Here is a 72,089-nt window from a genome sequence, read left to right as displayed (position 1 = left end):
AAAAAAAAAAAAAAGAACAAGGGAGGGGCTAGATTACTCTCTCAGCAGCTTTATGAATTAGGGATGTCTTTATCAAGGATCTGCAAATCCTGTCTTTCAAATGTAATCAACAGGCAAAATAAGACCCCATTTCCAAGGATGGGATTCATAGCCTAATTTAGGAGCTTACATTAAATTACTTAGGTACACACCTTCCTTAACATAAATAGGAGCTGAGCTAATCCTAGCCAGGCTGACTCCAGTTTAGAAACGTGACTTATTTTATAGCATGTACTTTGCCGCAAGTTGAGAACTAGTTTCAGTAATGTTGAGAACACATATGTGATGAGCTACATTGGCCTATTTAAAAGATTGAGAGTTTGTTTTATCTTTGCAAGTTCTTAGCACATTGTCTTCAGTCTTGGTTACAGTCTGGTTAATGTTTATTCAATCATTAAACAGTTTGCTTTGTTCTAACTTTTCAGTGAGGTTTTCTGCACTTGAGGAAAGTTTTATTTGTACTTCTATCCCCCAACACAAGGTTAAGGACACGACCAGTGTTTCTATGAGGGGTGGAGATGGGAGGCTAGTGTGTTGCTGTTCCAGAAGCTTTATCTCCTGGTGAGAAGCTCCATCACTCAAAAGAAAAATAGATTTCTAATGAATGTTCCCTGTTTATTTTGGTTTATGCTCCAGGAAACATGACTACTTTTAGAGAACACATCACTTAAAATCCACTGGGCTTGTTCAGTCTCCAGCCTCCTAAAGTAAAATCTAATAGGAGCAGTGATAATTCCTTGCACAGAAAATAATCTCAAGAAATTATACTCAGAATGATTAGCACTAATGGAATATTTGGCATATTCTTGACATTTTATGCAAATAATATCCAGTTGTTATAACTGTGTGGTAGAAGTGGTTATCTAAATATTGATATAGGGGAAAGAAAGTCTCAGCCTGCTACATGAGCAGTACAAGTTTATATTCTCTAAAATTGAAGCATGAATTTTAGGATTAACTAAGTTGAACAACAGAATATGTATATTGAGAGAATGAAAAGTTCTGTCTGAGAGAGAGGACAGAAAGGTTCCTGAGTGGATTTCCAAGGACCCATTTTTTCTAAGCATTTTTATAGAGCAAGAGAAAACCTTCAAGGGAAGTGTGTCCAAGGTGTGGAAAAATGGAAAATCACAATGTAGAAATAAACTATGGTGGTAATGAACTATGGTCAACCAGTATGTTTAAAAGTGTAATTGCTCAGCTAAAATTGATTAAATGGGGATCAAATGGGTAAATTAATTTCTTAGCTAAGTACAAATGTGGGAAGAGACAAAAACTAAAGAACCAGCCTTGCATTTGCCTCCCTCTATTGTTCTTGGCAGCTGGATTCAGCCAATCTTCTTTTATTTATTTTATTTATTTTTTTGTCTTTTTCATTTTTACTGGTACCGGGGATCAAACTCACGACTGCCTGCTTACAAGGCAGGCACTTATGCCGCTGAGCTAAATCCCCAGCCCCTCAGCCAGTCTTCTAAGAGATGATAAAGGAAACCCGCTGGGAGGATAAGTGAGAGAATTAGAGCAGGGATTTTCCAAGTCTCAGCCAGGAGTATCCTTTGTGTGCTCCTGAGAACATGCATCCAGAAGGAAGAGGCCCACAGCCCAGGAACCTGCAGTCATCCAGCATCAGACACAACACAGAGTTAAACCTTCTTCCTACCCAGGACTGTGAGGGGAAGTCTCAGGGCTCCATGGCTGGGACATGTATAAGATATAACCTGCTCTACTTTATGTCCGCTGCCTGTGTGTTCAACAGTACCTACTTTACCCTCAGATATGCCCACTTTAAGTGACAAATTACAGTTTCCCCCTCACATATGACACTGTACAATTCCAAATTTTCCTTCTGTCCTGGTGGAAACACTTTGAGGAAGAACTGGGGGCTTTATAATATGAAGGACATTTATTGACTGGGGCACATTGGTGCGTGCAACGTATATGGTCCTGTGGTGTTTTTCTTCTGAGTCCCACAGTATTCCAACATGGAAACAGACATACTTTCAATATCTTGGATGGAAGTTCTTTATCAACAGAATAAGTGAATGAAAGAGTGGATGGATAAATAGGTGTGTAACAAATGGCTATATCCAGCTAGCCTAGCACAGAATTTCCTATTTATTTTTTCAACTGAATACTTGTGATTCACATGCTTTATCATTGGGATACCCAGAGAATTCCTCATAAGGTATTTCCTACATCATCCCTTGCCAACTGTTAAAGATTATAACCCTAAGAAATCAGGGTTCTTTCCACACATCCCCTTGGAAGTGGGCAGTTTATTTCCGACGTGATTTGACGTTCACACTCTTGCCAAGCTGCATCTGCAGTGTGAGTTCTGACTCACACAGGTAACCAGCATCCCTAAACAAGTCACCCTCCCTGTCCTGCATGTAGAGTCTTCAAGAGGCTTTTGCTTCTATTGTGTACTGTTTCAGAACTGTTTTCGTTTTCACACCCTCACATGGTGCTCTGATTTGGTATCTTCTGGAAGACTGAAGATCTTTCACCCTCATGAAATCTCTCCTAATTAGAAGACCTATTTCAATCAAACATGGGATACATGTTGTTCTCCATAGAAAAAACAAAACCACAGAACAGAAAGGATGAAAAAGTTCATTATGTAGCCATATGAGATCCATCCTATGGCCACATATGTCACGTCACATCCTTGTGTTCACAGCCACGTTCTTTGAGCATTTTCCAAATACCATTGATTGACTTATCCTGGTTTTTATTGGATATTATGGTGAATGGGGTTCATTTTCTGCCTCTACTGGAATCAACCACTGTACCAGCAACACACCCTTGCCTGCATAGGAAGGAAGGGCTCCTTAGAGCCTGGGGAGAAGGGGAGGTACTGAGTTTATGTAAGGACAGGAAATGTCTGTGTGAGGCTGTGTCTAAACTGCTGGCACAGAAATACATGGCCGAGTCTCCCAGCTGCACAGGGTGGATCTTCATAATAAAGGATGATGGGAGTTTCAATGCTGAGAATTGGTCCTTAAAAAAGTCTGTCTTTTGCATGGTTGAATTCCTATAAAGGTCTGTCATTATACTCCATTCCTTTTCCTGCAGTTTGTTGGTACCAATAGATATCCTGAGGATCAGAAATAGGATCACACCACAGAGTCATAGGCTGTCAAATTTCAGTGATCTTGTGGCTGAGAGTTTGCTTGACCCCTGGTGACATGTGTCCTGTCGTGACAGACAAAATCAAGAGAATGAGGTGAAGCACTACAAGCACCCTCAGGGAAAGGAAGGATGGGAAACTGTAAGCACTCCCAGGACTCACCTGCCCCCAAGAGACCCAGGATTACTCAGCAGGGGAGGATACTATCCATGGTAGGGTCTCATATATCTAGGTCTGTCCCAGTTGGGACTCCGGTTGTTAGCAGTGCAAAGGAAGAGATCTGGTGATGTCACATCCTGTGCTGCACCCACAGACTCAGGAGTGCACCATGAAGACAGGAAACTATAAGCCATCAAGGACAGGAGATGCCCTAAGGCTGGACCCAGAGTGTTCTGCACTGTGCAGTTTATTTCAAATAGTGCCACTAAAGGGCTCCCTAATACCGCAGTGTTCATCATAGCAAGCCAGTGTTTATGACATGACTGGAAGTATGGGACCCATTGTCTTCTCTGCCAGCCAGTGCAAAACCTCCTTGAATAAGCTCTTGGGGAATAATTATATAGAGTTTGAATAATACAGTGATAAAAGTGGGTAGATGCCCCCACAAGTCTCAGGGGGAGGGATAAGCCAGTGGGATTTAAGGCCCAAAATCAGCAGGGACATTTGAGAGCAAGAGAGGAGCATGGACAGAAATTGAGCTCCCAACTGAATGGATGAGAACAGGCAGAGCTATATTCTTAGCATCCCCAGCATCAGAGAGCATTTGTAAAGAAGCAACACTTTGACAGAGCTAGATTTCAGGATCTAGCTTTAGATAAAAACAGAGAGATTGCTTAACCCCAAAGGCACTGCAATGGAAAGATGAGCTGACCTTGGGTCAGGGCAAGCACTCTTGCCACACATCCTGCTTTCATGCTAACTGTGGTTCTCTATAACCAGACGCTGATTTTCCACAATCTTCTACCACCAGCAGATTCAACTTCTTCTGCCTATGTAGGAGCAGAGAATCTTCCTTCTTGAGCACACTGAGACCCAGGGCACCCTCACCTTCTCCAGACAAGGAGTCTGTTTTTATCTCTACTTGACCAGGTCCCTTCCAGTAAATTCCAGCCATCTTTCTGATCCAAGCAGGCATCAAGGCAGCAAAGGATTCTTTTCATCCCTGCAGTCTTGGATAGTTCCCAAATAACTACACAGGCACAAGCACACACACACACACACACACACACACACACACACACACACACACACAACAAACACACAGAGTTCCCCAAAAATGTGAATCCATGGTGCTCACATGTGGCCAATGACCCACATTCTCCTTGAATGCAAACTTTGGGACTAGGTACTCATGACTGACTGAACCTAGAAGGAGATGCTGAACCTCTCATCCTCTCTCATACACACACATTGTTATGCATTTCCCAAATGGCCAATTTAGGATTGCTTTTTCAAATCCATGTTTGAAATTGGAAAGTCTTAGAGAAAACAATATGCATTTGTACAAAACCACATTCCAAATTGAAAGAAAACAAATTCTATACCATTGAATTTATTAAGGTAAATTCATGGAGAGACAGAATAATATGGATCATAAAAAAAAATAATGGGGCATCTGCAAGATGGTCTATCCTGGAAAAACTCCATTCAGGAGCTCCTCTCCATGAGGCCCATATCTTTCCATATTTTTCAATTAATCATTAATAATTTTTGATAGTGAGCTTTATAAAGATTGTTTCTAGGTTTTACATGTTTATTTTAAGATTCCCATACCTGGGAATAAATAATCTGCTATGAGTTACATCTAAATGTCCCAAATATCTCATGTGTTCAGAGGTGGGGCATGGTATAAAGAAGCTGGTGAAATCAGCCTGAACTGTGTGTTCTTGTCTCTGGCTTCTCCTTCCTTTCTTTCTGTATTTGCAGGGATTCCAATGGCAAGCAGTGTTCCCTTGTCTAGTCTTTCTACCTTGTGTTTCCTGCCTTGGAACCATCCAACTTTGGACTGAACATACTGGAAATGGTGATCCAAATTCATTTGTCCTCAATTAAGTTGTGGGTGTCACTTATAAACTCTTCTTAATTGCCAAGAATGTTATGACCCTGTTGTTGAGCACAACTATTTTTCTTCAGGTTTTTAATTTCTGGGGAGCCTTGCTAATAATTCCAACTCAGTTAAGTCCTTGAAGCTGTGGGTGTGGAAGAGCATAGATGTGCTGAAGAATTTCATTGTGGCAGGATCACAAGATTACATGAATATTGCTATGATATTTCTTTGTTCCATATCGTAGCCTTAGACACAATTAGGAGAAGTTTGAGCATTCATGGTCATGAAAACCTAACTTCTCACTTCATTGGGATTGTGATATGGATGGGAAATTGAGATGACTAATAATGATGGTCTATTACATTTCAGGTGAGACAAATCCCTTATAGAAGGAAAATAGTGAGGAATATTATTCCAGGGCTCTATATAAGAAGGTATTAACCTAGGTCAATTATATACAAGACTTTTCCTATTGAACATGTAGTCAATAGAGAAGTACTGTCCAGAGCTGGGAATGACAGAGTAATAACGAGGAGAAAGGCAGCAGGGAACGAGATAAGCAGTCTGCATGTGAAGTGTGGAATGGGAGACCCTTCCATGCCTGGAAGGGGCAAGTGCAGAAAGACAGAATGCAAAGCCTGCTGAGTTCTAGGAGAGATTGGAAAGGGCTCTGTAGACAGAGAAGGGACTTGAATCTGAGTGGTCAGGAGAAGAATGATATCCTTGGAAAGCAGAATGGATCTTGGAAATGTTGACAAGTCTTTGTCGATATATGGTTAAGGATGACTTGTCTTCCTCTGTGTTTGGAGAGCACCTGACTGTTCCCTGAGGAGCGACATTGCAGTCAGAAGTCAAGATATTAAATTTCATAATCAACTCCAGGCTTCTCACCTCAGGAAACTGGTTATCTGATGATGTTCTCTACTGTGATTGGCTTCCAGGTGATGCCAATGTCTACAAGGCTTTGCTCTATAGTTTTGGGGTACTGAGGCTCTGGGAAGGAGAAGAGAGACTGGGTTGCATAGAACACCACCTTAGCACACCTCACACCTCTATCTCTAAATTCAACCATCCCTTCTTAGTTCTCTCTTGATCTTCCTCAAATCTGAATTCTCTCACCTTCAACTAATGAAAAGCCAAGCTCTGTGATGTTACTACACATACAACATTATTATGATACAACACATTCTTAAAACATAATTTCCTGTCCATAGAAGAAGTGCTCTTACAATGAAATCTCTTTTGGCACCACCTGTGGTACACTGTCAGGCAAAATGCCTTTAGAGAGAACATACTGAAGTAAAACATGGCCTACTCAGGCCTACTTTCCCTTTTCCTACTAATAGAAAACCTGCACTTTCTAGAGAACTAAGACCATTTTTCTTTTAGCTTATAACAGACTCTGGCTTCTTTCTCTCTCTCTCTCTTTCTTTCTTTCTTTCTTTCTTTCTTTCTTTCTTTCTTTCTTTCTTTCTCTCTTTCTTTTTTCCATCCTCCTCCCTCTGTTACTCCTTTTCATAATCTCTATCTCTCGGTCTCTGTCTCTCCATCTTTCTCTCTCTCTCCCTCTTTTTCTCTCTTCCTTTTTTTGCCTATAGGTTGAAGCCATGGCATTCATACTGAGCTGTGGCCATATCCTTTACTATTTTGAAGAAGTTTTTCCCATAATTGTCCAGCCTGGGTTTCTGTTTATGAGCTTTTTGCCTCAGCAGCCTACAGAGCCTGGATTACACACATGAACCTAGGATGGTGCCTAGGGTTTCAGATCACTGTCAGATTTGAGGTGTACACACTGATCAGTATTCTGCAGTGCTGTCCTGTTTCCAGGCAGAGAGATACACAGCTGAGACCTCAAATCCAAGGTGCTTAATTTCAACTCAGAGACAGGATCATGGAACTGAGTTGAGAATGGAATAGAGATGTTTCCTTTTGTTCCCTGCAATTCATTGTAATATTGAAAGAGGACCTGAGGAGCTGGCACATGCCCCAGTGGTACCAGGACACACTCTTGTGCCTAGGCATAGGGGACCATTGTAGTGTAACTTGCTATTTTTTTTTTTTTGATCCTGTGTTTTGTGGTTTGACTGACTCAAATCTCCTGGACCTGTGGAGAAAGCAGATAAAGACTGAACCCAGTAGCTGACCTGAGGTATATTCTCAAGGGTTGTGGATGATCTGGAAGACAGTAAGTCCAGAAGGGGGATACAGTCCTTGATTACAGGACTTACAAGTTCGCAGGATTAAAAACAGCCACATAGCAGAAAAATTTAGAGCTCATGGCAGGATAGGACAGATGTGAGCCACTGTAACACTGCTCAGGGTTCTGGTCCACTGAAGGATGGAGTTGTGAACCTCAGTCTTTGACTGGATGTAAGGATGTGATGTCACATCCCTGATGTCACGTTGCCTACAGATTGCCATGCAATCTGCTTTTCTTACCATGTCTCTGGCCTCAGCTAATCGAAAACACCAGTTAGGTTTATTCTTCACATAATAACATGTTACAGAACTACACTGGAGGGTTCCAGGATGGGCTGGGTTTGCGCCTTCTGTCTATACTACAATTCCCTTCCTTCTTCTTGGAAGCAGACGTTTCTCTACCTGTCACCTCTCAGAGCATGCAGACCTTTCCAGTCTAGCACCAAATCTTTCCTTATCACTTTGAATCCCTAAAACTTTATTAACCATTGTATAGCTGCAGTTTCTGACTTCCTGCTGTAGAAACACACCGTGAATTCTTATATGTGTGATCAAACGTATTAGTGGATGAAAGTGTGAAGTAGCATTCTTCTTGAACCTTCTTTGTCCTTGGTTGCCATCTCTGTGGGCTACTGGCTCAGAGACAGTGGGAGGCCCATAGTGCTACTGTGCCTCATCCTTTGTGCCAGTGGCTAATAAGATTTTGTATGTTAGGGGTTAGTGTTCTATGTCCCCCTACAACTTTCTTTAAAATCTAACAAGCTTATTGTATTTGAAAATAGGGCATTTATGCACGAAATTGAAGCTAAATGTGTTTTAGCTTTTTCATGACTGGGGCAACATATTCAACATCTATAACTTAAAGGAAGAACACTTTATTTTGGTTCACAGCATCAGAGGATTTGGTTTATGGTAGCTGGATTCAAAGCAGTGCGACTGAATTACAACCAAATCATAGAATTCAATTTGGACCAATCAGTGGACTTAAATTTGAACCAATCACAGGTCTGTTGCTCCAATATGAGCAGCTCTCTTTTCACACTTTTCACGTTGGAACCTGATGTTCTGTAGCAATGGCATTTTTCAGATAAAACCTTCCTATGCTGGTACTGCAAATTGACTTGCGATTTAGTTGGTCCTGTAGGTCTTTTAACTGTACTCAGGATTTTTATCCTAATAGAGTTTACATCCTGTGGTTGAATTAGAAAAGGGATACAGGTGTAAATAGTAGAGGCTACTAGCCCTGAAGAACTCAAGAGAATGACCGTAGAAGGGACCATCAGCAGAGACCCGCAAGGGGACAACCAGCATTGGCTGGTGGTAGCATCTGGCAATGGCAGGAGGAGCCAATGTTGACCAGTGGTAACAAATGGCTTCATCTGGCAGTGCTAGAGTCCATCTGTGACACTTGGATTACCTAGAGTCTAGAGCTTTAACACTAAGGGCAGATAGGCCCTGGGATTCAAAGTCCAGAGGAGCTAACAGAGCTGCATCTGCAATTTCTGATTTCTGTCTAAATAGCACAAAAGTCTCCTGGACTGATTTGTAGCACTCTAACCCAATCCTGTCACCTGGCCACAAACTAGTACTTCCTTGGTTGTCTCAAGAATCATACTTGTGGTGTACTGATTTACTTCGTAGCATCTGAAATCGTCTTGATATTACTGCCCATTATTTACATAAGGAAAAACAGGTTTTTCCTATTTTCCTCCTTTCTTTATTTCTTTCAACCTTTTTAAAGATGCCTTAGAACCTCCAGCATAGGATTTCCAGCCTAGTTGTTCACATTCAGCAGTGAAATTAAAGTCATCATCAGCAATAATAATTTTCCCTAAGGAATAGGATGTCAGATATCAAAACACTAAAATGTAACTTATACATTCAAAATTGTGGTTAAACTTTCTTTCTTGCCTTGATTTCATCTTTATTCAAAGATCATATTTTCTAAATGCTTATTTTAATGTTTTTGAACTGGTAAAACATATGCATTATAAAATTTACCATTTAGCTGGACTTTGTCTTAATAAAAAATTTTAACTATTGTAAAATGTGTAGTTCAGTATCACTGACAACATTCACTTTGTTGTGTAACAGTCACTGTCATCCATCTCCAGAACTTGTTCATCCCAGACTGAAACTTTATGCACTAAACAGACACTGTGCATTGGTTTCCTATTCCCAGCCCCTTTACAACCATTCCGTGCTCTATTCTTTATGGACCTGACTAATCCTAGTAACTCGTGCAACTAGATTATATAAACCTATGCTTATTTTCTTATGGTTTCTTTCACCTGAGATAATGGCTTTGAAGTTCCTCTGTGTCATAGCATGTATCCACACTTCACTCCATTTTAAGATTGATTAATATTCCTAAAACATTTCACTTTATTTTAGCAGTATAAAGGATTAAACCCAGAGCATTTGCACAGGCCTGCATGCTCAGTTCTTTTTCTTTTTATTTTTTTTTTTAATTTTGAGCAGAATCTTGCCAATTTTTCTTGGCTGGGCTTTCACTTGCAATCCATTTCCCTCATCCTTGTGGAGTGCTGGGATTATAGGTGAGCACAGTTAGACCTAGCTGACATCACACTTTTAAAGGTACTCAGTTGTTGGTGGGTAGGTAGTTTTCTACATTTTGTCTCCTGGAAATAACACTGCTATGAACACTATTGTGCTAACATATCTTCCAGTGCTTGTTTTCAGTCTTTTCATTTGTATATCCAGAAGGAAAACTGCTAGATCATTCAATAATTTTATATTTAACATTTTAAGGAAGTGTCATAATGCTTTTACAGTGAATAGGAGCACACTTAGTTTCCTTCCAGCAATGCCAAAGACTCAAATTGCTTCACAGCATCATCAAGGCGTATTATCATACAAATTCCTGTTGATTTTCGTAATACCAATCTTATGGTCCTTAGAGTGTTATGTTTTTTGAATTTTTGAAATTATACTGCTATTTTATGGTGGGATTCCCTTTAGTGTTGTTTTTCTTTAAATATCTTACTTTTCCAATCTCATATTAAATAAAATATTGCTATTTAAATTTATGGGAAATCATTTCTATTTACAAAATTCACTGATCAAAGAAACATTGATAATACTAAACCTTAGACATTTTTTCACAATGGACTTGATGTTAGAAAATCAAAGTTCTGGTTTCAACAAAGGGTATTGTAAGTAAGGGTGAGGAGAGTTAGGATATGTCTTGGAGGTTTTTATGAAATTAGCCTGTATCAGTCAATGCTCACCAGAAAGACAGATTTAATATAAGTTGTAAACAACTGTGGACCTGATGTTAGAAAATCAAAGTTCTAGTTTCAACAAAGTCTTCTGTAACTAAGGCTTAGGTGAGTTGGAATATGTCTTGGAGGTTTTTTATGAACTTACCTTATATCAGACAATGCTCATGAGAAAGAAAAAATTAATATAAATTGCATATATCTGTGTGTGTACATGTGTATGTATATGTGTATCTGTGTGTGTGTGTGTGTGTGTGTGTGTACGCATGTGTGTGTGGTAATGCCTCACAAATGTGTATTTATGGTTGGAAACCATTCAGTTTGCAAACAGAAACTTTCTGCCAATTTGTGCTGACCGTTGTGAAAAACACATCTGGTGATAAACACGACTGTGACCATCTTGCTCAGAACATTGGAGCAAATTAAGTTCAATAAACAAAATACTCATATATATATATATATATATATATATATGCATGTGTGTATGTGTGTTTGTCTCACAATTGATCATATAGATAGGTGATCATATATCTGTATAATGAGTTATGAGGTAGGCTTATTTTGGCTGCCTGAAGAGTCAGGTGTGCATGTGCAGAAGCACTGTCTGTTCCCTGGAGTTTCAAAGGATCCATTCAAACTTCCATGTACTGGAAGGCTAACGAGTCTGCAGTGCTAGGCTTAGGAGTTTACACTGGAGTCGAGAGAATATATCCAAAAGACTTGATCCTGTGAGAAAGAGAAGCGAGCTTTCCTTTGTTTCACTCCTTATTCCATTCATCATATAGGCCTGTGGATTGGTGCCACTGACAACCAGAATGGGTCTTCTGTCTTCAGTAAACCCATTCAGATACAGTCAGAATCACACTATGCAAGCATTTGGGGTTTCTTACTCAAGCTGACACAACAGTTAACTATCACATAGTTTAGACACACTTTCAAAGCCTGTCAAGCTTACCTGGAGCCAGGTTCCACCTAAAGTGCTCTGAGTCAAATTTGACAGAGGCTCACTTGACATGAACACACAGCCTATGTGTACACATAGATTTGGAGCTAATCCCTGAACACGGTGGATGGGGATTTTTTTTTTTTTTTTCTGTTTTTGGTTCTGGAAGTTGAACTCAGGATCTTGTACTTGCCAGGCAGGTGTGCAATACTGAGCTATATCCCAGAACTCAAAGGATGATTAAAAAACAAAAAGCACACAAGAAATGAAAAACTGCCAACCACAGAGGCAACAATGGCCCAGGGATATTGCTCTGAGGTTGCCTTGGAAGGTTGGTCTGGAACTGAAGCTCGATCCTGCTTCATGGGAACCAGCAAGGGCCGAGCACTGGGGCAGAAACCTGCTTCCAAAGTTAGAAAGGCAGAAGCCAAGCCAAAGCACTGGCCATAGTTTAGTGTGGCCATTGTCACCTGGCCTTCCCTGATTCCTTATCTGGGAGCAGCAGGCAGGCCAGGTTCTCAGGCAGCTGAGAAACTAGCTGATTCCCAGAGGCAGCTCCACTATGCAGCTGGTAATAACCAAGAGTCACTCAATGCTGAGTTCAGTCTGAGGGGTGAGGTGGTTCAGGAGCAATGTGCAGATCTATGCTCCTCAGGAGTGTAAGGAAATCTGAGTTTTCACAAAGCTAAACTTCTTGAGATTGCTAATGTGTGTGGTGTACAGTGAGTATAATTTGGATATCTCTGAAAATGGTGTTTCCTAATCTAACAAGAGTGTAGTGAATACTGTTATCATGCAGCATATTTTCCTAAGTATTTTTAGAGCACTACATAGAAGAATGCATAAAATATGAATTATTAGGGGCTAGGGGTTTAGCTCAGCGCCATAAGCACCTGCCTTGAAAGCAGGCAGTTCTGAGTTCGATCCCCGGTACCAATAAAAAGGAAAAAGACAAAAAAAATATGAATTATTTTTTATTCTCTTTTCTTGGAAAGACTTTTATTACAAACAGTAAAATGTATGTTACTGTGTTCGCTTATTTGTACTTGACAAATGAGGATGCTGCAATAATACCTCACCAATCAAAATGTAGTTATAACACCCATATTCTCTTGCCTTCCAATCATTAATCATTGCATATATTGCCTTAAATTTATCTTTTGGTAGTTAAAAAATTTTTGTTGGTATGGTTTCTAATGACCTTTTAACTTCAAATATCAATATCATTGGTCTGACATAGAAATACAGTTTAACTTGTTTCCTAAAGCTTTGCTTTTTTTTATACCTTTTTTGTGATTGTTTCATGGATTCCTTAGAATTTTCTACATGCATGATGGTTTCATATTGCACAAAGCTTATTTATTAACCTTGTTTGTTATCTGAATACTTTTTTTCTTGTATTATTGCATGGGCTAGAATCTTCCCAACTGTGTTTAATGGAAGGGACTTGGCTGGACCACCCTGACTTGTTCTCAGTCTTGATAAATAGCACTCAGTCTTCCACCATGAAAAATGGCATTGGCTGTAGGTATTTCATAGCTGCCCTTCACCATGTTGAGGGTATTTGCTTTTACTGTAATTAGTTAAGAATTTTTATGAGAAAGCTTAATTTTGCCATCTATTTAAGTATTGATGTAATTTTTAGTTCATTTATATGATGAATGACATTGTTTGACAAATATGTGCATTTATAGGACAAGTCCTATCTAGTCATTTTCTTTTTAATTTTTTATATTATTAATTTGACTTCTCATGGTTGTGTTGGATTTCTTCATCTATGTTTATAGATTGTATTGCTCTGTTGCTTTCCTTTCTGATAACATGTTTGATTTCAGGAATTGCTAGTATCATCAAATATTTTGGGCAGGAAGCTCTTCTATTTTCTGGGCTTCCTATTTTCTGAAGGTATTTGTCCAGTGTTATGGATTGAGAACGGGTGGCCAACTTAACACCAGCTGGATTACATCAGCATGCATTGAGCAAAGATGTTCCACCTGAGGAGGGTTGCCAGGAAAAATAGGGGGAAAAGAAGGGAGTTACTGAAGGTTTGAGTTGTTAAGGAAGCATTATGAGTTCTCCTATGAGCTGCTGTCTGTGCTGTTGGTTCTCCTGGAGAAGCTTTGGTACTCACATGAGCATTGCTTCCTGGCTCTGGAGGGGAAGACATGTGCTGCTTGGTCTCCAGGATGAACTCATCACGCTGCTTCCTGGCACATACCTGACTATGCTTGTTGTCGGAGGAGCTTGGGGCCTCCATGTCACTGAGGACAGCTGTGGTGCATTTCAGGATAGCCCTGGTCTTTGTTGTGAGTGTGACTTCTCAGCTCCAGTGCAGAACCCTCATCCCACTAAGCACAGTTCCTTCATCCTGCTGGCATAGACTTTCTGGCTTCCACTGCTGACTCTTGAGTCTTTCTGGCATGGATTCATAAAAGAGACTGACGTGAGTCCTTCTTGTGGGCTCTGGATCTCCAGTTGGACTTCTGGGAGGCACTGTTCTGAGCTCTGGGTTTTTATCTGGACTAATGTTGAACATTGCCATGTGGTTTAGGCTCTTGACTAAATAATCCTTGTCTTTGGTATTGCGGATAGATTTCCTGCATTTTCCTGTGTTAACTTTCGGTGACCATTATAAAAATATTATAAACTCCATGTCTAATCCTAATTGTTCACAGTGTACAACCCTGATTACAACATCCGGGATGAGTGCTATTTTTTATCAAAACTTTTACATTGATAAATTTGGTGGATTTTACCCTGAAGTTACCTGGGATTGTAGTTTTCTATGTTGAAATGTTTTTAAATAATTATGTGCAATTTTTTTTATGCACATAGATGAAGTATTTTTCAGTTATCAGTTTCCTTGTGAGTAATTTTAACTTTTCTTTCAAAAATATCCACTTTTACCTGCTCTTTACTTTATTTCTATCACTATACGAATTCCTTTTGCATTTCACTAATGAATAATGATTTGAAAAACATTTTACAATACTTGTTATCATCTGCAAGTATGTTTTTTTTATGTGCACATTGACTCTTTTTCCCAGTTTTTCCTGTTTTTCTCTGTGATCTTTAGGGATTCTCATTGACTCCATACAAATATCATGGAATTAACTATATGGCACTTTGCACTTGACCCATGGCATTATTTTTACAAACACTGTCATCACTAGTTTAATTTATTTTTCATTCTCTTGCTGACACTGTAGCTCATGAGTGCAATCCTAGCACTCAGGAGGCTGAGACAGGAGGACTATAACAAGACTAATATTTGCTGCAAAGTGAGCTCAAGGCCAGCCTGAAATGCTTAATGAGACTCTGTTCGATAGAAGGGTGGGGCTAGATAACTCTCTTGTCAGCTTTATGATTTAGGTATATGTTTATCAGGCACTTGCAAATCCTGTCTTTCAAATGTAACCAACAAGCAAAATGGGACCCCATTTCCGAGGGTCTACAAGGGGCCATAATCTAATTTAGGAGCTTACCGTAAGTTACTGACATAGACACCTATCTTACTTAGTTAGGAGCTAATCCTAACCAGGCAGACTCTAATTTTGAAGCCTGACTTATTTTAGAGTATGTACTGTGTTGCAGGTTGAGAACTAGTTACAGTTATATTGAGAACAGACATGTGATAAGCTACATTGGCCTATTTAAAAGGTTGAGATTTTGTTTTATCTTTGCAATTTCTGAGCACATTATCTGCAGTCTTGGTTATGGGCTGGTTAATGTTTTTTCAGTCATTAAACAGTTTTGCTTTTGTTCTAACTTTGTAGTGGGTTTTCTACATTTGAGGAAGATTTTTGTTGTAATCCTATCCCCCAACACAAGTTTCAGGACACACCCAGTGTTTCTATGAGGGGTGGAGATGGGAGGTCAGTGTGCTGCTGTTCCAGAAGCCTTTTCTCCTGCTGAGAAGCCCCAGTAGACTCAGTAGAAAAATAGCTTGTCTAATGTGTCTTACCTGTTTATTTTGGCTTATGTTCCAGCAAAAACGACTACTTTTTAGAGACCACATCACTTAAAATCTAATGGCCTTGTTCAGCCTCCCACCTCCTAAACTCTAATCTACTAGGAGCAATGATAACTTCCTGAACAAATTATATTCTTCAGAAACTCACTCAGAATGATAAGCACTTATGGAATATTTGGCACATATTTGACATTTTTATGCAAATAATGCCCAACTTTTATAACACTGTGTGGCAGAAGGGGTTATATAAATATTGATATGGTGAAAGAATCTTTCAGGCTGCTAGATGTCCAGTACAAGTTCATATTATCTAATATTGAAGAATGAATTTAGGAATAACAGAAGTTAAGATCAGAATATATTTACTGAGAAACAGAAAGCTTCTGTCTGAAAAAGAGACAGACAGGGTCCCGAGTGGTTTGCCAAGGACGCTTTCTTTTCTAGGGAATTTTATAAAACAAATCCTCAATGGGAGTTCATCCAAGTTAGGGAAAAATAGAAAATCGCAAGATGGACATTAACTGTGTGTGGTACTGAACTGTGATCAGCCCATAAACTTACAAGTATAATTGCCTAGGTAAAATTGATCAAATGGGGATCAAATGGGGAAGCTAGTTACTTAGCAAGTGGGCATGATTACAAAATGGCATTTTCTGCAGGGATTTTTTTTAGGATCTCCTTCTGGCTTTCCCAAGGTGGTGGATACTTGTTTAGAATATTAAACTATGACCATTGTCCTTAGAATGTGGTTGCATTTGTTTTCTCTTTTGTCTTGAAGTATACCCTATAGTAGGAGGTGTCTGTTTCCCCAAATGTTAAAAGGTATCTGAGTTTTTACACTGGCTCCTCCAAGGGCCTGGCCCTTTCCAAGTGTTGATAATATTTTATCTAACTTAGCTGCCTACAGCAATGTCTCAAATAGAGTTGAGGCTAATATTTCTATAATCTGAGGTGTAACACAAGAGAAGACACCCCCAGTAAGAGAAAGTGGAACTGCCTATCACAATGAGATATGAATACAATATGGACTCAAAAGAAAAAGTAAAACTACTGTGGGACATTGGGAGGAGCTAAAAGGAGGTGCTATTGAGGTAAAGGTAGTGTGTTTTTGCAATGCAGAGAAATCCGAGGCTTGTTCTCTTCCACAGGAAGAGCCAAGGGGAAGGCAAGATTGGAAGAGAGACAGGATGGGAGCTGATGTCATCTGCCTGTGGGAGGGGCCTGGGATATATCTCAGGGCCCAGCCCTCAACAGTGTCATTTCAGTGCACAGAGGTACCTGGATGTGTGTTACTCTGGCTACACAAAAGACTGGTTGAGGCTGACCTATCTGCTGTAGGGGAAGGAAACAGAAACTGGGCACTGAATCCTGTATGTGGCCCTCTATTGCCCTTTGCAGCTGACTCTAGTCAATGGTCTAAGACATGATATAGGAAACCAGCTGGGAGGATAAGAGAGACACAGACTAGGGGTCTTCCAAGCCTAAGCCAGTAGTATGCTGTGTGCTCCAGAGACCATGCATCCAGAAGGAAGAGGGCCCACAGTCCAGGAAGCTGAAGTCAGCTAGAATCAGATCAAACCGATCTGAAGCTTCTTCCTACCCAGGACTCTCAGGAGAAATCCTAGGGCTCCATGGCTGGGACATGTGTGAGATATAACCTGCTCCACTCTATGTCTGTTGCCCCTGTGTAATCAACAGCACCTGCTTCACCCACAGGTGCCCCCCACTTTGAGTGACAAATTATCTGATCCCCCTCAATATGAGGTTATATTTCTCCAAAATTTCCTTCTGTCGTGGAGGCATCACTTTGAAAAAAATCTGGTGATTTTATAACATGAAGGAAATTTCTTGCCTGGGTCACACTGGTCTTTGCAACATACATGGTCCTGTGACTTTTTTTATCCTGAGACCACAGTCTTCCTACAGAGAAACAGACATATTTTCAACATGTTGAAAAGGGCCAGGCCTTTATCGACAGAATAGATGAATGACTGAGTGAATGAATGAATAGGTATGTAATAAATGAATGTATTCAGCTAGCCTCATACAGAATTTCCTATTTATTTTTCAAATGTGTATATGTGATTTACATGTTTTATTATTAAGAAATTCAGAGCTTTCCCTACAAGGTATTTCCTACATCAGACTCTTAAAAGATTATAGTGCTAAGAAATCAGGGCATTTCCACACATCACCGAGGGTATGAACAGAAGATTCCCATTATGCTTTTAAATTTAAACCTCTTTAATCTTCAGTGTGAGCATCTACCAAGTGAGCACTCACACTGGCAACCAACATCTCAAAACAAGCCTTATGACCTATCCTGAGTGGAGAGTCTTCAGGGGCTTTTGCTTCTGATGCCTACTATTCCAGAATATCTTTCCCTTCCGAACACTCATAGTGTTCAGATTTGGTATCTTCTGCAAGACTGGAGATGTTTCTCAGCATCCTGAAGGATCTTCCTCTACAAAAGGCTGTTTCAGTCAAAGATGGAAGTTTTTTTTTTTTTTTTTTTTTTTTTTTTTTTTTTACTGTATAGAAAAAACACTACTCAGAAAGGATGTAGGGCTATGACTGGTCCCTCTTGTGGCTACACTTGTCAAATCCTTGTGTCCACAGCCACATCCGTTCAGCATTTGCCAAAAACCATTGCCTGAGTTATCCTTTTTTCTATTGACAATTCTGATGACTAGCATTAATTTTCTGCCCCTACTAGAAGCAAACACTGCACCAGCTACACATCCCTGCCTCCATAGGAAGGAAGGGATGCTCAGAGCCTGGAGAGATGAGGAGGCACTGAGATTTTGTAGGCACAGGAAATGTCTGTGTGAGGCTGTGGCTGACTGCTGGCACAGAAATACATGGCTGAGTCTCCGATCTGCACGGGATGGATCTTCATAGTGTAGTAGGATCCTTCAGTTTTCTCAATTGAGAATCGATCATTGAAAAGGTCTGTCTTTTCCATGGGGTCCTTGTTATAAATATAAACCATAAACTCCATTCCTTTTTCTGCAGTCTGTCGGTACCAATAGATGTACTGGTGACCAGAAATAGGGTCACATCTCAGAATCACAGGCTGTCCAATCTCAGTGATCTTGTGTCTGGGAGTTTGCTCTACCCCTGGAGCCATGTATCCTGTGGAGACAGACAGGAAAAGGAAAATGAAATGAATGATTGGAAGCACCCCCAGGGAAGGGAAGGATGGGAAACTGTAGGCACTCCTAGGACTCACCTGACCCCAGGAGACCAAAGATCACCCAGCAGGAGAAGATACTGTCCATGGTAGCTATCACAGGTCTGAGGTTTGTCCCAATTGGGACTCTGGTTGTTAGCAATGCATAGGAAAAGATCTGGTGATGTCACAGCCTGTGCTACACCCACAGACTCAAGGGTGCACCACAAAAACAGAAACCTCCATTCAATCTGGGACATGAGATGCCTCAAGGTGGACCCAGAGTGTCTTGCAGTGTGCAACTTATGTTAAATAGTGGCACTAACAGGGACTCCCAAATACCACAGGGATCAAGATAGCAAGCCAGTTTATAAGACCTCAATGGAATAGTAGGACCCACTCTCTACTCTGACATCTGGTGTAACATATCATTGGAGAAGCTCTCCAATCTGACTATTTAGTGTTTGAGGAATACAGAGACAAAAGTGGGTTGCTGACTGCACAAACTTCAGTGTACAGAGATAATCCAGTGAGGATCTAAGCCTCAAAAACCACAAAGGATTTATGAGATCAAGAAGGGGAGCATGGACAGAGAGTGAGCTCCCCACTAAATGGATGAGAGCAGACAGAGCCATATTCTAAGCACCTGCAGGTTCAGATCAGTAAATATGTGGCACTTTGATGAATCCTAGAGCTCTAGTTTAGCTTTACATGAAAAAGAGAAAAATTAGAGAACCGCAAACCCAGAATAACGGAAAAAAAGAACTGCCCTTAGGTCAGGGCAAACATCCTTCCCACACACATTGCTTTAATACTAACTGTACTTCTGTTCTAAGCAGGCACTGATTTTCCACCTTCTGCTACCCACCATCCACTGTGTATGCATGAACAGAGAATTTTCCTTCTTGAGCACACTAAGACCCATGGCACCATCAACTTCCCTGGATAATGAGTTTGTGTTTATCTCCACATGTCCAATCCCATCCAGTAAATTTAAGACATCTTTCTGATCCAAGCAGGCAGCCTGGCATTATTTTCAGCCCTGCTGTCCTGGCTGGTTCCCAAACCACTACACAGGCATACACACATGCATGAATGCATGCATGCATGTGCGCGTGCGCACACGCGCGCGCGCGCGCGCGCACACACACACACACAAATTTCCCTGAAAAACTGTGACACAACAGCACACCCAAGTGGCCAGTGATACCCAGTCTCCTTGAATCCAAACTTTTGGGGCCATGTGCACATGATTAACTGAACCCAGAAGGGGATTCTGAACCCTCATATCCTCAGACACCCACCCATTCTTTCTTACTGCCATACTGCAAAGTTAGGATTAATTTTTCAAAACTATGTTTGGAATATGAAAGTCTTAGACAAAAAATACACATTTTTACAAAACCACACTACAGAGTAAAAGAAGACCAAGTCCATACCATTGAGTTTAGTACAGTAAATTCAAGGTAAGCCAAAATAACAGGGGTCATAAAAATAAACAATGTGGCATCTGGAAACACTGCATTCCAGAGCTCCTCTCCGTTAGAAAAATATCTTTTCATATTCTGCATTTAATTATTATGAAATTTAGATAGTGTGATGTATAAAGATTGTTTGTAGATTTTACATTCATTTACAGATATTTTATATCTAAGAATAGACAATCTGGTATGGCTTAGAACTAAATGTCCCCCAAAAGTCTCAGAGGTAGGGAATGGTTAAAAAAACTTAGGGAAATCAGCCTGAACAGTGTGCTCTTGGTTTCTGCCTTCTCCCTTCTTTCCTTGTTTCCTGGATTCCATGGGGCAAGCAGTTTTTCCCTTTCTACTATGTGTTTTCTGCCATGGACCCAGCCAGCTTTAGCCTAAATCTACTGGAAATTGTGAGCCAAATAAATTTCTCCTCCTTTAAGTTTTGGGCATCATACACAATGTGTTCTAATTGCCAAGAATGTTAAAACCTTGTTAGTGATCATAACAATTTTTCTTCAGTTTTTAAATTAATTTCTAGGGATCCTTGTTAATGTTTCCTGTTCCATTAAGTTTGTAAACATGGTATTGTGGTAAAGCACAGATGTTTTGAAAAAGTTCACTGTGAAAGGACTACAAGCTTAGATTAATATTGTTACAATATTTTCTTTGTTCAATATCCTAGCCTTAGACACACTGAGAAGACTTTCCAGCCTTGGTAATCAATAGCAACTATGAAAACATAATTGAAGTATGTCATGGATGGAAAATTGAGATGACTAATACTGATTTTCCACTAAAATTCAGGAGAGGGGAATCCCTTATAAAAAGAGAAAGTAGTGAGGAATATTATTCCAGGAATCTATATAAGTATTAACCTGTGTCAATTCTATACAAGCCTTTCCTGTGAATTTGTAGTCAATTAGAGCAATACTGTCCAGAGCTGGGAATAACTGAGTAAACATGAGGAGAAAAGCAGCTGGGAGCCAGACAAGCAGTGCGTGTTGGGAATGGGTAAAGGGAGGTCCTTCCATGTCTGGAAAGGGCAAGTTCAGAAAGACAGAAGACAAAGCTTGCTGAGTTATAGGGCACACTGGGAAGGACTATGAAGGCACAGAAGGCACTTCAGTCGGGGTGGTCTTGATATCCTTGGAAAGCAGAATGGGTCTTGGAAAGTTGCCAGGTCTTTGCCTATAAATGGTTAGGGCTACTTTGCCTTCCCCTGTATTTTGGAAATAGCTGCTTGTTCCCTATGGAGATGATTTTGCAGCCAGAAGTCAAGAAACAAGATTCTATAATCAGCTGCATCCTTCTCACCCCAGGCACCTGGTTATCTGGTGATATGCTCTACTGCAACTGGCTGCCATGTGATGCCAGTGTCTACAAGGTTGTGCTCTATAGTTTTGGGGTGATGAGACTCTTGGAAGGAGAAGAGAGGCTGTGTTGCATAGAACACCACTTTAGGCCACCTGACAATTCCATCTCTATATTCAACCATCCCTTTTCAGTTCTCTCTTCTTGATCTTCCTCAAATCTCAATTCATTCTCCTTCAACAGCACAAAGCCAAGCTTATCTTAAAACAAAATTCCCTGTCCATCAAATAAGGATACTTACATTAAAGAATCCTTTTTGGTACCAACTATGGTACACTTTTGGACAAAGTGCTTTTGTAGAGAACTTACTAAAGTAACACACAGCCTACTCAGTCTTAATTTCCCTTCTATTACTGATGGAAATTTTGCACTTTCTAGAGATCTAAGAGCATTTATCTTTCTTACTATATGTCATGGTTTATGTCTGTGTCCCCAGGCCTCATGAGTTTGAATTGTGCATTTCTTATTTGTTCATTGTCTAGTGCTTGGATTGATCGTGTCAGTGCTCTACCCACAAAGGGGTGGAGCCAGGATGTGATGTAATGGCAGGAAGGAGGTGTGTTTTGCTCTTTGCTGGTTCCAGCTTGCTGTTTGCAGGCGCCATGGACAATGGCCCAGCCATACCCGCCTGCCATGGAGCTAACTAAGTGTGGACTGCAACCTCCAAAAACTGTAAGAAATAAAACTTTCCTTTCCCAACTTTGGGCTTCAGGTATTTTGTCTCAGCAATGAGTTAAAAAGTAACTAAGATACTATAACCTCAGATTTTAACGTTCTTTATTTTGCTCCTTTCTTTCTTCTTTTTAAAAAAATATTTTATTTAAAAGGAAAAGAGAAAAAAATTAGAACAAAACAAAAGAGTGTACGGGTACAAGTAATTCAGAACTACAGAAAAGCAACCCCCCCCCCAAAAAAAAAACAGTATGCTATCACCAGTTAATAGATTACTCGCTATCATCTTAGAAAAAGTGTTTCAGGTCACAGGATCAAAGCACACAAAGCGAACATTCAAACAGTGAGACTGCAAGCAGTTGTGTTCAGTAATCCAATCCAAATTATTAATATGGTCTTCTATGGAACACACCTAAACACCCTTGCTGTTGTATCCTTCAGGGCACTTTTCTTTCCCTCTCTTTATTACAACAAAATTTGCACATTTTGGGATTTATTGCTCCCTTAGATCTTATTACTTTTTTTGTAAGAGAATAAAATCAAGCATGATAAAACAAAGCTGTCAGTCAAAACCAAGGATAGACATAGCACATGATGTAAAGACAGTGTACAAGGTTATCAACAATGGTTACCATAATGCCTCTTGTATCCTTAAGACCAACTGTCTATCTCTTTAGGTATTATAGAGTTAAACATAACTGTAGAGAACAAGACCAATAAAATCTAAACTTTGTAAGTCTTACAGCACCTCAAAAGAGGATAATAGTCAAACCAGAATGGGCATCATAGTGAATCTTATTGCCTTTATAGTAGTTGCCTATACTCTGATACTTGATACTTTCATACAGAGCAGAATAGAATCTAATCAGTCAAAACAAGATAACGGGGGTATTACAGGACTTCAAGTTGATAGGAAATCAAAAAAGTTACTATAACATATCCTGCTAGATTTTTTTATTTTTCCCCTTAGTTTAAAAAAGGAATTTAAAAAAATTAAATAAGTTTTTAATGAATAAGGGAGAGGATGAGGTAAAAGGGGGCATAACAACATAACAATAAAGGTTAAAGCATGACACTTTCAGCAACCTAGTGCTTCACCACCAAATAACCTCACTTACTAGTAGTTACCATATCTTTTTCTTTGAAATATTTGAATATAACTTCATATGCTATAGCATCAAACATATCAAGACTGTGTAACACCATTCAAGTGGATGAAAGCATTGTAGAGTATTTAGAACCAGCTAACAGAAAAAAAAAGATCAATGGTCTCTATATTATCTCTTTGCCTATAACAATTTTTGTTTATACTACCACATACGATAGAATCCAGCAAGTTACAACATGATAAAATCAATGGAGACAGAAGAGCCATAGTTTGGTGCGGTTTTAAGACAAGATGGTATTAAATCAACACTAGCTATTATGATGTCTGATTTTCTTCCAAGTAGCTGTTCATTGCATCACAGGCCATAATATCAAACAGCCCAGAATTAAGCCATTCCAATTAATGAGTGAAAATTTTATAAGGCTTCAAGGCCATATAATGGGGAATCATGGTTATCACGTACTTTTATATATTTGAATCATTTCCTACACTAGGGAAACTATTCCGTATTCACAGATGCGAGTTTGATTTAGTTCACTTATGAGTATGGTTTCAAGATGCGCCCATTTATTGATAAATACCTCAATGTGATCCTTCTTTATAGCTGAGTAGTACTCCATTGTATAGAAATACCACAGCTTTTTTATCCATTCCTCAGTTGATGGACATTTGGGTTGTTTCCAAGATCTGGAAATTACAAATTGTGCTGCTATAAACATAGGTGCACATATATCACTGTGGTATGATGCTTTCAGTTCTTCTGGTAATATGCCTAGAAGTGGAATAGCTAGAACAAATGGGACTTCCAATCCCAGCTTTTTGAGAAATCTCCAGACTGACCTCCACAAAGGTTGTACCAGTCTACACTCCCACCAACAGTGTAGGAGAGTTCCTTTTTCCCCACAGCCTCTCCAGCACTTGTTGTTGTTGGTTTTCTTGATCCTGGCCATCCTTTCAGGAGTGAGATGGAATCTCAGTTTGGTTTTAATTTGCATTTCCCTAATAACCAATGATGATGAACATTTTTTCATGTATTTATTTGCCATTTGTATTTCTTCTTCTGAGAAGTGTGTATTCATCTCAGATGCCCATTTTTGGATTGGGCCTTTGAATTTTGGGGGTCTGATTTTTTTTTAATTCTTTATATGTTTTAGACAAAAGCCCTTCATCTGAGGGGGAGTTTACTAAGATCTTTTCCCAATTTGTGTGTTGTCTTTTCACTATGATGGAGATTTTTTTTTTTTTACTTACAGAAACTTTTTAATAAGAGGTGGTCCCAGTTATTGATTCTGGGAAGTATTTCCCGTGCAGTTTGAGTCCTGTTCATGAATTCTCTACCTACCCCTATGTCTTCAAGGTTTCTACCTAATTTGTCTTTCAATAGATTTAGTGTTTCTGCTTTAATATTCAGATCTTTGATCCATTTAGATTTTCACTTAGTGCATGTTGATAGGCTTGGGTCAAGTTTTAGTTTTCGGCAAATGGAGAGCCAGTTTTTCCAACACCATTTATTAAAAAGACTGTCGTTTTTCCAGTGAACCTGCTTGGCTCCTTTATCGAAGATAAGGTGGTTGAGTGTGTTTGTAGTTGTGGTTGTATCTTCTAATCTATTCCATTGATCCTCTGCTCTGTTTTGATTCCAGTACCATGTTGATTTTACTACTGCTGCTGTGTAGTGTAACTTCAAGTCAGGGATTGTGATGCCTCCTGCCTTGCCTTTGTTGCTTAGAATTGTCTTTGATATTCTAGGTCTCTTCTGGTTCCAGATGAACCTTAGGAGTGATGTCTCTAGATCTATAAGGTATGTTGATGGTATTTTTATTGGGATTTTCTTTCTTTTTCTCTCACTGTCATTGTCTCTGTCCCTGTCTCTCTCTGTCTCTCTGTCTTTTTCTCTCTCTGCCTTTATTCCTCTGTCTCTGTGTGCATGTGTGTCTGTCTGTCTGTCTGCCTGTTTCTCTCTCTGTCTCTGTCTTGGCCTCTGTCTCTGTTGCTTCAAGCTGAACATAGGGCATCCATACAGAACTGTGCTCCTATATCTTTTCTATTTTGAAGTATGTTTTCACTGAATTGTACAGACTGTGTTTCCTTTTGTGATAATCTTTCTTCACCTATCTAGAGAGCTGGGATTACAGATATGCACCACCACACCTGGATGGTGCCTAGGTTTTCAGATCTCTATCAGATTTGAGGTTACTCAATGTTAGCAGCAGGTATATACACAAAATGCTGGGTACTCTGCAGAGCTGTGCCCTCTGCTGGCACAGAGATACACCACGGAGTCACTCACCTCAAAGGTGCTAATGTTCAGCTCAGAGAGTCACGGAACTGAGCTGAGATTCCATTAGATGTTTCATTGGCTCTCTGAGATTCATTGTAATATTAAAAGAGGAACTGAGGGCCCTGACCTATGTCCCAATGGTAGCAGGACACACTTTGGTGCCTAGTCATAGGCAAGCATCTTAATGTAACTTTGTCTTTTCTTTTGATCCTTTGTCTTGGTGTTGTCTGATTCCAGTCCCCACTGGGTCTTTGAGAAAATCATATAAAAATTGAGCCCAGGAGCTATCCTGGGGTGCATTCTCCTTTGGAAGTGGAAGATTCAGGAGATAGCAAGCCAGAATGGTGAAGCAGCCCTTGCTCTCATGACTTACCTGCTTCCAGGAGACAAACAACCACATAACAGAGGAACCTAGAGCTCATGGTAGGATAGTACAGAAGTGAGCCACCGTCAGGGTCCTCAGGGTTCTCGTCCTAAAGGCTAGGGTTGCCATCAATTCTATGACTGGAAGTTAGGATGTATGTCACATCTCTGATGTCATTGTCTCTACAGATGCCCCTGCAGCCTATTTGTCTTACCAGGTTTCTGGGCTCAGCTAATACAGAACCCCAGTTAGATTTTTTCTTGACACAATAACACAACTTATAGCGCTACACTGGAGTGCTCCAAATTGGACAAAACTGGGTCAGGTATCTACACCACAGCTCCCTTGTTTCTCCTTGGAAGCAGATTTTCTGCTGCCTGTGGCTACTCCAGGCATGCAGGCCATCCTAATCCAGCACAAAAACTTTCCTTATCAGTTTGAATTTCAAAAAGTTTCTAACCATTGTATAGCAGGAGATTTTGAATCCCTGCTGTGGAAATACACCACAGATTCCTTTATGTGCCATCAAACATAGGAATGGATGAAAGTGGGAAATAGCATTCATCTTGAATCTTCTATGTTCTTGGTTGCCAGCTCTCCTCGCTGCTCTCCACAGACAGTGGAAGGTCCACAGTGTTACAGTACCCCACTCTGTGGGCCAGTGTGTAATATTAGGGACTCAGTGTTCTACATTCCCCTACAACTTCCTTTGAAGTCAAATACCCAAGCTTACTCTATTTAGAGCTAGGACCTTTGTGGAGGAAATTGAAGCTAAATGTATGTAAACTATTTCATTACTGGGCACAACATTCAACATCTAGAGCTTAAAGGAATTCCAGTCTAATTTGGTTCTCATCTTCCGAGCATTTGCTTCATGGTAGCTGGATCCAAAGCAGTGCCCCTGAATTTGAAACAACAGTGAACTTAAATTTGAAGCAGCCACAGGCCCATTGGTCCTATGTAAGCAGCTCTCTTTCACAGTTCTCAGATTGGAACCTGATGTTCTAAAGCCCAGGCCTTTTTCAGATAAAACCTTCCTCTGTTGGTCCTGCAAATTTACTTGTAATTTATTTTTCAGATATTATGGTTTTGGAAGGTCTTGTAAATCTACTTAGGTCTTTATCCCAAAATATTTACAGCCATGGAGTTGAGGTAAAAAAGAGATAGAATTAAAAAAAAAAAAAAAGTAGCGGACCCTATCTGTGAAGACCTCCACAGAGTGGCAGTAGAAATCAAGAGATTTCATCCACAGAGTCCAGCATGGGAACACCCAGAATGGGATGACGGTGCCATCTGTCATTGGCAGGAGGACCCAGTGTTGACCAGTGGTCACCAATGACTACATCTAACGGAAGTAGAGTCCATCTGTGACACTTTGTCACCTTCAGTCAGAGCTTTTTCACTAAGGGTTGAGAAGCCCTGGGATTCAAAGTCCAGAGGTGCTAACAGAGCTGTATCTACACCATTTCTGATTTTTTTTTACATTGAACAAAAGAACCCTAGATGGATTTGTAGCACTCTAACCCAGTCATGTCACCTGGCCAGAAACTGGTGCTTCCTTGGATGTCTCAGAACAATCATGCCTGTGACGGACTGATTTACTTCATAGCATCTGAAAAAGTCTTGATATTACTGCCAGGCATTTCATAAGGAATAACATAGGTTTTTTTCCTATTTTCTTCCTCTCTTTATTTCTTGGAGCCTCTTTCAAGACTCCTCAGAACCTCTAGAGTAGAATGTCCAGCCTAGTTGTTCACATCCAACAGTGGTATTAAAGCAATCATCAGCAATATTTTTCCCTAAGAAATAGGGAGCCAAATACCAAAACACTAAAATGTAACTTACGCATTCACAATTGTGGTTAATCTATCTTTCTTGTTGGCCTTGAACTCATCTATATTCAGAGATCATGTTTTCCAAATGCTTAAGTGTAAAGTTTTTTGACTATAGTAAAATGTATGCAATATAAAATTTAACCATTTGAATTGGATTTGGTGTAGATGAAATAAAAACTGATTTTACCACCTGTAAAAAGTGCAGTTCAATGGTACTGACAATGTTCACTTTGTTGTATAACGATCGTCCATCTCCAGAACTTGTTCTTCCCCTACTGAAACTCTACACATTAAACAGACACTACCCATTGCCTCCCTCTGCCAAGCCCCTTACAGAACCATTCCATGCTCCATTCTTTATAAATGTGACTAATCCTAGTAAGTCACATAACTGGAATTACATGACACCTATCTTTATCTGCATCTGGTTTCTTTCCCACAGGACAATGTCTTTGAGGTTTCTCTATGTCCAACACTTTTTTTCCATTTTAAGAGTGAATAATATTCCTACTCTATGTCGCTGTAATTTAGCAGGATTGAGGATTAAATCCAGAGCATTTGCACTTAGCTGTATGCTCAGTCCTTTTTAATTTCTTTTCTTTTTTTAAATTTTCAGTAGAATCTTGCTGATTTTTCCTGGCTGGGATTTACCTTTCAATCCTTTTCCCTCATCCTAGTGAAGTGTGGGATTATAGGTGGGCACAATTAATCCAAGGTTACATTACATTTTTAAGAACTACTCAGTTGTGTTGGTGGGCAGTTTGTTTCTACATTTTGGCAACTGGAAGTAGCACTGCTGTGAATATGTATACTAGTGCTTGTTTTCAGTATTTTCATTTGTATATCCAGAAGGAAATTTGCAACATTATACAGTAATTCTATGTTTAACTTTTAAGAAGTTGTCATAATGCTTTAACAGAGAATGGGAGCTCTCTTAATTTCCTCCAGCAATGCCGATACTCCAATTTCTTCACACGTTCATCAGCACTTATTATTTTCTGTTTCCTTTTGATTTTTATACTAGTCAATATTATGGGCCTTAAGAGTGTTATATTTTGAATTTTTTATATTATTGTACTAATTCAGGGTGATATCCCCTTTTACTTTTATTGTTATGTTTCTTAAATATCTTACTTTTAATCTCAAATTAGTCAAAACGTTGGTCTCTATACTTATGGGAATTCATGAGGGACCATTGATAGTACTAAAGATTAAACATTTTTTCACAGTGACTTGATGTTAGAAAAGCAAAGTTCTAGTTTCAAGAACGTCTACTATAAGTAAGGATTAAGTGACACAGAGTGTGTATTAGAGGTTTTTATTAAATTAGCTTGTATCACTCAGTGCTAACCAGTCAGATGTAATATAATTCATACATATCTGTGGGTGTGTGTGTGTGTGTGTGTGTGTGTGTGTGTGTGTGTGTGCGCGCGCGCGCGCTCACCGATGTGTGTATGGTATGCCTTGGTTCACAAATGCTTCTGTTGACAAACAAATCAATTTGCCAACAGAAGCTTTCTGCAAAATTGTGCTTCCATTCATGAACACCACATCTGGTGTGTGACCATCTTACCCAGAACTGTGGGGCAAATTATCTTCATGTGCCATGATAATCACATACATATATATCTCCCAATAGACAGATGATCATATGTCTGTACGTGGAGTTAAGAGTTAGGCTTACAATGGCTGCCTGAAGAGTCAGGTGTGGAAGGGCAAAAGGGCTGTCTGCTCCCTGGAGTTTCAAAGGATCCAGGTGAAATTCAGTGCACTGGAAGGCTACAGGGTCTGCCATGCCAGGCTTAGGAATCTGCACTGGAAGAAAGGAGAGAATATGTCCAAAGTGGAGGCAAAGGCTACATCCTGTGAAGAAACAGAAGCCAGGCTTCCTTTGTTACCCTTCTTATTCCATTCATCATACAGGCCTGTGGATTGGTGCCACTGACAGCCAGGGTGGGTCTTCTGTCTTCAGTAAATCTATTTAGCCTAGCCACAGTCAGAAGTATACAATGCAAGCATTTCGGGGTTTCTAACTCAAGTTGACACAACAGTTAACTATCACAGCTATGACATAAACCCTTCTAACTCACTTAGAGTCAGGTTCCATGCAATGTGCTCTGACTGCAATTTGACAGAGGCTCACTTGAAATGAAAACACATAATATTTATCAACATAGACATGGAGCTAATCACCGAGCACCAAGGATGTTGATTTTGTTTTTTATTCTTTTTTTTACCAGGAGTTGAATTGAGGATCTTGTGCTTGCCAATTAGGTGTGTAATACTGAGCTATATCCCAGGCCACAAAGGATGATGGAAAAAAAAAAAAAAACCAAAAAACACATGAGAAAAGGATAGATACTGTTAAAATGTATTAAGCAAGTTGTGTTATTTTCAGGTATCTTTATACCTCTGGACACAGCTATTTTGCTGCAGTGAAGGAGGAACTGAGAGAAAAGACTGCCAACCCCACAGACAAAGATGGCTCATGGAAATTACTGTGAGGTTGGCCTGGCGCAGATTCATTCCTGCTTCATGTGGAACCAGCAAGGGCTAAGCACCTGGGCAGGAACCTGATTACAAGGTTAGACAGGCAGAAGTCAAACCAAAGCACTGGCCATTGTTTAGTGTGACCATTGTAACCTAGCCTTCCTTGAATCCTGATCCGGGAGCAGCAGACAGGCCAGCTTCTCAGGCAGCTGAGAAACCAGCTGAGTCCCAGAGGAAGCTGCACCTTGCACCTGTTAATAATCAAGAGTCACTCAATGCTGAGTTCAGTGTGAGGGGTGAAGTGATTCAGGAGCAGTGGGCAGCTCTTTGCCCTCAGGAGTGTAAGGCAATCCGAGTTTTCACAAACCTGGGCCTCTTGGGATTGCTAGTGTGTTAGGTTCTACACTGAATATAACTTGGATAATTGTGAAAATGGAATCTTTTGTGGCAAGAGAGTAGTGAATACTTGATATCATGCAGTGTATTTCACTAATTAATTTTAGAGCACTACTTAGAAGAATGAATAAAATATTAATCATTGTTAGCTCTCTTTTCTGGAAAGACTTTTATGACATACATTAAATACATATTACTGTGTTCAATTGTTTGTATTTTGACAAATGAGGATGCTCTAGTAACACCACCCCAACCAAGATGTAGTTAAAACACCTTCCGTATTCTATTGCCTTCCAATCAATAACCATTGCATGTATTTACTTAAATTTATCTTTTGGTAATTAATATATTTGTTGATGTGGTTTATAATGACCTTTTAACTACAAATTACAGTACTATTGGTCTGACCTAGAAATACAGTTTAACTTGATTTCTAAAGCTTTGCTAGAGTCACTTATCTCTTTTTTGTAAGTGTTTCATACATTCCTTAGAATTTTCTAACTGCATGGTGGTGTTATATCTGAACAAAGTTTATTTACTAACTTTGTTTGCCATCTGTGTGTTTTTGATTTAATTTCTGGTATTATTGCATGGGTTACGATCTCCCCAAAAGTGTTTAATGGAAGGGATGTGGCTGAACCACCCTGACTTGTTTCCAGTCTTGATGAACGACACTCAGTTCTCCACAATTAAGAATGATATTTCCTGGGGTATTTCAGAGCTGCCCTTGATCACGTTGAGAATATTTGCTTTTATTTCAAGAAGTTAAGAATTTTTACCAGAAAGTTTAATTTTGCCAAATATTTTTGTTTTCTATCAAAATGTTTATGTAATTTTTAGTTCATGAATATGGTGAAATCATTGTTTTTCAAATGTGTGCATTTATGGTACAAGACCTATCTAGTCACTAGGTTTTAATTTTTATACTGTACTGTTAATTTTATTTGTCTTGATTGTTTTGGACTTCTTTATCTGTGCTTATAGGTTGTGTTGCTCTGTAACCCTACTTTCTTATAACGTGTTTGATTTTGCTAAGTGCTAGCTTCATAAAATAAATTGGGTAGTAGGCTTTCCTGACATACTTTCTGAAGGAGTTTGTCTAGGACTAGTGGTATTTTTCCCAAAATTTTCAAGTTGATAAATTTGATGGTTTTTACCCTGATGTTACCTGGGATCATAGTTTTCTGTGTTGAAATATTTTTGATCAATTACGCATGCAAATTTTTATGTACATAGATACAGTATGTTTGGGTTTTCGCTTTCCTTGTGTGTAATATTAATATTGTTTTTAAAAAATGTTCTCCTTACCTGCCATTGTCTTTATTTGTGTAAATGTGCTTTCCTATTGGGGTGTCATTTTGTATTTCTCTAATGAATAATGATGTGAAGAACATTTTTCCATATCCCTTATCCGTTTCCATGTATGCCTTTCTATATGCACATTGATTCTTTTACCTAGTTTTTCCTGCTTTCCTCTGTGAACTTTAGGGATGCTCCTAAACTTGATACAGATATCATGAAATTAATTATATTCTGTCCTGCACTTGATCCTTTGTATTATTCTTATAAACACTGTCATCACTAGTATTATATCCTTTTCATTTGTTGACTTGGCGTGGTAGTGTAAGTCTGTAACCCCAGCACTGGTGAGGCTAAGGAAGGAGGATTATTGCACGTTCAAGACCAGAATGGGCTACGAAATGAGTTTAAGGACAGCCTGAACTGCATAGTCAAACCCTGTCTCAAAAGACAAAAAGAAAAGAAAAAAAGAAAAGAAAAGAAAAGACAGAGAGAGAGAGATGAAAAGGGCTAGATAACATTCTTGTCAGTTTTAAGATTTAGGAATATCTTTATCAAAGACTTGCAAATATTGTCCTTCAAATGCTATCAGCAAGCAAATTGGGCCCCATTTCAAAGGGTCTACAACTGGGTCATGGCCTAATTTAGGAACTTAAGTTACTTATGTAGGCACCTGCATTAACTTAAGTTGGAAGTAATCCTAGCAAGGCAGACTCTAATTTAGAAGCCTGTTATTATAGAGCAAAACCTTACATGTGTCCTCCCTCTATGGTCCTTTGCAGCTGGCTCCAGTCACCCTTCTAAGAGATGATAAAGGAAACCCTCTGGGAAGATAAGCTAGAGACTTAGAGCAGGGGTTCTCCCAAGCCTCAGCCAGGTATATCCTGTGTGCTCCTGAGACCATGCATCCAGAGGGAAGAGGGCCACAGACCAGGAACCTGCAGTCAGTTAGTATCAGAGGCAACACAGAGTGGAAGTTTCTTCCTACCCAGGACTCTGAGGGGAAGTCCAAGGGCTCCATGGCTGGGACATTTGTAAAATATAAGCTGTTCCACTCTATATCTGTTGCCCATGTGTAACCAACAGCACCACCTTTGCCCTCAGATGTCTGCCACTTTGAATGATAAATTGTAGGCTCACCCTCAAATATGAGAATGTACATCCCCATATTTCTTTCTGTCCTGGTGGCAATACTTTGAAAAAGCTGGTGACTTTAGAACGTGAAGTGACTTTAGAACATGAAATTTGACTGGGTGATACTGGCTCCTGCAACACACATGGTCCTGTAGGGTTTTTTTTTTTTTTTGCCTGAATCCCACAGTGTTTTTACATAGAAACAGACATATATTTAATACCTTAGGAAGATGATTTTTATATATAGAATAAGTGAATGAAAGAGTGAATGGATAAATAGATAGGTAACAACTGGATGTATTCAACCAGCCTAGCACAGAATTTCTCATTTAGTTTTCCATCTCAGTACTTGTGATTCACAAGTTTTATTATTGGGAAATCCAGAGCTTTCCCCATATTTCATGACTCAGCTGTTGCCAACTGTGAAAGTATTGTAGCCAAAAAATCGGGTTCTTTCCACACATCACCTAGAGTGTGGACAGTTCATTCCCATTATGGGTTTGACTTTCATCCTCTTGCCAGCCTGCATCTACAGTGGGTGCCCAAACTCCCATGAGCAACAGAGTACCTAAACAAGCTTCCCTCGCATTCCTATTTGAATAGTCATCCAGAGATTTTGCTTCAGCTATGGACTGTTGCAAATTTTTCTTCTTTCCGCACCCTCATATGATGTTTAGATTTGACATTTTCTGAAACAATGAAGGCCTTTATCAGCCTCACGAAAGGCCTGTTTCTCTATAGAAGGCCTGTTTCAGTCAAAGATGAAAGGTATGTTTTGCTAATAGAAAAAACACAATCAGATACACAGAAAGGATTTAGAGTTCATTATGTAGCCATACAAAGACCCTCCACTGGCCACATTTTTCCCATCCGTGGGTCCATAGCCACATTCTTTGACCATTTACCAAATACCATTGCTTGAGCTATCCTGGTTTCTACTGACTATTCTGATGAGTAAGATTCTTTCTCTGGCCCTACTGGAAGCAACCACTGCACCAGCCACACATTCCTGTTTGCAAAGGAAGGAAGGGTTGCTCAGAGCCTGAGGAGAGGGGGAGGTACTGAATTTTTGTAGGGACAGGAAATGTCTGTGTGAGGCTGTGGCTTCACTGCTGGCACAGAGGTACATGGCCGAGTCTCCCAGCTGCACAGGATCAATCTTCAGATTGGAGTATGATCCTTCTGGTTTCTCTGCTGAGAATCTATCCCTGAAAAAGTCTGCCTTATCCGTGGGGGTCTTGTCAACAAGGTAAGCCATAAACTCCATTCCCTTGTCTGCAGTCTGTCGGTACCAATAGATGTACTGCTGACCAGAAATGGGGTCACATCTCAGAGTCACAGCCTGTCCCATCTCAGTGATCTTGTGTCTGGGAGTTTGCTTGACCTCTCGTGCCATGTGTCCTGTGGAGGCAGACAACAAAAAGAAAGAGGTGAAGGATTGGAAGCACCCCTAGGGAAGGCAGAATGGGAAACTGTAGGCGCTCCCAGGACTCACCTGCCCCCAGCAGCCCAAAGATCATCCAGCAGGAGAGGATACTGTCCATGGTAGGGACTCACAGGTCTGAGTCTGTCCCAGTTGTCACTCTGATTGTTAGCAGTGCAAAGGATCTGGTGATGTCACAGCCTGTGCTGCACCCACAAACTCAGGGGAGCACTGTGAAGACAGGAGCGTAAACACTATCATGGACTTCAGATGGCCCATGGTTGGAGCCAGAGTGTACTGCAATGTGTGCCTTCTGTTAAATTGGGCCACCTACAGGGCCTCCCTCATACCACAGTCTTCAGGACAGCAAGCCAGTGTATTAGACCTGAATGGAAGACCCCATTTCTGGGCACCAGTATATCTACTGGTACTGACAGACTGCAGAAAAATGAATGTAGTTTGTCGTTGTCTTATTAACAAGGAGTCCCACTGAAAAGCACACTCTTTTCTCTGATGGCCAGTGCAAAATCTCCTTGCAGTGGCTCTCAGTGCCTGAATATTTAGAATTTGAATATTACAGAAATAAACAGCGGTGAATGAACCCACAAACATCATTGAGGAAAGATAAGCCAGGCTAAAAATATCCAGGGACAGTTGAGAGCTAAGAGGGGAGCATGGACAGAGTGAGCTCCCCATTGAATGAAAGGGAGCAGACAGAGCCACATTATTAGCATCCCTAGGTTCAAAATGGGCATTTGTACAGGGGTGGAATTTGATCAAGGCTCGAGCTCAGAGACTACTGTTAAATGGAGAGAGAGAGAGAGAGAGAGAGAGAGAGAGAGAGAGAGAGAGAGAGAGAGAGAGAGAGAGATTACATAACAGCAAAGCCACTATAATGTAAAAAATGGGCTCACCTTGGGTCAGGACAAACACCCTTCCCACACACCTTGCTTTCATACTAACAGTACTTCTGCTCTAACCAGACACTGATTTTCCATCTTCCCCTAATACCTAGCTGCTTTATCATCTACTGCCTACGCAGGAGCAGAGAATCTTCCTTCTTGAGCACACTGAGACCCACGAGACCTTCACCTTCCCAGCATGAGTCTGTGTTTACCTCCACTTGTCCAGGTCCCATTAGGTAAATTGAAGTTACCTTTCTGATCCAAGCAGGCAGCCTGGCATTCTTTCCAGTCCTGCTCTCCTGGCTAGTTCCCCCCCCACACACACACACAGAAACACACACACATATACACACACATACACACACACAAAAAAACACACACATACACACACACACACACACACACAGAAACACACACATACACACACACGTGCGCGCACGCACACACACACACACACAGAAACACACACATACACACACACGTGCACGCGCGCACACACACACACACACACACACACACACACACATACACACACAGAGTGTTCCCTGAAAAACTGATACCACAGCGCTCCCAAGTGGCCAATGACCCACAGTCTCTTTGAATGCCACCTTTGAAAATTTTAGAGGAAAAAAAAAAAAAGACAAATTTATACAAAACCACACTACATAGTAAAAGAAAACAAATTCTATACCATTAAATTTAGTATGTTAAATTCATGGTAAGTCAGAATAACAGGGGTCATAAAGATAAACAATGAGGCATCTGCAAGATGGTCCATCCTGGGAACACTGCATTCCAGAGCTCCTCTCCAAGAAACACATATCTACATATTTTATATTTAATTATTATCAAATTTTAGATAGTGTGCTTTATAAAGATTGTTTCTATATTTGACATGTTTATTTCCAGATGTTTTTAGCAAGGAATAAACAATCTGGTATGGGTTAGGTCTAAATGTCCCCCCAAATCTCATGTGTTTAGAGGCGGGGTGTGAGTAAAAGAAGCTAGTGAATTCAGGCTAAAAAGTATATCCTTGTATCTGGTTCTCCCTCCTTTCTCTGCTTCCTGAATTCCCCAGGGCAAGCAGTTTTTCTCTTTCTACTCTTTCTACCACGTTTCCTGCCGTGGAACCAGCCATCTTTGGACTGAACCTCCCCCGAAATTGTGAGGCAAATAAATTTCTCCTCCTTTAAGTTTTGGGCACCATACACAATGTCTTCTAATTGCCAAGATTGTTGGGAACCTGTTATTGTGCATAAATATATTTTCTTCCGTTTTTCAATTAATTTATGGGGAGCCTTCCTAAAGGTTCCAGTTCCATTAATTCCCTAAAAACAAAGTTGTTGAAAATCATACCTGCGTTGAGGTATTTCATTGTGACGGGACTAAAAGCATGGGGGAATATTGCTATAATATTTTATTTTTGTATACCCTAGCATTAGACATAATTAAGAGACCTTCCAACTTTGGTAATCAACCATGACTACAAAATATAATTTCTCACCATATTGGAAATGTGTCACGAATGGAATATTGAGATGATTAATAATGATTGTCCATTACAACTCAGGAGAGAGGAATCCCTTACAAAAGGAAACCAGTGATGAATATTATTCCAGGACGCCATAAAAGTGATTATTAACATTTATCAATTGTATACAGTTTTATTATGAATGTGTAGTTAATAGAGCAATACCGGCCAGAGCTGCAAATGACAGAGTAACAATGAGGAGAAAGAGAGCTGTGAGCCAGACAAACAGTGTGTGTTGGGAGTGGAGAAAGGGAGATCCTTATATGCCTGGAAAGGGCAAGTACAGTAAGACAGAATGCAAAGCTGGCTGAGTTCTAGGAGAGACTGGGAAGGGCTGTGTAGGCATAGCAGGGAATTGAATCTGGGTGCTCATTGGAATAATATCCTTAGAAGACAAAATGGATCTTGGGAAAGTTGGCAAATCTTGCCTAAATATGGTTCGGATGACTTTCTTTCCTCTGTGTTTGGAGAGCACCTGACTGTTCCCTGAGGAGGCAACACTGCAGACTGATGTGAAGAAATAAGATTTCATAATCAACTCCAGGCTTCTCACTTCAGGCACCTGGTTATCTGGAGGTGTCCTCTATGAAGACTGGCTGCCAGTTGATGCCAATGTCTACAAGGCTTTGCTCTATAGTTTTGGGGTACTGAGTGTTTTGAAAGAAGAAGAGAGCCTGTGTTGCATTGAACACCACCTTAGGCCACCTGGCAACTCTATCTCTATTTTCAGCCATCTCTTCTCAGTTTTCTCTTCTTGATCTTCCTCAAATCTCAATTCACTCTCCTCCAACTATACAACAGCAACCTCTATGATGTTTCCACACACACTAAACTATTATTATACAATATTTTCTTAAAACAAAATTTCCTGTCCAGAGAAGAAGGGCTCTTACTTTATAGAATCCTCCTTTTTCAGTGTACCATTTGTGGTACACTGTTGGACAAAGTGCTTTTGTAGGGAACTGACTGAAGTAACACATGGCCTACTCAGGCTTAATTTTCCTCCTTCTATTGATGGAAAACTTTGTACTTTCTGTCAATGTAACACTATTTCTCTTTCCTACTGCACCCTCAGACTCTAGGATTCTTCCTTTCTTTCTTCTTTTCTTCATTTTTTCTTTTTTCTTTCTCTATCTTTCTTTTTCTCCCTTGTCACTCTCTTCCATCTCTGTGTCTCTCTGGGTCTCTCTGTGTCTCTGTCTCTTTTGGTCTCTCTGTGTCTTTCTCTCTCTTTAAAGGAACTGGTTCATGTTAGCTGGGTCCAAAGCACTGGGACTGACTTTGAACCACACAGTAGAATTCAGATATGACCAATCAGTGGACTGAAATTTGATCCAGTCACAAGCCTGTTGCTCCTATGTAAGTTGCACTCTTTACACACTTCTTACATTGGAACCCAATGTTCCATATCACATAACTTTTTCAGACAAAACCTTCCTCTGGTGGTCCCACAAATTTATTTGTGATTCAGTTGTCAGCAGTATAGCCTTAGAAGGTCTTGAAAATATGCTTAGGATTTTTGTCTCTAAATACTTTAGGACAAGTGGTTGAGTCAGAAAAGAGGTACAAGGGCAAATATTAGAGGCTGCCAGCCCTGAAGCCCTGAAGCCCTGAAGCCCTGAAACCCTGAAGAACTCCAGGGAGTGTCCATAGAAATCAGGAGAGAACATCAGCAGAGACAGCATGGGGACAACCAGCATTGGCTGGTGGTACCATCTGGCAATGGCAGGAGGAGCCAATGTTGACCAATAGTAACTAGTGGCTACATCTGGCAGTGATAGAGTCCATCTGTGACACTTGGTCACCTCAAGTGAAGAGCTTTAACACTAAGGACTGAGATGCACTGGGATTCAATTTCCGACGTGCCAAAAGAGGTGCTACTACCAATTACTGAATTCTATTTAAATTGCACGAAGAACCCTGGACTGATTTGCAGTACCCTAGGCCAATCCTGTCACCTGGCCAGAAACTAGTACTTCCTTGATTGTCTCAACAATGATGCCTGTGAAGTACTGATTTATTTCATAGCATCTGTAAAAGACTTGATATTACAGCTAAGTAATTACATAAAGGAGAATGTAGAACATAAGAACATCCTGTGTGTGCTCCTGAGACTGTGCATCCAGGAGAAAGAGGGCCACAGCCCAAGAAACTGAAGTCAGCCAACATCAGAGTCAAGACCTAATTGAGTTGAGTTGTCCTTGGTTCTACTGACTCATCCTAATGCATAGTGTTAATTTTCTGCCCCTACTATAAATATTCACTACACAGCTACACATCTCTTCCTCCATAGGAAGGAAGGGCTACTCAGAGTCTGGGGAGAGGAGAAGGTACTGAGTATTTGTAAGGACAGGAAATGTCTGTGTGAGGCTGTGGCTGCACTGCTGGCACGGAAATACATAGCTGATTCTCCCAGCTGCAAGAGCAGGATCTTCACAAAGGAGTATGACTCTCTGACTTCTCTGCTGAGAATTGATCCTTGAAAAAGTCTGTCTGCTCTCTGTATTCCTTGTATAAAGATAAATGATGAACTCCATTCCATTTTCTGCAGTCTGTTGTAACAATAAATGTACAGGTTACCAGAAATGGGATTACACCTCTGAGTCAAAGGCTGGACAATCTCAGTGATCTTGTGGCTTGGAGTTTGCTACCCCGGTGCCATGTGTCTGTGGAGACAGACACCAAAAAGAGAATGAGATGAAGGATTGCAAGCACCCGTAGGGAAAGGCAAATTGGAAATTGTAGGCACTCCCAAGACTCACATGCTCACGGGAGACCAAAGATCACCAAGCAGTGGAGGATTAAGTTGATGGTACAGTCTCACAGGTCTGAGGTCTGTCCCAGTTGGGCCACTGGTTGTTAACAAAGCAAAGGAAGAGATCTGGAGACATCACAGCCAGTGCTGCACCCACAGACTCAAGGGTACTCCATGAAAACAGGAAGCTGCACACCATCAGGGACATGAGATGCTCCAAGGGTGGACACAAAGTCTCCTGCAGTGTACAGTTTATGTTAAATAGTGCCACCGAAGGGGCTAATACCACAGGGTTCAGGACAGCAAGCCAGTGTGTAAGACCTGAATTGAAGTGTAGGACCCACTCTCTTCTCTGACAGCCAGGGCAGTCTCCTTGAAGAACCTGTCAGGACCTAACTATATAGAGTTTAAATAATACATAGATAAAAGTGAGTAGATGCTCCATGAGTCTCAGTGCAGACAGAAAAGCCAGTAGCAGCTAAGGGTCAAAATCAGCAAGGAGATTTGAGAGCAAGAGGAGAGCATGGACAGAGATTGAGCTCCCCACTGAATGGATGAGAGCATACAGAACTGCAGTCTTAGCAACCCCAGCTTCAGAGAGCATCTGTAGATATGCAGCACTTTGACCAAGCTAGATCTCAGGATATAGCTTAACATAAAAAGAGAGAGAGAGAGAGAGAGAGAGAGAGAGAGAGAGAGAGAGAGAGAGAGAGAGAGAGAGATTACTTTACAGAAAAGGCACAGTAATGGAAAAAATGAACTGACTTTGGTTCAGGGCAAGCACTTTTCCCACACAACTTGTCTTCATGCTAACTGTACTTCTCTTATAACCAGACACTGATTTTACACAATCTTGTATCCCCAGCTAATGAACCATTCTCTGCCTATACAGGAGCAGAGAATCTTCCTTCTTCAGCACACTGAGACCCACCCTCACCTTCCCCAGACAATAAGTCTATATTTATCTCGACATGTCCAGGTTCCACCCAGTAAATTCAAGCCAACAAGGCATTGGCTTGCTTGGCTGATCCAAGCAAGCAACAAGGCATTCTTTTCAGCCCTACTCTCTTGGATAATTCCCAAATCACTACACAGGCACACACACACACACACACACACACACACACACACACACACACAGGGTCCCTAAAACACTGTGAAGCCACAGAGCTCCCAATTGGACAGTGATGACCCACACTCTCCTTGAATCCAACCTTTGGAGCATTGTGCTCATGATTGACTTAACCTAAAAAGGGATCCTGAACCCCTCATCCCTGCACACATACACTCATTGTTACGCATTGCCAACTGGACAAGTTAGGACTGATTTTTCAAATCCATGTTTGGAATTGGAAAATCTTAGAGAATACAATACGAATTTGTACAAAAGCATATTACATATTGAAAGAAAACAAATTCTATATTATTGAATTTACTATGGTAAATTCATGGTGAGTCAGAATAACACGGGTCATAAAAATAAATAATGGGGCATCTGCAAGATGGTCCATCCTGGAAACACTGCATTCCAGAGCTCCTCTTCATTAGACCCATATGTTTTCGTATTTTTAATTAATTATTAACAATTTTTGGTAGTAAGCTTTATAAATACTGTTTTTAGATTTTTACATATTTATTTCCAGATTTCCATATCTGGGAATAAACAATCTGCTATAGTTTAGACCTAAATATCCCCCAAATATCTCACATATTCAGAGTTCGGGCATGGTTTAAAGAGGCTGGTAAAATCAGCCTGAATTGTGTATCCTTGTCTTTGGCATCTCCATTCTTTCTCTGGTAGCTGGATTCCAATGGGCAAGCAGTTTTCCCCTGTCAAGTCTTTCTACCATGTGTTTCCTGCCTTGGAACCAGTCAACTTTGGACTGAAACTTTTGAAAATGATGAGCCATATTAATTTTTCTTCATTTAAGTTGCAGTTTTCATTTATAAACTATTCTGATTGCCAAGAGTGTTACAACCATGTTATTGAACAAAACTATTTTTCTTCAGTTTTTAAATTAATTTCTGGGGAGCCTTGATAATGTTTCCAGTTCAGTTAAGTACTTGAAGCTGGGGTTGTGGAAAAGCATAGATGTGCTGAGGAATTTCACTGTGACAAGATCACAAGTTAGGTCAATATTGCTATGATACTTGTTTATTCCAGACTAATTTTTTAGTTTCCTAAAAAATTAGGACACTTTGAGCCTTGGTAATCAACCATGACTATGGAAACACAGCTTCTCACTTCATTGGAACTGTGGTATGGATGGGAAATTGAGATGACTAATAATGATAGTCTACTACATTTCTGGAAAGGTGAATCCCTTACAGAAGGAAAACAGTGGGGAATATTATTCCAGGAATCTACATAAGAGAGTATTAACCTGTGTCAACTATATACATGATTTTTCCTAAGAACATGTAATCAGTAGAGCAATACTGTCCAGATCTGGGAATGACAGAGTAAAAATGAGGAGAGAGGCAGCTGGGAGCCAGACAAGCAGTGTGTGTTGGGAGTGGGAAAGGGAGATCCTTCCATGCCTGGAAAAGGCACATGCAGAAAGACAGAATGCAAAGCTTGCCGAGTTCTAGGAAAGATTGGGAAGGGCTGTGTAGGCACAGCAGGGACTTGGCTCTGGGTGGTCAGCAGAAGAATGATATATATGGAAAGCAGAACGGATCTTGGGAAAGTTGGCCATACCTTGTCTACATAGTGTTAGAGCTGACATGCCTTCTTAATTTTGGAAAGCACCTGAATGTTCCACTAGAAGACCATATTGCAGCCATAAGACAAGAAAGATTTCATAATCAACTCCATGCTTCTCACTTCAGGCACCTGGTTATCTGGTGATATCCCCTACAGAGCCTGGCTTCCACATGATGCAATATCTACAAGGCTTTGTTCTATAGTTTTGGAAACTACTACTACTAATACTACCTTACTACTACTACTACTACTACTACTACTACTACTACTACTGAGGATTTTGGAAGGATAATAGAGATGGCGTTGCATAGAACACCATCTTAGGCAAACTGGCACCTCCATCTCTATTTTCAACCAACCCTTCTCAGTTTTGTCTTCTTGATCTTTCTCAAACCTCAATTTACTTTCCTTCAAGTATACAAATCCAACCTCTGTGATGTTACTAAGGTCACTACACTGTTATTATAGAACTTTATCTTAAAACAAAAATTTCTATACAGAAAATAAGGGCTCTTACATTACAGACTCCTCTTTTGGCACCACTTGTGGTACATGGTCATACAAAGTGTTTTTGGAGAGAACTTACTGAAGCAACACATGGCTATTCAGTCTTAATTTGCCTTCTACTACTGATAGAACTTGTTGCACTTTCTAGAGACCTGAGATCATTTTTCTTTCTTTCTATAACCTCACAATCTAGGATTTTTTTCTTTATTCTTCTTTCTTTCTTGCTTGCTTGCTTGCTTGCTTGCTTTCTCCCTCTGTCACTCTTTTCCACCATCTCTGTCTCTCTGTCTCAGTCTCTCCATCTTTCTCTCTCTTCATTATTTGGCTACAGGTTGAAGCCATGGCATTAATACTGAGCTGTGGCCCTATCCTTTTCTATTTTGAAGCAGTTTTTCCCTGAGTTTTCCAGGCTTGGTTTCTGTTTGTGAACATTTTGCTTCACCAGCCTACTGGGATAATACACATGCACCACCCATGCGGGTGCATAGGTTTTGAGATCTCTGTCAGACTTTAGTTGCATACAATGATGGGTATTCTGCAGTGCTGTCCCCTTAACAGGCAGAGAGATACACAAATGAGTCCCCCAAATTGAAGGTGTTTATTTGCAACTCAGAGACAGGGTCATGGAATTGAGTTGAGAATTGAATAGAGATGTTTCCTTTTGTTCCCTGCAATTCATTGTAATATTCAAAGATGAACTAAAGGCCTTGCACTATGCCCCATTGTTACCAGGACACACTCTGGTGCCAGGCATGGGGAGCATCTTAGTGTCACTTGTCCTTTTGTTTTGATCCAGCAACTTGGGCTCTGGATGACTCAAATCTCCACTGGGCCTGTGGGAAATGGAGATAAAGAATGAACCCAGGAAATAGCCTGAGGTGTATTCTCAAGGGATGTGGAAGATTTGGGAGATATTACATCCAGAATGGGTATACAGTCCTTTTTTTTTTTTTTTTTTTTTTTTTTTTTTTTACCGGACTTACCAGCTCCCAGAGAAAAACAACATAGCAGAAAAACCTAGAGCTCATGTCAGGATAGGACAGATATGAGCCGCTGCTTAGGGTTCTGGTCCACTGAAGGATGGAGTTGTGAACATCAGTTCTTTGACTGGACATTAGGATATGATGTTACTTCTCTGATATATAATGCCCATGCAAGCTTCTTTTCCCACCATGTCTCTGGGCTCAGCTAATCTGAAATCCCAGTTAGGTCTTTGATTGATAGAATAATAAAAATTATAGAGATACAGTGGGTAGCTCCAGGATGGGCCGGGGTTGGGCCCTGTGTCTACACCACACACCCATTCTTTCTTCTTGGAAGCATATTTTTCTCTGACTGACATTACTCAGGACATGCAGGATGTGGGAATCTAGCATCAAACCTTTCCTTATCTCTTTGAAGCTCCAAATGGTTGCTAAGCATTGTATAGCTGGAGTTTCTGACTCCCTGCTGTGAAAACAAACTACAAATTCCTACATGTGTGATGGAAAGTATTAGTGGATAAAGGTGTGAAAGTACATTTTTCTTGAACCTTGTATGTCCCTGGCTGACAGCTCTGTGCGTTACTCCCCACAAAAAGTGGGAAATCCATAGTGCCACAGGGCCCATTCTGGGGCTAGTGGGTAAAAAGATTTTGCACATTAGGGACTTAGCGTGCTATGGCTCTCTACAACTTACTTTGAATTCTAACACTCAAACTTTACTATATTTGGAAATAGGGAAATTATGGAGGAAATTGAGGTTAAATGTGTTTTAGCTTTTTCATGACTGGGGCATAACATTCAATATCTATAACTTAAATTAAGAGCAGTTTAATTTAGGTCATAGATTCAGAATTTTTGGTTCATGATACCTGGGTCCAAATCAGTGGAACTGAATTGGAACCAAATCATAGAATTCAATTTGGACCAATCAATGGACTTATATTTAACCAGTCACAGGTCTGTTGCTCCTATGTAAGCAGCTCTCTTTTTTCACTTCTTACATTGACCTGATGTTCTATAGAATAGGCCATTTTCAGATAAAACTTTCATAAGGCGGTCCTGCAGATTTACTTGTAATCTGTTTCTCAGTTCTTATATGATCTTGGAAGTTCTTGGAAATCTACTCTGGATTTTCATCCCAAAGCAGTTTAGATCATGTGGTTGAGTTAGAAAAGAGCTATGGGTGCAAACAATTGGGGTTGCTAGAGCTTAAGACCTCCAGAGAGTGGCCACAGAAATCAGGAGAGACCATCCACAGAGACCTGCATGAGGAAAACCAGCATTGGCTGGTGGTAGCATCTGATAATTGCAGACGGAGCCAATGTTGACCAGTGGTAACCAATGGCTATATCTGGCAGAGATAGAGTCCGTCTGTGACACTTGGCCACATAGAGTCCAAAGCTTTAACACTAAGAGCAGAGAGGTCATGGGATTCAAAGTCCAGAGGTGCTAACAGAGCTTCATCTGCCAATTCCTGATTTCTGTCTAAATTGCACAAAAGCCCCTTTCCTTTGTACTAGGAAAGAAAGATCCTTTCCTGCTTCAAGTCTCTTGCTACTATCATTCCATGCTCTATTCTTTACAAATTTGATTAATTCTAGTCAATCATATAATTGGAGTTATTTAACACATATCTTTATTTGCATCTGGGTTCTTTCCAATAGGACAATGTCTTTGAGGTTCCTCCATATCACAGCGTGCATCATACTTCATTCCATTTTAAGACTGAATAATATTCCTATGCTATGCCACTTTATTTCAGCCGTACTGAGGATTAAATCAAGAGCGCTTTCACTGAGCTGCATGTTCAGTCCTTTTTTTTTTTTTTAATTTTGAGCAGAATCTTGCTAATTTTTCACAGCTGGTATTTAACTTGTGATGCTTTTCTCTCATCCTTGTGGAGTGCTGGGATTATAGGTGGGTACAATTAGACCCAGTTTATATCACATTTTAAAAACTCCTCAGTTTTTTTGGGTAGGTGATTTCTACATTTTGGATCGTGGAAATAACACTGCTAGGAACGTTAGTGTACTAATATCAGTTCTAGTGCTCATTTCCAGTATTTTCATTTGTATATTCAGAAGAGAAATTGCTAGATCATACAGTAATTCCATGCTTAACTTTTAAAAAATTGTCATAACGTTTTTAACAGTGAGTGGGAGCACTCTTAATTTCCTTCCAGCAATGCCAAGAACTTCAGTTTCTTTACATCTTCATCAACATTTATTATTAATTTTTTGTTTCCTATGATTTTTATAGTAGCCAATCTTATTGGCTTTAGAGTGTTATGTTTTTAAATTTTTGAAATTATTGTGCTAATTCATGGTGGGATTGCCTTTTACTGTTATTGTTCTTTATCCTAAATATTTTACTTTTCAAATCTCAAAATAAACAGAATATTGGTCTCTAAAATTATGGGAAGTCACATTCATCTATAAATTCCACTAATCAAGGAAACATTTGATACTATTAAAAATTAGACATTTTTTCATAATGGACTTGATGTTAGAAAACCAAAGTTCTAGTTTCAACAAGGCTACTTTAAGTACGTACTAGGTGGAGTGGAGTATATCTTAGAGGCTTTAATGTAATTAACTTGTATCAGTGAATGCTTAAAAGAAAGATTGTATATAAGTTGTATGTATCTGTGTTTGTGTTTGTTTGTGTGTGCACACACGTGTGTGTGTGTGTGTGTGTGTGTGTGTGTGTGTGTGTGTGATAATGCCATGGTTCACAATTCACTTAGCAAACAGAAGCTCTCTGCAAAATTGTGCTTCTATTTGTGAAAACCACATCTGGTGATAAGCACTACTGTAACCATCTGGCCCAGAACTGTGGAGCAAATTAACTTCGTGAACCATGTTAATCACATACGCATATATGTCCCAATAGAGAGATGATCATATATCTGTATATGGAGTTACGATGTAGGCTTACAATAGCTGCCTGAAGAGTCAGGTGTGGAAGGGCAAAAGGGATGTCTGCTCTTTGGAGTTTCAAAGGATCCAGGCAAAATCTGCAATGCTAGGTTTAGGAGTCTGCACTAGAAACAAGGAAAGAATATGTCCAAAGTGAAGGCTAAGCCTGGATCCTATGAGAAACAGAAGCAAACCTTACTCTGTTTCCTTTCTTACTCCAGTCATCACACAGGCCTGTGGATTGGTGCCACTGACACCCAGGGTGGGTCTTCTGGCTTCAGTAAATCCATTCAGCCCCAGTCAAAAGTATACTATGCAAGCATTTGGGGATTTCTTGTTCAAGTGGACACAACAGTTAACTGTCACATAGTTTAGACACACTTTCAGACCTGACAAGCTTATAGCTCACCTGGAACCAAGTTCCACACAAAGTGCTTTGACTCAAATTTGACATAGTCTCACTTGAAATGAACACACAGACTGTGTGTCCACATGAACTTGGAGCTAGTCACAGAGCACCAAAGATTGTGATTATTACTATTGGTACTTGGAGTCGAACTGAGAACCTTGTGCTTTCCAAGTAGGTGTACAATACTGAGCTTTATCCCAGGATCCAAAGGATTAGAACAAAAAAATGAGAAAAGAAAACTTACTATGAAAATTTATTGACAACGTTGTGTTATTTTCAATATCTTAATTGGCACTGACCAATGCAAATTATTTTTCTTTCAGTTACCAGACTGCTCACTTCCTAGGTATTAAGTAATAGACGCTCGAAAGGAGTTGAAAAACATGTGATTTACTTGTTTCACCCTTTTGACATGAGGATAATAATAAGGAGCTTTAACACAAACTCCTAAGACTTGTTATTTTACTTCGATTACTTCATTCCAAATTTAAAATGATATACACACATTTCAGGAAGACAAAAAGTAACCCGGATTACAGGACTTCTAAAGTTAAAAAAAAAAAAGAAAGAAAGAAAGAAAGAAAGAAAGAAAGAAAGAAAGAAAGAAAGTGGAGGAAGCCTTCTCCCCTCTCTTCAGATAATTAAGTAATTTAACTTTATTCATATTTGCCTTTACAGTAATGGGAGACCAGCTAGTATTTTAAAACATCTAGACACAGCTACCCTACTGTAGTGAATGAGAAACTTAGAGAGGAGACCGCCAACCAGAGAGTCAACAATGGTCCAGACATATTACAGTGAGGTTGCCCTGGAAGCAGAAGCTTATTCCTGCTTCATGGGGAACCAGCAAGTGCTGAGCATCTGGGCAGGAACTTGCTTTTAAGGTTAGAAAGGCAGAAGCAAAACCAGAGCACTGGCCACGGTTAAGTGTGGCAATTTTCAACCCCGCCCTTCCTGAATCCTGGCCAGTACGCAGCAGACAGGCCAGGTTCTCAGGCAGCTGAGAAACTAGCTGAGTCCCAGAGGCAGCTCCAGCCTGCAGCTGGTAATAATCAAGAGTCACTCAATGCTGGGTTCAGTCTGAGGGATAAGGTGATTCAGGAGCAGTGGGCAGCTCTAAGTTCCTGAGGAGTGTAAAGAAATCAGAGTTTGCAAAAGCTGAACTTCTTGGGATTGCTGGTGTGCAAGGGTCTACAGTGCATATAATTTGACTTATGTGAAAATAGTCTTATTCGGTAGCAAAAGTGTATTGATACCTGATATCACGCAGCATATTTTCCTAAGTGAGTTTAGAGCACTACTCAGAAGACTGAATAAAATATTAATCATTGTGAACTCTCTTTTTCTTGGAAAGACTTTTATTACACACAGTTAAATACGTATCACTGTGTTCAATTATTTGTATTTTGACAAATGAGGATGCTCTGGTAACACCACCCCAACCAAGATGAGGTTATAACTCCTTCCATATTCTGTTACCTTCCAGCCAATATCCATCACAATTATTTTATTAAATTTATCTTTGGTAATTAATATTTTTGTTAATATGGCTTATAATGACCTTTTAACTTCAAATTCTAATATAATTGGTCTGACATAGAAATACAGTATAACTCGTTTTCTAAAGGTTTGCTAGACTCATTTTTCCCTCTTTTGTAAGTATTTCATTCATTCCGTAGAATTTTCTACATGCAATATGGCATCATATCTGCACAAAGGTTATTTACTAACTTTACTTGCATCTTAATGCTTTTTATTTCCTTTCTTGTATGATTGCATGGGCTAGACTCTCCCCAACAGTGTTTAATAGAAGGGGCATGGCTGGACCACCCTGACTTGTTCTCACTCTTGATGAATAGCACTCAGTCTTCCACTCTTAAGAATTATGTTGGCTGCGGGTAATTCAGAGCTGCCCTTTCTCATGTTGAGAGTATTTGCTTTTACTTCTCACAATTAAGAATTTTTATCAGAAAGTTTAATTCTGCCAAAGACTTTGTTATCTATTAAAATGTTTATGTAATTTTTAGTCCATTAATATGGTTTTTCAAATGTGTGCATTTATGGCACAAGTCCTATCTATTTATTAGTTTGTGTTTTTAATATTATATTGTGAATTTGATTTGTCTTGGTTGTGTTGGATTTCTTCATCTATGTCTATAGGTTGTATTGCTCTATAGTTTTCCTTTCTTCTAATGTGTTTGATTTTAATAAACGCTAGCTTCATAAAACAAATTGGGCAGGAGACTCTCCTGTCCTGTTTTGTGAAGGAGTTTGTCTGGGATTAGTGTACTTTTCTCAAAATTTTCAAACTGATAAGCTTGGTGGACTTTACTCTGATATTACCTGGAATTTTAGTTTTCTATGTAGAAATGATTTTAATTAATTATGAGTGCAAATTTTTATCCACATAGATACAGTATATTTGAGTTATCAGTTTCTGTGGGAGTAATTTTAAGTTTGTCTTTCAAAAATGTCTTTTACCTGCTACTGACTTGCTATTAGGGTTTCATTATGCATTTTTATAATTAATGATGTGAAGCACATTTTTACCTATTTGTAATCCATCTGCATATATGCTGTTTTGAGTGCACGTTGACTCTTTTGCCCAGTTAAGTAGGAGCTAATCCTAGGAAGGCAGACTCTAATTTAGAAGCCTGACTTATTTTAGAGTATGTACTTTGCTGCCAAGGTGAGGACTAGTTCCAGTTATGTTGAGAACACACATGTGATGAGCCACATCTGCCTAAATGAAAGATTGAAATTGTGTTTTATCTTTGCAATTTCTTAGAACATTATCTATAATTTGGTCATGGTCTGGTTAATGTTTATTCACTCATAAACAGTTTTGCTTTTGTTCTAACTTTGTAGTGAGATTTTCTGCATTTGATTAAGATTTTCTTGTAGTTGTATCCCCCAGCACACGGTTAAGGATACAGCCAGTGTTTCTATGAGGGGTGGAGAAGGGAGGCCAGTTTGCTGCTGTTCCAGAACCCTTTTCTCCTGCTGAGAAGCCCCATGACTCAGTAGAGAACTAGCATTTCTACTGAGTGATCCTTGTTTATTTTGGCCTATGCTGTAACAAACATGACTACTTCTTAGAGGACACATCATTTAAAATCCACTGGATTTGTTTAGTCTCCAGCCTCCTAAACTATAATCTGCTAAGTACAAAGATAATTTCCTGCACAAATTAAATTCTTCAGAAATTATACTCAGAATGCTTAACACTTATGGAATATTTGGCATGTACTTGGCATTTTTTTTTTTTTTGCAAATAATGCCCGATTTTTATAACACTGTGGCAGAAGGGGTTATCTTAATATTAACATAGTGGAAAGAAACTCTTAGGCTGGTATACGTCCAGTACAAGTTCATGTTCTCTAAAATTGAAGAATGAATTTTAGAAACAACAGAGATTAAGAACAGAGTATATTTATTGAGAAACAGAAATCTTCTGTCTGACAGAGAGACAGAATGGATCCTAAAGGGTTTGCCTCAGACCCTTGCTTTTCTAGGGATTTTTGTAGAGCAAATCCTCAGTGGGAGGTGTGTCCAAGGTGGGGAAAAATGGAAAATCGCAAGATGGACATGAGATATATGTGGTACGCAACTATGGTCAACCAATAAGCTTACAAGTATAATTGCTCAGCTAAAATTGATTAAATGAGGATCGAATGGGGGAGCTAGTCACTTAGCAAGTGGGCATGAATATAAAATGGCATTTTCTGTAGGGGTGCTTGTTAGTGGCTCCTTCAGGATTTCTCAAAGGGGTAGATACTTGTTTAGAATATCAATCTCTGCCATTTATAAATAGGATGTGGGTACATTTGTTTTATCTTTTGTCTGTAGGTCTAGTCCATAGCCAGAGGTATCTGTTTCCCTGCACATTTGCAAGGTATGTCACTTTTTGCAGTGGCCCCTTCAAGGGCCTAGCCCTGTCTGATTGCTTATAATATTTTATCTAACTTAGCTGCCTATAAAAATATCATAAAAATAGAATTGAGCCTAATATTATCTAGAATCTGAAGTGCAATACAGGAGAAGACACCACATTAAGAGAAAGTGGAACTGGCTACCTTAACGAAATGTGATTTCAATCAGAACTCAAAAATAAAACACAATAGTGGGACACAGGGAGGAGCTAAAAGGGGATGCTATTGAGATAAAGTTAGTTTTTCCTTACAATGCTCTCTCCCACATGCAGAGCCAAGGGGAAGGGAGGATTGGAAGACAGAGAGGATATGGCTAAGGTCACCTGCCTGTTGGAGAGGCCTGGGATACAATCTCAGTGCCCAGCCCTCACCAGTGTGACTGATACACAGAGGAGCCTGGCTGTGCTGCTCTGGTTACATGAGCGTTTGCTTGATGATGACTCATCTTTTGTAGGGGAAGGAGACAGAAAAAGGAGACTGAGTGCTGCGTGTGGCCTCCCTCTATAGTTCTTTGCAGCTGGCTGTAGTCAACCTTCTAAGAGATGATAGAGGAAACCTACTGGGAGGATGAGTGGGAGACTTAGAGCAGAGGTCTTCCAAGTCTCAGCCACAAGTATCCTGTGTGTGCATCCAGAAGGAAGAGGGCCCAGTGCTCAGGAAGATATAGTCAGCTAATATCAGAGTCAAGACAGTTTTGAAGCTGCTTTCTACTCAGGATTCTGAGGAGAAGTCTCATGGCTCCATGGCTGGGACATGTGTAAGATATAACCTGCTCCACTCTATGTCTGATGTCCATGTGTAATCAATAGCCCTGCCTTCACCCTCAGATGTCCCCAACTATGAATGATAAATATGAGGCTATACATCTCCATTTTTTCCTTCTTTCCTTGTGAAAACACTTTGAAGAAGAGCTGGTGACTTTATGATTGAAGGAAATTTTTTAACTAGGCCACACTGACCCCTGAAACATATATGGTCCTGTCGTGTTTTTCTACCTGAATCCCACAGTCTTCCTACATAGACACAGACATACTTTCAATACCTTGGGTGGAAGGTGTTTATGGATAGAATAAGGGAATGAAAGAATGAATGGATAAGTAGGTAGGTAACAAATGGATGTATTCAACTAGGCTAGCACAGAATTTCTTATTTATTTTATTCAACTGAGTACATGTGATTTTTGTGTTTTATTATTCAGAAAACCAGAGCTTTCCTCATAAGGACTTTTCTACATCAGCCTTTGCCAACTGTTAAAGGATCGTAATGCTAAGAAATCAGGGTTCTTTCCACAGATCACCTACGGAGTAGACAGTTCATTTTCAGTGATTTGAATTTCACTCTCTTTCCAGTTTGCATCCCCAGTGTGAGCTCACGCTCACAGAGGCAACCGGCATCCCTAAACAAGCCTGTCTACCCGTCTTGGGTGCAGAGACCTCAGGTGCTTTTGCTTCTGCTGTCTACTGTTCCAGAACTTTTCTTACTTCCGAACCTTCATACAGTGTTCAGAACTGGTATCTTCTGGAAGATGGGAGACCTTTATTAACCTCACGAAAGCCATTCTTCTATAGAAGGCTTTTTCAATCAAAGATGGAAGATATGTTTTACTGCATAGAAAAAAACAAAACCGAGAAAGATGTAGGTTCATTATGTAGCCATAACAGGTTGTTCCTGTGGCCACATTTTTCATATCCTTGGGTCCAAAGCCCTATCCTTTGAGTATTTCCCAAATACAGTTGCTTGATTTATCCTTGTTTCTATTGACTATTTTGATGAGTAGGGTTAATTTTCAGCCCTGACTACAAGCAACCACTGCACCAGCTACACATCCCTGCCTCCAGAGGAAAGAAGGGCCACTCAGAGGCTGGGGAGTGGGGGAGGTACTGAGATTTTGTAGGGACAGGAAATGTCTGTGTGTGGCTGTGGCTGCACTGCTGGCACAGAGATACATGGCTGAGTCTCCCAGCTGCACAGGATCAATCTTCAGATTGGAGTATGATCCTTCAGGCTTCTCTGCTGAGAATCTATCCCTGAAAAAGTCTGCCTTATCTGTGGGGGTCTTATCAAGAAGGTAAGCCATAAACTCCATGCCTTTTTCTGCAGTCTGTCGGTACCAATAGATGTTCTGTTGACCAGAAATGGGGTCACACCTCAGAGTCACAGGCTGTCCCATCTCAGTGATCTTGTGTCTGGGTGTTTGCTTGACCCCTGGTGCCATGTGTGCTGTGGAGACAGACAGCAAAAAGAGAATAAGGTGAAGGATTGGAAGCATCCCCAGTTAAAGGCTGGATGGGAAATTGCAAGCACTCCCAGGACTCACCCGCCCTCAGGAGACCAAAGATTATCCAGCAGGGGAGAATTATGTCCATGGTAGGGTCTCACAGGCCTGAGGTCTGTCCCAGTTGGGACTCTGATTGTTAGTAGTGCAAAGGAAGCGATCTGGTGATGTCACAGCCTGTGCTGCAGCCATAGAAGCAGAGGTGTACCAGAAAGATAGGAACCTGCACACCATAAGGAACATGAGATGCCCCAAGGCTGAACACAGAGTGTCCTGCAGTGTGCACCTGATGGTAAGTAGTGCCACCGATGTGGCTCCCTAATACCACAGGGCTCAGTACAGCAAGTCAGTGTAGAAGACCTGAATGGAGTAGTAGGACCCATTGTCTTTTCTGACAGCCAGTTCACAGACTCCTTGCAGAAGCTTTCAGGGCCTCAGTATATAGAATTCAAAGAATACAGAGACAAAAGTAGGTAAAAGTCCTGACAAGTCTCAGTGTGCACAGATAATTTAGTAAGTATCTAAGGCCCAAATCTTCAAGGATATTTGAGAACAAGGAAAGGAGTGTGGACTAAGAGTGAGCTCCCCACTGAATGGATGGGAGCAGACAGAGACACATTCCTAGCATTCCCTGGTTCAGAGAGGGCACTTGTACAGATGTGACACTTTGATCAAGGCTAGGGTTCAAAGTCTGGTTTTAGAAGAAAAAAAAGAAGAGAGAGAGAGAGAGAGAGAGTAAGAGAAAAATTAGAGAATTCTTTGCTAAGACACAAATTGCAGTTACAGAGTCTCCAAAGTGAAAGAGAAATGCTCTGTATTCACTCAGAAGATCTTGTATTCATGACATAGAAAACTGAGTCATAAATTCTCTCATATGAAAAATGTAGACGTATTCACTAGCAGTGAGCATTGTTGTTTCCTCTGCAGGAGATAGGTCAGTGTAAGGCCTTCTCCATGTGACTACACATCTTAATGGACTCCTGAAGGATGTCTTTTCCAACTATACTCCAGTGAGGAATACAAAGAATCAGATGTGGAAACAGAAGGAAATCAGTGTAGCATTTATTTGAGAGACTGGTACTGGAGCCTGGTCAGCCTAGGAAGGCTTCTCCATCTATGTCCAGAGCTTTGCTGGTCCTCAGAGACAGAAGAACCATAATGGTTAGGAGAGGGTGAGGAACAAAGTCTGCCAGCTGAGTTTCTGGGATAAAACACATCAGACTGTGTAGCGGTGAGAATGGTTTCCTAAATACCAACAACAATACTCTTCCAAACAGCATCTTAACTTCTTTGGGGAGATAAGAGTCTCCTATCAATATCCTATCTCCTAGCAATAACACCTTTGTATTTAATTTTCAATTCATGGTTGATTCACACAATTTCTGTTACTGAAAATGCACAGCATCTTCTGGAGATATGACAGGACAAATATTGTCTGGCTTTGAATTATGTGTCCTGTAAGTTGACAGCAAATTAGGCATAGTAACCATGTCCTATCTCCTCCCACTGCTCCAGCAGTCCTGAAGTGAAAGCAATGGAATTCTGCTGCATATTAAGGACCAAGATCAGGGACCACCATGGGATTTTAGGTGAACTTTAACTTTGGAGGCATAAATGTATGGCTTCTATCCTGGTTCTCAGGCTTCTGAATATGAGACATTGGGAAAGTCCAATGTGGCTCTTACAGTTTCCAGTCCATTAAATGACATTGAAATCTTCATCTATGAAGCAGATACCCTAGTATCTATCGTTCCTCTAAAACACATAACAGAAAGAGTGTAAGAATATACAGGGAATGATTAAGATTAAAAAAAAAATATTAGAGGAAATGCCACCTGACAACTAATCCTCCTTAAAGCAACCCTCCCCATGCACCTGTTCCATGGCTCCTGACCTTTTATGACACACTTCTAGGTGTCTTTTCAGAGAGCTGCTTTATAAGATGTAATCAGAATTCCTCCATGATGCAACCCAGGGGCATTATAAACACATGTCGCAGTCTGTCCTCACCCGATTTATTCATCAGGTCCAGTGTTGTGCACCTTCTGGCTCTGGCCCAAAGTGAAAATAGCTATGAAAGGTAAACATCTGAATCAATTCAAGACATAGACGCAGTACAACTAAGACACAGAAGAAAATCTCCACCACTGCTTCATAAAGTGGCAAGAACGATGGGATGAGTGTGTTCAAAGCAAGAGAGAGAATGAGGGTGGGTAGTAACAATGTGCCCTTTTCTGTAATCTATTTTTAACTTAAATATTCATGAGATTTTCAATCACACTGCATCCACCCACACACACCTGCAGAGTAAGGCCCCTTCCAGTGGCTGAAATTGAAAGGTCCAGGCAGAGGCTTGAGAGCAACCTCCAGGCCTAGAACCTGAACTTCCATGAGCGCTGTGGCTGAGCACAGCAGAGGTGGGAGAGGTTAGCAAAGCACTGCAGGCATCCACAGGGCTTGGGTTAAGGTGACAACCTGCCCATTTCCCCATGCCATCCTCAGCTGGTGCTGCAAGGTTGGAGTGCAGAAAGCCAGTGGTTCTGCAAGCCTGTGTCACACTGCTGGCACAGAGATACACAGCAGTATCTCTTAACTCCAAGGCGCACATGTTCAGCTCGGAGTGATAGTCACTGAACTGCTGACCTGAGAATCAGTCAGGCATGTTTCCTTTAGCTCTCTGCCACATTTCATAAAACTTAATGACCAACTGGAGGCCTTGACCAGGAGCCTGCTGATACCAGCACATGCTGGTGAATCCAGAGGTGGAGTAGCATATCAGAGTGGACTTCCCTCCCTTGGATTTGATTAGGTGCTTTGGTGACTGGATGACTTCAGCATCTAGAAAATCTAAGGGAAAAGGAAACAGAAACGAGCGCCTAAACAGTAAGAACCTGATGCTCCAGCAATAATAAAGAGCTGTTGCCCAGGAGCCATCGCACCCCTTCTCAGGACTCACCTGCTCCCAGGAGACAAAGTGTCAGACAGCAGAGGACCCTGGGTCCCCAAGCTAAGTCTGGAAAGACAAGACAGGGCATCTCCCTACACAAAGTGCTGGTCTTCTGCACTAGGTAGCAGCTGTTCTGTTCTGTTCTCTCTTTTCTCTGTTTGGAGCATTTGCCTGTAACATTAGGGATTTCAATCTCCCCTCCAATAGAATCGCTGCACCCCAGGGCATGATCAAGGGCCAGGTCCTCCTCAAGTAGGCTGAGCTTCTGATGAGCTGGGGAAGCTTCTCCCAGGACTGAAGAGTGGCTCAGATAACCCACGCCTCAGCTTCTCTAGCTCATCTCAGACAGTGTGGCCAGGATGGTCCAGGGTGTCCCCTGAAGCCTCATCACATTCACCTCATTCATAGACTCCTGCAGAGGCTATGACTATAGACTAAGGTTGCAGTTCATGTCTCCCAATGGTGACAAACACATGAACATTTGTGCAGTGGTACAAAGATCTTAATTAACACAGACTCTGATGCATCCATGTCCCCAGCAAACACCAAGCAAAGAAGCTTCAAGGCACACTTGGAGAATCCACAGCGCCCTCACGTGGGTAGCCAGGCAGTCACCGAGATGTCCTAGTATTGCTGCTGTGCCTGAAAACTGGGTGCTTTGCAGTAATATCAGTGTTTCTTGTAACACAGAAGGAAATGTGAAGCAAATTTCTCTTTCTTGTTTTTTCTGAAAACAGGAAACTAAATGAAAAATCTTATCAATTTGTATTGTAGGAAGTGAGAAAGCCTCCAGTCGTTGCTACCTGCACTTGGAATGGGGTGGGAGCTTGGCAAAATGCTTCCCAAGGAAAAGTAACACCCAGAGGAGCCAGCAGGAAATTCTATCACTCAGTAACTCTGGGCAACTGGGGAAATGATCCAACAAGTCCAAGAAGATAAAAATGACTTCTAGGATATCGTGTATTTTTGGAAGTGCCTGTTACATGCTTTCCTTCCTTTTCTTGGGTTTAACTGTTTTCTTCATGATGCATTTGGAGAAATTCTATTATGTATATGTCTATTTCTCATACGTAATATTATTAATACCTTTGTAGACTACATTAAATGTGCACACACAGGCACACAGATAGCAAGCATTTTTAAATTCAGTATTACAGCTTATGTTTTTTAATTGGCTCATTCAGAGTAGGTAGATAATTAAGATTTGATATGGTTATTGATCTTGTTACATTTATCCCTTTCAACTTGCATTTCTTTTCTGTTGGCCTCATCTCTCTTGATCCTGTTTTGAGGCAGTTCTGTGGATTAGTAGAGAGCTTTAATAAATGCATTCATTCATCTAGCCTATCAGCTATACATCTGCTTTGTTTTTTAGTGGTTGCTGTAGAGTATGCATTTGTATTTTAACACAGCCTATTTTTAAATAATTTCACACAGTTTAGAAAAAACTTACAGTTCTGTGATATTTATTAATCATTTTCTCTTGTTGATACAATTACTTTTATCAATTTGAGTTATACATTTATTTTATTTTATATTAAAATGAGTAAAACTAAACATAACAAAACAAAGCACATCAGAAGAAAACAATGTAAGTGGCACAGACTTCAAAACAAGACCACATGAGATCTACAGTGGCTACCATAATGTCTCTTGTTTTCTTCTAAATTATTGTCTATATCTTCACACACAAATTCATACAAAACAAAATAGAATAAAACTGATCAAACCAGGATAATGAAGGCATTACAGGCCTTCAGAACAAGACTATATGAAAATTGATAATGCTGCCATAATGTCTCTTTTTCTCTTCAAATACCTGTCGGTACCTTTATGCATATTGAAATTAAGCAATACAAAAGAGACTAAAACCACTATGAACAAGGATAGAAGCATTGTTGGATTTCACAGCATGATGATATAAAATCAGCAATGGATACCATCCTGTCTGTTTTTATTAAAAATAGCTGTTCATTTCATCGCACATAATATAATCCATTCTCATAAACTGTTAGGAGAAGCTCTAGGCATGTATAAGCCTCTACATGTATAGTTATCCTTTCTGTATTAGAACAAAAAAAACAAAATAAAACTAAACAAGATTACCATTACAATGAGAAAGACAAATAGATAACAATAGCAAAGAGCCCCAAACAATAATAACACAGGACTTTAAAACACGGTTGTAGGAACAAAACTAAGACTGATATTTTACATTGGGATCTTTAAGAGTTCCACAGGTCACTTGAGGCAAACATGCAACATTTTTCCAATGCTATGATTATTAACTGCTTTTTTTTTCTATGAACTTATAGAATTTGTAGCACAATCATGTTAACTCTCCTAAGTGTACTTATACAAATTTAGATATCTTTTATTTTCCCTTCCATTTTCTTTATTCTGCTTTTTCCTGAGATATTAGTTTTCCCCGTTTGAGAAGATTCTTACCCTTTCACTGTATTTATTGAGGATTTTGTATCTTATATACGCTTATCATTTCTTACACTTGGGAGATAATACAGCATTTACTCATGTGTGTTTGATTTATTTCACTTATGTGTATGCTCTCAAGTTGCATCCACTTGCTTATAAATATCTCAATGTGATCATTCTTTGTATCTGAGTAGTATTTCATTGTATAAAAGTACCACATCTTTTTTATCCATTCCTCAGTTGATGGGTATTTAGGTTGTTTGTAAGATCTGGCTATTACAAATTGTGCTGCTACAAACATGGGTGTACGTATATCACTGTGATATGATGCTTTCATTTATTCTTGGGATATGCCTAAAAGTGGATTAGCTGGGTCAAATGGGACTTCCAATTCCAGCAGTTTGAGAAACCTCCAGACTGACCTCCATGGTGGTTGCACCAGTCGACCCTTCCACCAACACTGCAGAGGTGTTCCTTTTTCCCCACAGCCTCTCTAGGATTTGGTGTTGGTAGTTTTCTTTATCCTGGCTATTCTTTCTTGAGTGAGATGAAATCTCAGTGTGGTTTTAATGTGCATTTCTCTAACAAACAATGATGTTCAGCATTTTTTCATGTATTTACTTGCCATTTGTATTTCTTTATCTGAGTACTATGTATTCATCTCAGATGCTCATTTTTGGATTGGATCTTCGAGTTTTGAGGGTCTGATTTTTAAAAAAATTCTTTATATGTTCTAGACAAAACTCCTTTGTCTCAGTGACAATTGACTAAGACTTTTTCAAAATTCATGGGTTTCCTTTTTACTCTGTTGGAGATTTCTTTTGATATGCAAAATCTTTTTAATAAGATGAGATCCCTGTTATTCATTCTGGAAAGTATTTCCCATTAAGTTTGATTTTTGCTCAGGAATTCTTCACCTACACCTATGTCTTCAAGATTTCTACCTATTTTGTCTTCCAGCATATTTAGTGTTTCTGTTTTAGTATTTAGATCTTTGACCCATTTTGACTTTAGTTTAGTGCAAGGTGACAGGCATGGGTCTAGTTTTAGTTTTTGGCATATGGAGAGCCAGTTTTGCAGCACCATTTATTAAAGGGAGTATCTTTCTTCCAGTGAAAGTGCTTCTCTTTTATTAAAGGTAAGGTGGTGGTGTGTGTTTGTAGTTTTAGTTGTAGCTTTTCATCTATTTTATTGATCTTCAGGTCTGTTTTTATTCCAGGACCATGCTGATTTTATTACAGTAGCTTTGTAGTATGACTTCAAGTTAGGAATTCTGATGCCTCCTGCCTTGCCTTTACTGCTCAGAATTGCCTTTGCTATTCTGGGTCTTTTCTCCAGCTGAATTTTAGGAATTATTTCTCTAGATCCATGAGGTATATTAGTGGTATTATTACTAATTAGTAGAGTATCTTGATGAGGATTGCATTATATCTGTATAACAGTGTTGGGAGAATGGCCAATTTTACAATAGTTGTTCTTCCTATCCATGAAAAGAGAACCATGTTTCATTTCCTGAAATCTTGTTCAATTTCTTTTTTCCAGATATTATCATTTTCCCTGAACAGGTCTTGTATGTCTTTTGTTGGACTGATATCTAAGTATTTCATTTTTTAGATGCTATGGTAAAGGATGTGGCTTCTCTTATTTCTCTCTTAGTGAACTTGTTATTTGTGTATAAGAATGCTCTTGATTTTTGTGTTCTGCTACACTACTGAATTTATTTATTATACCTAGGACACTTTCAATTGAGTATTGGGGGTCTTCTATGTAGAGCATCATGCTGTCTGCAAATTATGATAATTTACCTTTATCTTTTCCTATCCTTATTCCTCTTATTTCTCTATCTTGTCTAATAGCTCTGCCTAGTATTTCCAGCACTAGTGAGTAGGAGTGGTGAAAATGGACATCCTTTTACTGTTCCTGATTTGAGAGTAAAGGCTCTCAGTTTTTGGACATTTAATGTGTTATGCTGGATGTTGGCTTGTCATAGATGGCTTTTATAATATTGAAGTAAAGACTATCTATTACAATTTTCTGTAACGTTCTTACCATAAATGAGTGTTGGACCTTATCAAAAGCTTTTCCTGCATCTATAGAAATGATCATGTGATTCTTATTTTTTGTTCTATCTATATATTGGATTACATTTATTGATTTGCATATGTAGAACCACCGCTACATTCCTGGAATGAATCCCACTCAATCATGATATATAATCTTCTTGATGATTTGCTTCACTCTGTTTGCTAATGGTTTATGGAGAATATTTGCATCTATGTTCATTACTGAGATTGGCCTTTTTTGGTTGAGTCTTTCTATGATTTTAGTATTAGAGTAATACTTGCTTCCAGGAATGTATTTTGGAGAATTTCTTACCTTTCAATTTCATTAAGGAGTTTTAGGAGTGTTGGCATTAGGTCTTCTTTGAATTTCTTATCCAATTCTTCAGTGAATCCATCTGGATCTGGGCTTTTCATTGTTGGTAAGGATTTAAATACATTTTCCATATCATTAATTGAAATTGGTTTATTCAGCAGTTTTACTTTTTTTGAGCCAGATTTAGTAATTCATATGTTTCTAGGAATGTGTCCATTTCTTCTGTGTTATCAAGCATATGAGAGTAGAGGATTTCAAAATAGGTACTAAAGATCTGCTGTATTTCCACAGGGTCTATAGTGATTTCACCTCTTTCATTCTTTATTGCATGAATTTGAGTATTTGCTTTCCTTTTTAAAATAAGGTTGACTAAGGACTTATCAATTTTATTCATTCTTTCAAGGAACCAACTCTTTGAGTCATTGATTCTTTGTATTGTTTTCTTAGTCTATTGAATTGATTTCTGTTCTGATCATTATAATTTCCTCCTTTCGTTTGCCTTTGAGCTTGACATGTTCTTGTTTTTCTAGATGTCTGAGGTGTAACATCAGGTTGTTTATTTGTGTTTATTCTGTTTTCCTGATATGGGCATTCACTGTCGTAGATTTTCCTCTGAAGCCTGCTTTCATTTCATCCCACAGATTCTTGTAAGTTGTATTTATATATTCATTTGCTTGTAGATATTGTTTGATTTCTTCTTTAATTTCCTCTGTGACCCATTGATTGCTCAGTAGTGTATTATTCAATTTCCATGTATTGGTGGTGTTTTGGTAGTTTCTTCTCTCATTAATTTCTAGTTTCATGGTGCTATGATCTGATAACATACATGGGATAATTTCAGTTCATTTGTATTTACATAAGCATGTTCTGTGGGATAGTATATGGTCTACTATAGAGAATGTCCTGTTGCTGCTGAGAAGAATGTATATTCTGATGTTGTTGGGTGGAACACTCTGTACCTGTGCACTAAGTACATTTGTTCACATTTGCGATTCTTTTCCGATATTTCTGTGTTGACTTTCTGTGTAGTTGATCTGTCTCTTTGTGTCAGTGGGGGTGTTAAAGTCTCCTGTTATAATTGTGTTATTGCTAATTTGATTTTTAATTTCTATTAGTAATTGTTTTGTATAACTGGGTGCTCCCAGACTTGGTGCATATATATTTAAGATTCTTTTATCTTCCTCTTAAAGTTTTCCCCTAACTAGTACATAGTATTATTTATATCTTTTGGTCATTCTTGGTTTGAAGTTCACATGGTCTGCAAAAGAGAATGGCTTCTCCTGCTTTTGGGGCGATTCTTGTTGCATGGAGTATTTTTTTCATCCTTTGACTTTCAATCTATGAGTTTCCTTTTGGGTTAGATGAGTTTCTTGTAGACAGCACATACTTGGATGTTGTTTCTTGATCCATTCTGCCAGTCATTGTCTTTTAATTGGTGAATTGAGGCCATTTGCATTAATGGTTATAACTGAAATACATTGGTTTATTTTTGACAGGTTATGTTTCTGCTGTTGATTCTTAATCTTTCCAGTCTGTTTGTTTGCCTTGTTTAGCATTTTTTTCCTATGTCTATCTAGACGTGTTTCAGTATTCTTTGCAGGTTGGTTTAATGGTCATGAAGTTTTTCAGCTGTTCTTTATCATGGAAATATTTTATTTCTCCATCGATTTTGAAGGATAGTTTTGTAGGGTACATTATTCTGGGTTGGAAGTAATTTTCTTTTAGGATGTGAAATACTTCACTGCATACTCTTCTTGATTTCATTGTTTGTTTTGAGAAGTCTGCTGTGATTCTCCTATGCTTTCCTTTATAGGTGATCTGCCTCTTCTCTCTAACAGCTTTTAATATTCTATTTTCTGTTGCATATCTGGCATATTGGTTATTATATATCCAGATGCAGTTCTATTTTGGTTAAGGCCATTTGTAGTTCTAAATGTTTCAGTGATCTGTATTTCAGTATCCATTCTCATGTTTCGGAAATTTTAACTTATTCCTTCTATAAATAGTCTCTTGATATCATTTGTGTTGTCACCTTTTTCATTTATAACTATCAATCTTACGTTGTTTTTCTATGGATCATCTTGCACGTATTGAATTGTTATTTCCTGATTCCTCATTATTTTTAAAAGGTTTTTCCTTTTCTGTTCACTAGCTGCAAACTTGTCTTCAAAATCTGAAATTCTCTCTTCATTTCCATTGAGGCAGTTTTGCCAGCTTTCAATAGAATTTTTGATTTACCGTATTTTTCTTTTAATCTGTTGCATACATTCTATTTGCTTTTTATATTGTTAAAGGTTTTCATATGTTTGCACTGTTCCTCTAATTTTAACTATGTCTTCTTTAGATGTGTTCAGCCTTTCTTTCATTATATTTATCATTTCTTCTTTTAACTGAGAGGTTGTTTCTGATCTGAGTTCTTTTATAGCTTCCCAGAGTTGTTTCTTTACTTCAGTTGCTATCATTTCAAGAGTTTGAGGTGTATAGCCTACATTTTGTTCTATGCCCATGCCTCCTAGGCTTGTTTGGTATGGGTTGGAGGTTTGAGATTGCATTTGGCTCTTTTGTTTTGTCATTGTGCTATATTCCCTTAGGGAAGTGGAATGCAAGGTCTAAGTTGTTTCTTGGGTTGAGAACATCTCTTCCTATTGCAGAGAGTTCCCCTAATTGAGTGGAGGTGATGAGACAGACTTTACCAGATGGCTCCAGCCACTTGGGTTTTCTGGGCAGCGCTTTTCCAGTCCAGGAGCAAAGTGGCAAATATTCCCTGTGTCCTGGAGAGTGCTGTGAGCACTTTCAGCTTGCCTGGCAGAGGGCAGGTAGCTGAAATCAGCTTGGAGTCCCTGGGCAGATCCCAGATAGGCCTAGAACGACTTCCTGGTGAATCCTACAGTGATGTGGGAGGTGACACTGGGTGTTATCAGTCTGCCAGCAAAGCAACAAAGCTTTCATGGGCTGGATAACACTGTAGGCACTTTCCAGCATGCCAGGTGGAATTCAGGCAACTAGGCCTTTACATTTATTTTAAATCCTATAATATGTTGGAATTATTTTGCTAGACAGCTGATTACCATTTCAAAACTCTAATGTTTAACAGTTTCTTTCAGGCATCTCCAGTGACTATTGAGCTACTTGCCCAGTGTTATCTGTCCAAACTAATGTCCTGACCTCCTGCTGTCAGTATTCTGAGGTTCTGAATGCAGTTATTCTTACTACTGAAGGAAAAGACAGTGACTCCTTTCTCTAGGGCCCTTGATCAGTGGGCAGAGCTGAGTGCATGAGATTTCTGAAGAGGAAGTAGGTAGTTGTGCCCCACTGTGTTCAAACTTCTGGCAAAGAGATAACTGAGTGCTTTTGCTCTGCTTGCTGGATTTTCAAAACTGGGAAGTTGCCCTCAGGCCTTTCAGCAGAGAGCCACTCATTCTCCTGAAGCATTCCTGATGGCATCCAATGGAAATTCATTCTGGAAAACATCAGAAATTCCAGGTTTTGCACCAGAGTCTGTCAATATCAGTAAAGGCAACTGTGTTCAGAAAGTGGATCACACCTTTGAACTATGGTAGTCTGTCCCTTCTTTAGGACTCTGTGTCTGGAGGAATGGGGGACTTTAGCTTTGATGCAATTTGTGGGGGCAGAAGTTTGAAATAGAATGACAAAAAATTTTTAGTCATCCCTCATATGCATGTGCTGAAACAGTTCTTGGTTCTGAAGACTCAGCTTTTCTCAGACACAGAAGGCACCCAGCAGAGGAATGTGTTGGTCCATGGTAGGATCAAAGCACAATAGAGCTTCCTCAGAGGATCATGGTCCTTGTTCACAGGTGCAAAAGAGGATGGTGGCTTCTTTGTCCAGGAACTGCAAGTCATGAAGTGATATCACTGAGTCTCCAGATTACCGGATATGAATTAGGCCTAAAATGCATAAGTCTACTGTGCAGCAGTAAGACTGAGAGCAGTACCATCAGCCATAATCAGAATTATTAAAAGGAAACAGAGATGAGTCACATAATTCAAGCAAAGTGGTACCTAAGTTGTGGAGTCAAATACTTGTTGACCCTGGAAGGTGTCTCTTTTTTTGCTTGCATGCAGTATTCCAGAACATGCTGCCAGGATGCCATACTGCAGCCCTTGATGGTCTTCTCACCTCTCCTGTTCACATTGACAGCTGGATGTTGCCATCTGATGCTTCAGCAAAACTTCCCACTGGAAATCTACAAGCTCTCTCATTTCTGACCACCTTCTTTGGCATCTTCTGTTATTTCAAGAAATCACAAAAGAAAAATATTCTTAATCAGCTAAAACTGGCATTTCTCGTGGTCCTAAATACCTTTTCATGATTCCCCCTGTATATTGAGAGCATGGCTAAAACAAACAGATGCTTTTACCCCTTTCTTTCAATGAAGTCACAACTGTTTTCCTCATCAAATTGTAGCACAAAATTACACAGATGACTGGGACAGGGTGGCTGAGTCCAAAGTGAGGGGAAAATCCTCTGGTTTTCCTCTGAAGACACTGTATCCATCAGGGACTTCTCCTTTGTTCTGGATGTCAACATCATATGAGTAATGGATCAGCTTCAGTCTATGCCCTGAGTCTTGCCGATACCAAAACATATAGTCATGCTTGATGGTCTGGTAGTGTTTCAAATTTTGGGCTCTGGGTGATTCCAGCCTCTATATGCCCCATGAAAGAGAAATACAGCCTGGTGAAGAGCCCAGAGAGGAAGGACTGTTACTTATGTTTTGGGAATTTTAGAGAAAGAAGCCCATATATAGCCTGCACTCACCTGCCCACAAGACACTGAAGGTCACCCAGGAGAAGAGCTCAGTTTCCATTTCTCAAAGAAGGCAGTGATCTTGTGTCTTCAAGTTCTGGCTTGGGGAAGTAGAACTTGGGGTTTCTGTGACTCAGTGATGTCACTGACCCTGACAAATGCATGAGCAGTGTAGTGAAGCTGCCATGCTCCTCCCCTACAAGGCAATTTTCACTTCTAAAATTTTACTTGCCGGTCCGGAAGAACATGGCGGATAGATAGCAGCAGGCAGTGGCTCTCTGAGAACCTGCACTGGAAATCTAGGAACAGTGCCAGACAGGAGGTCCCAGGCAAGGGGGGATATTCTTTGCTGACCCAGGAATGAACTAAATTAAGAGAAACCATGTGGAAATGCAATCTTGGTGATACAGCAGGCACAGATAAGTTCTCAGAATGGAACCTGGACCTACGCCACTGGAAACTGTGATTTGAATTACTGCAGCCTCTGTTGCATCCCGGTTGGCACAGCTGGGAGAGAGGCATGAAAGCTCGGAGAGTGGGAAGCATTGAAAGGAGTTGGGAGCATGACTGGCTGGGTACCCTGCACCAACCCTCGGTGAGTGAGCAAATTGGGACCCTTCCAAAGAAAAGGAGGCTTCAGTGGAAGACATACTCGGACTGGGCAGACTTCCCGGAATGAGAAGCTGCAGTGACTTCAGTTACATATCGCCCTCTCAAGCAGGATTGGTGGGGAGTGCCTGGCCTGTGAGACGCCACTAGCTGAGACCCAATAGGCTAGCCCAACTCAGGTCCCAGCGCCTGGAGGTGAACCCTAGCAGTGAAGCCTTCAGTAGGTTGACCTGGAGGGGCGGGCCCAGCATAGGCTGCCCAGGTCTGTGTCTCCCTGGTGCCACTGTGGTGGGCGGGAACACCTAGCCAGCACAATTCAAACAGACTGTGGCCGACAGGGAAGGAAGCTGGGCCTCCTATACATGCTTAAATATAAGGAACAAAGAAAATGGGAAGAGGGAGCAACAAGAAAGGGTCCTCGGGCCCCAATCCTGAGAAACACACAATAGCAAACACAGCACCAATAGACATAAAGCGCTATCTCCAGAGCCTCATAGACGAGATCAGGAATGAAGTTATCAATGACCTGAAGCAAGACATAAGCAGAAGAGTTAGAGAAATGCTAAGCACTACCCAAGAAAAACAGATGGTGTAATGGAAGAACAGAAAGAAAGGGGGGAATTGTTTGATGTAGAAGATAGAGAAAACATAGAATATGTAAAGCAGGTTCAAAGAGATTACCAGGAAACTAAAAATTCTATTGAAAATTGGCATAACAGCTTGAAAGAAACTAAGGACAGATTATCTGTACTGGAGGGCAGATTTGTAATATGGGAGCATGAAATGAAAAATTTCTTAAAAATAGCAAAAAAAAAAAAAAACCAAACAGCAACAATACAAAGGCTAGAAGATGATAAGAGGATCTATAACTGAAGAATTAAGAACATAAGAGAAGAAGTGGGGACACAAACAAATGGACTACAAAAGCTATTCACAGAAATAATCCAAGAGAATTTCCCTAATTTGGCAAATGGTAAAGATACTCAGATATATGAGGTATACAGGACTCCAGCCACCTACAACCCAAACAGAGCTACACCCAGGCATATAATAATCAAAATTCCAGAAATCCAATATAAGAAAAGAATATTAAAAGCCATCAAAGACAAGAAACAGATCACTTACAAGGGAACACCCATCAGAATTACAGCAGACTTCTTGGCACAACCATCAAATCATGAAGAGCATGGGGGGAAATAATTCAAGCTTTGAAAGATAATAACCTCCAGCCAAGATTGATATATCCTGCACAACTGTCCCTAGAAATTGATGGAAAACAAGGTACTTCCAGGATAAAGATGAACTAGAGGAATTTGAAACCACTAATTCAACTCTACAGAGAATACTGCAGGATAGTCTAAAAAACGAAAATACCAAGATTCCAGAAATAGTGGCAGAGAGGCCACAATGAATGGAGCAGAAAATGAAATGAAGAAGACAAACTGACAACAAACGACAGAAAAAGAGCTCAACAGAGATTAGGCAGAGAAGATTGGAAGGTAGGAACAGCAATTTTGGAGAAAACAAGACATCATAATAGCTAGTGCTAATTTAGTACCATCTTGTTTTGAAGTCCCATCAAACGTGTATTTCTCTGTCTCCATTGGTCTTAAAAGGTTGTATCTTATTGGATTTTATTATATATGATAATATAAGCAAAAACTTTTATAGACAAGGAGTTTATATAGAAACCATTGTTCATTTTCTGTCAATTGGTTCTAAATACCCTGTAATAATGTCATTCTTTTGAATGGTTTTATAGTGTCTTGATATGTTTGGTGCTATAGTATAAGAAGTTATACTCAAACATTTCAAGGAAAGAGACACTATGGTAACAATTTTTATGTCAGGATATCTTGTGGTGAAACACTATTTTGCTTAAATGGTTATAATTTGACCTGTACTGTTCTGTTGTTATGCTCTCTTTTATCTCAATCCCCCTTTTTAAAAATTATTTATTTTTTTCTTTTTATTTTTTTAATTAAGGAAAAATAAATTAAAAATAGCAGGATACTTTATAGTAACCTACTTTGATTTCCTATTAACTTGATTTGAAATCCTGTATTGCTCTCCCCATCTTGTTTTGACTGATTTTCCTCTATTCTGCTTTGCTTGATAGTACCAAGTTCGAAAGTATAGGCATAACTGTGAAGACAATAAGAATCATTATGAAGCCCATTCTGGTTGACTATTATTTTCTTTTAAAATCCTGTAATGTTTCCAGTGCTTTGGTTTTATTCTTTACTGTTTAGTTCAATTTTATTATAACTGCCAATTCTTCTGAATTCTTCTGAAAATAGCAAGAGGAAGTATGGTAACCATTGTTGATCACCTTATATTTTGTTTGTACATTATCTATTATGTCCATCCTTTTGATTTGACTGACTCTGTTCTGATATGTTGCATTTGGTTTTACTCTCTTCAAAAAAAGTAATAAGAACTGTGGGAGTAATAAAACCCAAAATGTGCAATATTCATTGTACAAAAGAAAAGAAAGTGCTCTAAAGGTTATAACTGCATATATGTTTAAGTGTAGAAGATAGATAACCATATTACTGAGTGTGTTTTGGATCATTGAACAAAACTGTTTGCATTCTCACTGTTTGAAAGTCCACTTTATATGCTTCAATTTTGTAACTTGAACAATTATTTCTAAGAGGAGAATATGTAATCTATTAACTAGTGATTTCTTACTGTTTATTTTTTTTTAATTTCATATTACTTGTACCCTTTTTTTTTCCTTTTTCTCCTTAAATAAAAAATGCATTTGCCTGTGTACACACGTATCTGTGTAGAATTTCATATTATAGATACCCATAAATACACAATTTAAAAGTCCCAATGGAAAACGTTGTGCAGCCTGTTTTTAACTACAAGTACATATGCCCCTTCCTTGATTTTAGTATGGAAATCTGTTCCTACAACAATCTCATTAGGATGTAAATACTTATTTGTATACTGTTTTATCTTTTTCTCATATTTCTTCAGTCTAAAAAGACTTCTCACAACAGTTCTCATGGCTTATACAATTCTGTTGCTAAAAGGTCACCTCCAAGTACTTTTTGATTTTAATATGGTAATTACTGGAAGTCAGTCTGAGGTTATATTCTTGGGTACAGGAGCCACTTGATATCTAGGAAGGTTTAAGTGTATCAAAGTCAAGATCCTTAAAATTTGTAGAATTCTCATACACCTTCTCACACCAACTCAGCTATCAGAAGTGTTGACCTGCAGGTTCAGGTCACAGTGTGTCCTCGTGGGTATGAGGTTTTCCATCCTTCCATGGAGGCCATGCAACCTGGACCAACAGAGTCACCATGATCGGACTTCCTGCCAAAATCAGAGAAGGCTCATCAGCATGAAAGGTACAAACATTTGTGGTCCCCGGACTTGGGAAGTTGAGGCAGGAGGACCACAGGTCTAAGGCCTGTCTGTCCTCTACAGCAATGCTCTCCCAAAAAAGGAAAGATGAGCCCTTCGTGATGTGGATGAAGTCTTTGCTAAGTCATAAACTGCAGGCATAGTGTCTCCACGATCAAAGAGAAAGGCTCTGTAATCACTCAGAATATCTTGAGTTCATGACATAAAAAAATTGAGTCACAAATTCTCTCTCATGAAAAATTTACAAGTTCTCACTATCAAGGCATATTGTTTCCTATGCAGGTAATAGGTCAGAATAAAGCCTTCTCCCTGTGACTACACATCTTGATGGAATCATGACAGATGTCCTACAATCACACTCCAGTCAAACATACACAGAATCAGAATGGAGAACGGAAGAGATCAATGTAACATTTGTTTGAGAGACTGGGGCTGCAATGTGATCAGCCTAGGAGGGCTTCTCCATCTATGGCTAGAGCTTTGCTGATCTTTGGAGACAGTAGAGCCATAATGGTTAGGAGAGAACGAGGGACAAAGTCTTGCAGCTCAGATATAAGAGTTTCTGGGATAAAGCATGTAGGACTTCATGGCTGTGGGGATCATTTCCTAAATACCAATAACAAACAACTTCCTTCCAAACAACTTCCTTCCAAACAACTTCCTTAACTTCTTCTTCCTTAACTTCTTCCAAACAACTCCTTAACTTCTTTGGGGAAATGAGCATCTCCTATCAGTATCTCACCTACTAGCAACATCTCCTCTGCATTTAAAGACTGAGTCACAAATTTTGTGTTACCGAAAATGCACAGCTCCTTGTGGAGCTATGACAGGACAAACATTCTCTGACTTAAAATTATGTGTCCTGAAAGTTGACTGCAAATTAGCCAGAGTAGCCATATCCTATGATGTGACCTCCTACTGCTGCCACAGTAGTCCTGAAATGAGAGAAGTAATTCTGTTGCGTATTGTTGACCAAGATCAGGGACCACCATGGGATTTTAAGCAGACTTTGACTTTGGAGGCATTAAGATGTGGCTTCAATCCTGGTTCTGATGCTTGTCAATAGGAAACATTGGGAAAGCCCAATGTAGCTCATAAACTTTACAGTGCATTTAGTGACACATTGAAATCTTCATCTATAAAGGGGACACCCTGGTGTCTATCCTTGCACTAAAACACATAATAGAAAGGGTGTAAGAATATAGAGGGAATGTTTAAGAATAAAAAGAAATCATTAAAGTAAAAGCCACTTGGCAATTAATCCTCCTGAAAACATCCCCCATGTACCTATTCCAAAGCTCCTGACCCTTTATGCAATAGTTCTGGATGTCCTCTTTTCAGAGTAGCTTTACAAGGTGTAATTAGAATTCCGCAAATTATGCAACACTGTAGCATCTTAAATACATTATTACAGGCCACACAGGCCTTATTCATCAGATCCAGTGCTGCGTACCTGCTGGCTCTTGCCCAAAGTGCAAATAGCCCTAAAACATAAACATCTGAATTAATTCAAGACACAGTGGTAGCCAAGGCAGCAGAGCTAAAGACATTAAAGAAATCCTCCAACAGTGTTTCATAGAGTGGCAAGAGTGGTGGGATGAATTTGTTCAAAGCAAGAGACAGGTTGGGTGTGGGGTAGTGGCAATGTGTTTTTCACTGTAATCGATGGTTTTGCTTAAACATTCACCATATTTGTCAATCACACACCGTGCACCCACACACCAGCACAGAATAGGTCCCCGTCAGTAGTGAGAAATTTAAAGGTCCAGGCAGAGGGTTGAGAGCATCCTCCTGGCCTGGAAACTGAACTTGCTTAAATCCTGTGCCTGACCACAGCAGAGCAGGGAGAAGTTAGCAAAGCACTGCAGCCATCCACTGGGCTTGGGTTAAGATGACAGCTCCCCCTGGCCTCCATGCCATCCTCAGCTGGGACTTGGAGCTTGGAGTGCACAAAGCTAGTGGCTCTGCAAGACTGTGTCATGCTGCTAGCACAGAGACAACAGCTCTGTCCTCCAAGCTCCAAGGCACTCATGTTCAGCTTGGAGTGATAGTAATGGAGCT

At 39.8% G+C, this 72,089-nt stretch overlaps 3 gene segments (V, D, J or C); all 3 read right to left on the bottom strand.

The window, feature by feature from the left end:
* Positions 1–18,343: 18,343 nt before the first annotated feature.
* Positions 18,344–18,901, bottom strand: LOC101788457 (T cell receptor beta variable 2-like). The segment is given in 2 exon segments: positions 18,344–18,708; positions 18,806–18,901. Coding segments are annotated over 2 exon segments (414 nt in total).
* A 15,167-nt stretch (positions 18,902–34,068) lies between these two features.
* On the bottom strand, positions 34,069–34,855 carry LOC101788486 (T cell receptor beta variable 7-9-like). The segment is given in 2 exon segments: positions 34,069–34,568; positions 34,663–34,855. Coding segments are annotated over 2 exon segments (549 nt in total).
* Positions 34,856–53,023: 18,168 nt separating this feature from the next.
* Positions 53,024–53,714, bottom strand: LOC134476305 (T cell receptor beta variable 7-9-like). The segment is given in 2 exon segments: positions 53,024–53,457; positions 53,555–53,714. Coding segments are annotated over 2 exon segments (483 nt in total).
* Positions 53,715–72,089: the final 18,375 nt, after the last annotated feature.

The sequence above is a fragment of the Cavia porcellus genome, unplaced genomic scaffold (genome assembly GCF_034190915.1).
Source record: "Cavia porcellus strain 051 isolate PalLab524CR breed Dunkin Hartley unplaced genomic scaffold, mCavPor4.1 scaffold_6, whole genome shotgun sequence".
Classification (NCBI taxonomy): domain Eukaryota; kingdom Metazoa; phylum Chordata; class Mammalia; order Rodentia; family Caviidae; genus Cavia; species Cavia porcellus.
Note: the sequence above shows the minus strand (reverse complement) of the source record. Positions and strands in the feature narration are given on the sequence as shown.